At 34.9% G+C, this 72089-nt stretch overlaps 4 protein-coding genes across 5 annotated transcripts in view; all 4 read right to left on the reverse strand.

Moving 5' to 3' along the window:
• Positions 1-316: 316 nt before the first annotated feature.
• On the reverse strand, positions 317-2407 carry LOC132560854 (uncharacterized). Its single transcript, XM_060225558.1, has one exon. It carries the CDS (start codon positions 2405-2407, stop codon positions 317-319), a length of 2091 nt encoding a protein of 696 aa, XP_060081541.1.
• A 13147-nt stretch (positions 2408-15554) lies between these two features.
• Positions 15555-16649, reverse strand: LOC132560867 (uncharacterized). Its single transcript, XM_060225572.1, has one exon. It carries the CDS (start codon positions 16647-16649, stop codon positions 15555-15557), a length of 1095 nt encoding a protein of 364 aa, XP_060081555.1.
• Positions 16650-22984: 6335 nt separating this feature from the next.
• Positions 22985-24094, reverse strand: LOC132560868 (uncharacterized). Its single transcript, XM_060225573.1, has one exon. The coding sequence runs from the start codon at positions 24092-24094 to the stop codon at positions 22985-22987; it is 1110 nt and encodes a 369-aa protein (XP_060081556.1).
• Positions 24095-66940: 42846 nt separating this feature from the next.
• Positions 66941-72089, reverse strand: part of LOC132560850 (biogenesis of lysosome-related organelles complex 1 subunit 1-like) — a 10329-nt gene continuing 5180 nt past the window's right edge. The window contains exons 2-5 of one of the 2 annotated variants that reach the window (XM_060225553.1): positions 71270-71342; positions 69768-69900; positions 69352-69439; positions 66941-68126 (exon numbers count right to left, since the gene is read on the reverse strand). In XM_060225553.1, the coding sequence (XP_060081536.1) occupies positions 68119-68126; positions 69352-69439; positions 69768-69900; positions 71270-71342 (302 nt within the window). In that variant the 3' untranslated portion in view covers positions 66941-68118. Of the gene's footprint in view, positions 68127-69342; positions 69440-69767; positions 69901-71269; positions 71343-72089 lie in introns of both variants that reach the window. The other variant, XM_060225552.1, reaches the window with a different exon arrangement.

The raw sequence follows: 72089 nt of genomic DNA on the forward strand, positions 1-72089 counted from the left end.
TCCCCCGAACACCAAGTTTTACATCCCCTCCCCCTTGTATTTTGAACCCCAAAATCTTTTAAAAACTCATCTAATGTTGTGAAAAGTATGCAAAATGCAGCTGTCCTTAAAATATTCTCCTGCAAAATGTAGGTTTATCCCTGAATGGTCTCGGAAAGACGTCCCATTTCATAAAACTGTTGACCGCCTAACTTTCATAAATTAAACTGTTGAAAAAACCATTTCATCCCATTACATTCTAAAGTCATTAATTATGCCAAAGCTATAAAGTTGTATCACATTTTGATAATGAAATCCATGTATTATCTGGCAATCTTCAATGGATCCATTTCTTTAACATATCTTCAAATGTGTCCACTTGCCTGCCTTTTTTCCGTTTTCGCACTAAGTTCAGAAAATGTACTTTCGGCAATGCTATCTCTACATCACGCGGAATACGTGCACAAGGTTGAAGCGAGACAATACAAACACTGTTTTGGCTCAAGTAGCCATGTTGAACGCGCGCAATCGTCATGCTTTCAAGATAAGTACGCATGCAAAACGGATCACTTTTGAATTTGTCGGAATATACTACAATAATTCCTTTACTAGTTTCTATTGCACCTGCGTGAATCTTGTATGCTGGTTTGTTACCTTTATCAGCCCAGTCTCTCGCAGGGAACAGAATCCGGTGTCCTGCCTTCTCCAGTGGTGTAACAATGCAATCGCGAACAATATCTTGATCTTCTTCATGGTGCAGTATGAGCGCATCGTACATACGGTAATTTTCTCGTTTCTTTTGCAGGATGTCGGTTGTCAAATTAGTTCGCTTCAGGATAATTCTTTTCATTCGTATAACCAAGTATTTCATCATGAAATCCCACACTTTTGAAAGCATATACGACATGGTGACATGTAACATCCCTATCAAACAGCACTCTATAACCATTCTGATCCACCAGAAGACTTCAAATATTACATGCCAAGTTCGCAGGGAGTTTTGATTCGCTACTGATATGTCATCTGTGTAACTACGATTGTCCATTTCCATGTAGAGAAATCGTGTATCTGGAACCAAGTTGACAGACAAAGGTAAATCATACACATGATGTTCCATATCTCCAGTTATTCCATTCCGTACATTTCTCTCAATCTGCATCGTGTGTTTACAGAGGTTTTGTGGATGCGTACAGAAATGATACGAATATTGAAATAAATATGCATTTTTGAATTCAACTTCTGACAAAGGAAGTTTGATACATTTGGATTTCGAGAAAACATAACAATACATGGAACTATAAAGGGCAGTCAATGGACTGCATCCACCGAACAAGACGCTGTGGTAATGAGGTACAAATAGACGTTCTGTTAACCCTTCCACCATGTGATTGAATTTGATAGTATCGTGGCTAAAAATGTAATAGTCCATCGGTTGCACGGTCATTAACAAGCCAACTGGGGCAAACACTGTTTTTTTAACATGTGATATTTGTGTTATATTGAAGAATGCTCGCAAAGTCAAGATATGAGAGCTCAAACTTTGTTTCGAATGCATACTTCGGTTTTCTCCCCAACATTCGTAAATTGCAAAGTCCTTACTATCAGCCATCAAAATTGTTAACAAACTTGTAACCTGGTAGGTTGAACCAATCATTTCATAACCAAGTTCCACTCTATGTCTCTCTGCAATTGTCAGCACTTGTTTATCACGAAACCACAAAGTTTCAGGTGTTGCAGAGCTAAAATCTTCAATATCTATATCGTATTGGCATTTCATTTGTATGTCCTCGCCTGGATAACGCCACATGACAGTCTTCGTGGCAGTGTAGGAGGATTCAGGACACCGAGGTTTCGTTTGTGTATTTAATGTAGTTTGGTAATCGGAGTTCACTTGAAAGGACTCTACCCTATCCACTGGCCTAACGACATCAACGCGTGTTGTTATATATTGGTGTGCGCTTAACTGATTTCCTATCCCACCAGCTTGGTTTTGGATGAGAAGTCCACAAGACATGACTGCCGTAATCAAAAGCATTGTAAGAGAGAGTAAGTATACCAAATACTGAATAATACTGCGGAAAGTGTAGTATTTTGACACATGATATACATAGTAGAGACACCAAGCAAAAATATCGAAGCCGAAATCAATAAGATAGGGTAGATATATCAGAAACTCTAAAACTATCACATCCTTTTCTTGCGAGTGCACTTGCGAATGCAAAACAGCGAACGAGAAACAAATGCCTATGATATCCATGTGCCTAAATTGTGTCATGTACTGTTCTATTTCACTAATGAATAAATTACCTGCTACCGAAATGATAACTATGACTATATACCGTGAAATAAAAACCTCAGTCGAAATGTCAGAATACCGAATAGTGTTGTCCAATTTTTCATCTGTGTGCAGTACCATCATAAAACACATTGTTGATAACAAGCCCGTTAACAGCTGGAACAAGAAAACGAAGACGTTATCCCGTAGATCCATGGTCATATCTTTAACTCTGCTGTTTGTTTGGCGGTTTATGTCCTATGTGATCAACTTGACCTGAAATTTAAAAAAAACGGTTATGGGATTACAGTAAGTTGCAAGACATATACAGAAGGTCTTAAAACCTAATCGCTCTCCTTATATTCCATATCGGTTTCTTTCCGAAAAGAAAGAGAAAGGACCCCGTGCCTTTGTGATCAGACCGACTATGTATACAAAATTAAATATCTTCTGTCAAATGATGCCCCCCCCTCTTTCTGGACGGGTATGTGTGGTTTAAATTTGTTCAGGCTGACAGCGTATGACGACGAACAAATCACGAATATGAAACCCTTTAGGTCAAATGACAAAACCAATATATATTTCACTTACGCGCGGAGTAAGTTAGATACTGTACCTTTATTAAAAGAGAAATATTTCCGATGTTGCTTGGTCGATCATCTGTTGTAACTAAGATCTGTGGACAATCAGTCATCATAAGCTTAGGCTTGTAAGTCATCTTTCTTTACTGTTTATCTCTACAATAAAACTGATAGTTTAAACAAATTGTCTTTTTAACAATGATTTAACAATGATCTTCAACTTTGGCCTCCCGACCTGACATGGAGTTCAAAACAGCTAAATCAAGAACTTTCGGAATGATTACTAATGTAAGACATTTGCGTGGATTCGACCAGCAAAAATGTAAAGAAGATAGACTGGCTGACTGAAGAGAATTCAGTACCTCGCGGATCACCTATTGGGATCATAACCCTTTTGCAGTTTCACCCTATCAATCTTGGTTAGATCGTAGAGGAGTATTTACTTCAATATAGATATTTTTAGCAGATAGATTATCAAAAGCTTTTACATGCGTGAATACCACAGGTATGTATGACTGGTGTACAGGATTGTGGAAACAAGCCAACACCACTCTATAAATAAAACGCAATGTCGATTCGACACGTCTGCAATGTTTTAAAATAGATCAGTTGATGACTGAATTGATATATCTTTACAATTTAACACGAGATTGTAAAATATCTTTTGTAATATTCATGAAGCATAAGTTATCAGAGACGTATATATCACATGTTATATATGTCTCTGATGTTATATATGGTGTCATATTTTTATTTTATAAAAAATCTTATTTTATGACTCATCGTGGGTATGTTTTGATTCAGAATAAATAAAAGATAAGCTTAGTTAGGAAGATTGAATTAAAATAAGTATGTACACATATTAGTTGTGTTAACGATAAACACTTACTTGTTAAATAGACAGAAGGTAATTTGAAATATTCTCCCCGCTGAATGAATGCAGCCTCGAAAGCAATCTAGCCTTGGCCGACCGGGTAAATACACCTGGAAATTCCCTAAATGTCTTGTGACTGTATTGTGTTTAACCATAAACATACCATACTAATAATAATAATAATAATAATTAGTAGTAGTAGTAGTAGTAGTAGTAGTAGTAGTAGTAGTAGTAGTATAATAAGTAGTAGTAGTAGTAGTAGTAGTATGATATGTTTATGGGTTAAGTTGATGACATAGGTTGTAATTGCAAATCGAAAGCAATCGAGCCTTGGCCGACCGGGAAAATACACCTGGAAATTCCCTAAATGTCTTGTGACTGTATTGTGTCTACATCTTGGTAACCCATAAACAATATAATTCAAATAATAATTGGCCTATGTCATCAACTTGACCTGAAATAAAAAAAACGGTTACGGGATTATAGTAGGTGCCAAGGCATATAGGCTACAGAAGGTCATAAAACCTGACATAATCTAGGTACTTTATGTTAAAAAACTTAAATGGTATGTTCAGAGACGTATATGGTATGTTAATGGAGAATTCGGCTTACGAATGATAAAATATATCCATAATAAAGCGCGCCTATAACGTCAAATTGGTTGTTTTTGGTTATTTTTCGGCGTTGGAACATTGTTTGTCTTGACTATTGATTATAAACATGTTCACGCTCGGTTTATTACGAAGAAAGCCAAATGGATCACATGGCTTGTCACGTGACGAATCATTTACTTCCGCCGCGAAGAAAAAAGTGATTACGAGGAAAGTGTAAACAAACGCACATGTCTTACGTATGACACTTGCTTGTGCGCCTTTCTGCTAATTCTTGTTTGCAGTAAATGATTCTATAGTGTTATAATATATAATTTTTAACAATCAATCATAGTAATTCGTTTTGTTTTGGCTTGTCGTGTGAGAATTGTCTTTGTCAATCGCGGTCGCCTGTCAGAAGTATCTTGCCGCGTAAAACCTCTAGCATTGTTGGAGTACTACTTGCTATGTACCTTGTGTCTCATTTCCTATTCTTCAGGCCTCATCTTGCTTGACAATGGGTAAAAAATAGAATATCAATTCAATATTGAGACACATTGGAAATCAAAGCTAGTTCTAACCTCTCTCATTCATTCAACTTCTATCATTTTACTACCTTGAAATATGATACAAGTTTTAAAAATATATTGTTCTATTTTATACTTCATATATTACTGTTAACTTCAAAAGACATTGAAGTTAACCCGGGTCCTCTATGCAGTCTTGATATTGCTCACCTAAATGTTAGGTCATTAAGAAATAAAGTTTACATTGTGGAAGCTGAATTAAATAATAATGACATAATATGTTTAACAGAAACTCATCTTTCTCCTGAAGTACTAGATTCGGATATTAACATTGACTCTTACCTACATGATAGGCTGGACCGAAGATCGGGCCCTGGTGGAGAAGTTATTATTTATCATAAAAATACAGTTTTCATTAAAAGACGAACAGATTTACAACACGATGATGTAGAATTAATCTGTGTTGAAGTATGTATTGAATCTAGAAAAATTTTACTCTGTTGTCTATTTATAGACCAGATATGCTTGTTGCTTATTTGGAAACCCTTGATTTTGTGTTAGATAGAGCTATAAATACTAACCTTAATATAGTAATAACTTCATTAGACATTGTATTATCTAACAGCTTGAACTTCATCAAAAATGTATCTGTTTCTCCACCTATTTGTAGTGATCATTCTCTTTTACAATTTTGTATTTCATTTGATGTTTTAAACCAAAATCTTACAAGAAAAATATGCTTCTCTATCAGGAAGCTGATTATGTTAAAATGAATAGGAACCTGAATATGATTGATTTGGTTTCACTCTCAGAATTGCAAGATAGTAATGAATTTAATAATACTCTTTGTGATGCTATCAATCAATAGATATCTGAATGTATTCCTAGTAGAAATATTACAGTAAGACCTAGCGATAATAAGTGGATGACAAAAGAAATCAGAACTAAAATTAGACAAAGAAATAGGGTACATAGAAAAGCAAGATCTAGTAACTTACCATGTCGTTGGGAAAACTACAGAAATATCAGGAATGAAGTCATAAGTAAAATTAGGGAGGCCAAGAATAATTATATAGAAAATATGCAATTGTTAGCTAATAAAGATACCTCTTCATCTAGTTGGTGGAAAATTACAAAAACTGTTTAAAATATAAATAATAAAAGTAACTCTATTCCCCCTCTTAAATGTGATGAATCTTTCATTCAACATCCGTTTGATAAAGCTGGGTTACTTAATAAATATGTTACTTCTATATCTACCATTTCTGAGAATATTGAACCAATCCCACATATAGAAATTAACTGTCCTCATTCTTTAGATAACATTTCAATAACACATCAAGATGTCTGTGATCAGTTGTTTCTCTTAAATAGTAATTAACCAGCTGGGCCTGATGATATGGTACTAAAGATAATCAAGTAACTTCAACATTCTATTTCTCTTCCTTTAACTTTGCTCTTTAACAAAACACTACAAACAGGAGTTATCCCCCTTAGCTGGAAAACTGCCAATATTAATGGCATTTATAAAGGAAAAGGTTTAATAAATGAAATATCTAATTACAGACCAATCTCTATAACTTCATATTTTAGTAAAATTATAGAAAAAAAAATTAAATACATGTTTAATTATCTAGCTGATTATAAAGTTATTTCAAAACATCAATCTGGTTTTATGCCTAAGGACTCTACAGTAAATCAACTTCTTTCAGTACATCACACTATTGTACAATGTTTAGACCAAGGTAAAGAATTAAGGTTTGTTTTTTGCAAGGCATTTGATAGAGTCTGGCATGGCTGGTTATTATATAAACTTCAAGTATATGGCATCAAAGGGAAATCACTTAAGTAGTTTAGGAATTTTTTAGATGATAGAAAACAAAGAGTCTAAACTGGGATATATATCGACGTCTAAGTCTGTTAGTGCAGGGGTACCACAGGCCTCGGTTCTCAGTCCATTATTGTTTTTTATATCAATGATATTATTGTTGATTGTGTTTCTAATATAATTAAACCGTTTGCTGACGACCCTTCCCTGTAAGCTGTAACAGATAATGATCCAGTTGAACTAGCACAAACTTAACAGATGATCTCAGCAATATTCAACTCTGGGCTAATAGATGGGACATAAAATTTAATCAAAACAAAACTGAATCTGCGATTTTCTCTAAAAATTGAATATCCATCACCCAAATGTATATTTTTATAATGAACCTGTTACTGTCAGTCGAATACATAAACATCTCGGTCTGACATTCAGTCATGATGCTAAGTGGAATGATAATATTTTTTATATTTATCAAAATTCCTATAAAAGAATTAATGTGTTAAGAATGATGAAGTATAAATTTGACAGACAGTCATTAACTACAATATATATATCATATATTAGGCCAATACTTGAATACGCTGATGTTGTCTGGGATAATTGTTCGCAAAATTTAAAAGTTCTCTTAGAATCAGTACAATTAGAGGCGGCAAGAATAATAACAGGACTGCGTAGAGGCACAATAGCTTGTATAAAGAACTAGGTTGGTTTTCTGATAGTAGGAGAAAGCAGCATAAAATGATGCTGATGTATAAAATTATAAATGATCAATCTCCATACTACTTGAAAGATATTATTGAATCTTATCTTCATGATCCCACATTAGATAGGTATCCCTTTAGATCTATTAGATTATTTGATCATCCTCTCTGTCGAACTGTCAACTATTATAGAAGATTCTTCCCATCCATGTTTAATAAAATTAATAATATAGCTCGGGATCTTCAAAATATTCGTTCTACATATCAGTTTAAAAATTTTATAACACATGTACACAACCTTAACACAAGAACAACTGAAATTATTAAGTTCTTTGGAAATCGAGAAACCAATGTCATTGTCTGTCAGTTGAGAAATGAGGCCAGCAACCTAAATTGTGACCTTCTGAAAGATCATCTAGCTGAGTCCTCGGCTTGCTCTTGTTGATTTAGATTTGAAACAGCATCTCACTAATTTCTTGATTGTTTAAACGTTAATCAACATCGTGTTATATTTTTCAGCATATATCACATGAAGTTCAAAACCATCTAACTATTGATATCATTCTAAATGATTGTGAGAGATGCAATGAAAATGAAAATAAACATATCCTTCTATCTGTCTCAGATTATATCATAAGAACTAGAAGACTTAGTATGTCTAACCAAGATCTCTACCCCATTATGCTTTCATTCATTCATTCATTCATTCATGGTCATCTGATTTCCAAATAAGGTACCTTGCACATTAATATTTGTTCTTAAGGGAGGGTTTAGTGTTCACAAGACCAGTTATATTGTCTACTCAAAATATTGGGGAACAACTTAATGAATAGAATTAGAAATTGGAAGAAGTTTTATTGAACATCACAGATCTTAAACCTGCAAATAGACATAAATTAAACTATTTGGTGGGATTGAATTTCCAAATTCATCAGTGGATGGCCTTGTGTGATACAATGGACTTTTCCGGTCTGTATCTGTTTGGTGAGGTAATTTAAAAACACTAAATGTTTATTCATTAATCTCTAATAGTTTTCTTCTCTTCTTCAATTAAATGTAATATTTTTATTTAAAGAATTATACTGAAAGATTAGAAAATGAAATCAAATGGAATTATATGAGAAATAGATTTAAGTAGTTGTCTCCCCTACTTCAGCATTCTGATTTGTTTATGTTTGTATATGTTCAAATGTCTAATTTTGTATACCTATGTTTGTATTACTGTTTGTTACCATGTTTGGAGAGGGCTTAAATAGGCTATGCCTGCTGCCCAATCCATTTGTCAATTTGACAATAAAATTTGAAATACAGATAATTACAATAGGAAAAGAAAAAAAACTCAATGTGCAGAAATGCACAGGAATTAATACTTAGTCTGTACATATTGATATATATATTGTCTTCCATTCAACATGTGTCTATGTGTTAATTATAAAGGTTATGATTATCATCACGGCCGTTATTCTCACAGTAACACCAGTACCATCATATTTTTACACTTAGAACGAATACCCCAACTATTTTCATTCAATAATTATCAGATAACACTTTTAGTAGTAAGGTTTATAACATATTCACGTGTCAAACATTGGATATTCGACTATAATCAATGACAGGCGGATACGTTATAATTATAGGGCAAACGTTAAGATAACCAGTCAAAGCAGCAGCTTCGCAAATTCCGAATCCGTATTCATTCCAAGATCCTCCTTCATCTTTCTATCACCTGTGAATATCAAATCTTGCCTGTCCTCTTTTCAGGTCTGACTCCTTTCTCTTACGCTTTCTGGCACTTTCTGTAAGGTAACTTTTAAGTCCTCGACGCCTTTTCGTCCGATTCTTTCTGGGCTTATACGCATGCGCAGCATCAGGGTTACGAGCGGTAATATATGAATTAGATCAAGACCTCACTGTTTACATTCTTTATTTTTTAGATATCAATAAAAAGGTACTTTTAATTTTATTAATTAACAGAAAGTTTAATAACATATTAATGGAAAATAGAACGTTTTATATTTTTCGTGGTGTTTTTTTAAACATTATAGTCGCTTTATCACAAAAGATGAAAATGGTTCGTCATAGTCTATTATATAGATCAACATCTTGCAGGTAAGGTAGACTTTTACAACAGTTTCAAAAAGGGATTTTAGACATGTGATATTACGATAAAAACCTTCTCGAGTAGACAGAAGGTCAATGCAGTCCAATAAAAATGTTTAACGGTGAATGGCTCATCACATCCTATGCACCGAGAATCATAAACATATCATACATATGTGTCTGTATAAGGCCCAAGTAAGAATTACCCTGCTGTCCCCATAACACGATTCGTAAGAAGGAACTAAAACTTTCTAAACTGCTTTGTTTAATTTATTCCTGGCGCGGAGCTGAATATTATCATCATTATTATTTTCACATTCTTAACGGCCCGTCAACACATAAAAGGTAAAATACAAATGTTAAAATCTTAAATGGGTATGTTTACACAATATATTAAAATGCTATGTCATAGTCTATTATTTTTATCATTTTTCAGAGTAATGTAGATTTTTACAAATCTCAACGGTTTCGAAAAGGAATTTTACACATGTAATGTTACGATAGAAACGTTCTCGAGTAGACAGAAGGTCACTGCAGTCCAATAAAAAATGCTTAACGGTGAATGGCTCATCACATCCTATGCACCAAGGATTATCTTCGTCTTTCAACATATATGAATGTGTAAGGTATGTTTGACCCATCCGATGACGGGCAAAGACAAATTCATCTCGGTGGTTGTCCCTATAGCCTGGAAACCATTCACTGATAACAGGTTTAACGGAGTGCAATTTGTTATTGGTATAGGTATTCTAATCCTCCTGCCACTGAGCTTTTAAAATTTGTTTAATAAATGGTTTAAAATCGGTAAAATGAAGTTGAAAAACAACAGGTGGTAGCGATAAAGCTACCTGAGCGGTACGATCTGCTTTTTCATTGCCCGGTATTCCCATGTGCCTAGGAACCCAGCAAAAAGCAATACGAAAGTTAAAAGCTAGTTCATGATATAGTATTAAGGTATTACGAATGAACATATTTTCAATATTTCTATTGCTACGAGTCTGTAGAGCAGATAGAGAGTTTGAATGGATAACAGCTCCCATTACTTTGTTTCTTTGAATATATTCAAGGGCGAGGTAGATAGCTCGTACTTCTGCCCAGAATATTGAGGCGTTATTCGGTAGCCGGCATCCATAGGTTTCATCTTATGTAACCATGGCCGCAGCAAGCTTATCATTATCTTTTGAACCATTAGTATATAAATGTAGAAATGTTTTATATTTTAACTGCAATTTCGAGAAGGATGAACGAAAGGTGTAACTATCTGTGTCTGATTTAACAATTTCATGAAGTAAAAAAGTCAACTTCAGGTGAATTCATGAGCCAGGGTTGAATTTCTATCGTTCCAAATGACTGAATTTGGTTAACATCAATATTTGTGTTTTGTAAAAGAGCGGAAATTCGAATACCAAATGATGGAATAGTTTTTGGTTTGCCTTTTGCAGGATTTGAAGGATTTGACCTTAGCTGAATGGTGTATTGCGAAGCCACTTTATTTTGACAGCTATATAGCGATGGTTCGTTAGCCTCTACATAGAGGCTTGTTGTAGGTTTTGTCTTAAAAGCTGGTGATGAACAGTGTCTAATAATTTTAAATATGAAGGTCTAGCAGATCCATACACGATGGAACCATAGTCCAATTTTGATCTAATAAGGGCTCTATAGAGTATTGGCAAAACTTTTCTATCAGCTCCCCAATCAGTATGGGACACAACCTTTGCAATATTCAGTGCCTTCAGTCATTTGGCTTTAAGGTATTTTATGTGTGGAAGGAACGACAATTTCCTGTCGAATATTACACCTTAGAATTTAGTTTGCTCAATGACCGGAATGGGTGCACCACAGAGAGACAGATTTTGTTGTTTCCGAATTTGACAAAAATGCACACAAACTGTTTTTGATTGTGAAAATTTAAAACCATTTTCATCTGCCCAAATTTGTAGTCGATTCAAACATTGTTGTAGTTGTCTTTCGATGGTATTCATACGCTTTGATCGATAGTCATCGACATAAAGAGCGCCCTCCATTGAAGGAGATAATGTTTTGACAATACTGTTAATTTTAAGTCCAAAAAGTGTAACCGAAAGAATGCTACCTTGTGGTACACCCATCTCTTGCTGATGAACATCGGAAAGCGTCGTTCCATTCCGGACTTAAAATACTCTATCTGATACAAAATTTGAAACAAAAATTGGTAGATTACCTTTAATACCTATATCGTGCAGATCTTTCATTATGCCGTACTTCCACGTTGTGTCGTAAGCCTTTCCAAAATCGAGGAAACAGCAACCATGTGTTCCTTCTTTAGAAAAGCCTCACGCACAAAGGTTTCAAGTCTAACCAAATGACGTTGGTACCTCGCTTTGATCTAAAACCGCTTTGTAGGGGTGATATTATGCGATTGGATTCCAGATACCAAATTAATCTTGAATCTATCATCCGCTCTAGAGTTTTACAAACGCAACTCGTAAGTGATATTGGACAAAGATAGTGCCTTGCTTGATGCCTTCAGAATGGTCATGGTCTATAGCACAGACCAACATCTTTCAGATAATCTAGAATTTTATTAATATCAACAGTTTCAAAAAGGGTATTTAGACTTGTAACGTTACGATAAAAAAATTCTCGAATAGACAAGTCAATGCAGACTCAGCCACCATAAGTCGACGTTATCGAAGACACAACAGGCAGGTGTAATAGACGTATTGGGTACGTGCTAAAATATTTCTGGTGTTATATACATTTTGTGGATCCTCCAAGCAGTTACAGTTGAACAAGACATTATCAAACAAATCAGTGTGTGGTTATGGGGAAAACGCGAAAAAAAGATATCAAATATTCATCAACAGATACAACCCGATCAGGTTCTAGTTCAACAGATGATTATTCCACCCCTACCCCCAATCGTGTTAGATATTTTGATGGAAACAGTTGCCAGCGTGTATAGGCGCCAATATAGGTAATGGACAGGGATTGAGTCACAGAGTGCATTGTAAACACCACTAAATCGTGACGCCCCATCACTATATAGATAACGCACCAGTATTTCGCCTAAACCACAACAACCTCCCCATACTTCATATGTTTCCCTCGGTCCCTAATTATGCCTTTCTGACTTAATGGCTGACAGACAGCCATCTTGGATTTTGACAATAATCTTTTTCTTTAATTATTTTTCGGAGGTCCTGAAAGGGCATTTCTTAAATTTCATATATGTTCCATTGGACCTTAGTTAATTTTTGGGATGGAGGGTGTGGAGGGTATTGAGATTGATTAGGAAAAACAAGTGAACATCATTTGACATTTCAAGATTATGATTGCTATATCTTAAGCATTTTCAACTTTCGTTTAATGAAGATCAAAACTATATGAAAGAGGAGTAAAAGAAATGAAAAGATCCAACTTTTAAAGAACAAATAAAGATCAAACAATGGTGGGCGCAAAATCGATCTTCAAGATTGACCTTCCCTGTGTGTGAACTGAAACCCTGTTGTATATTTGCTGTCATACGATAGTTTCAGAAGTAACTTGAGTTCCGCACCATCACCACGAGGCTTTCGTGAACATATAGCCTCCCAGGGACACAAACGTTCAGCACATGCAAACAAACCGCATGAATCGGGAGGCAGTCCTTAAATGACCCTCGCTGTTGATAGTACATTAAGCAATATAAACCAAACCAATGTAAAAATCAAACTTGAGAAATGGTCAAGAAAAACGAGAGAAAAATTGAATGTCGGGTGATCAAACATGTTTCTGCATCTTATTTTGTAACCGTTCAGAGTAATAGTGTATAAGTCGCGTGGGGTCGAATACTAGAAAAAGAAGAAAATAAAATGTTAAAAGAAAGGAAGTTAGGAAGGTTGCATCTATGAAACCTTGTGACCAATCTGAATACTCGGCATAGGAGTGTTTACAGGTCAAGTGCGATGTCGCAAGTGCTGAGTGTTTTTTCGCAATGTCATATCACAAGAAGAATGTCCATGTACCGTCATTTGGTAACAATCGTGAATGGAGGCATGTATACAGAGAGGAAATTCAACCGTTTGATATAGAGTGATTCTCATATAAATTAATTTTACAAAATGTAAATTAATTTTTCTTTTCGATCTTTTCGTGAAATTTGTTTATATTGGGGGTTTAAATTGTAGGCCCCGAGCCATATTTTGATAAGCTCTTCAATCAATCACATGTTGATAATGATAAAAAAAAAACGAATTAAAATTTTCATGTACAGTTTCAAAAAGGTTGTTTAAATATACAGCCTTAATAATGTTCATCCGATGAGTACATATATGACTAAACGTGTACGACTACTGAGCAAACACGAGCATCTTTAGCTCAATTCTTATTTAATATCAGCCGAAGACAATCAATCAATATATATATATATATTCTTATTGTCGAGTAGGTGTGTATTTGCCAGCTCAAGTTACCTTCTCATCTCCGATAAGGCCGACTTGCGACCACAGTATGATCAAATAATAGATTAAAACAAAAGCTGTTCCTTTTGGATTGATTTTTCCTTGTTACGTTCAGATGTTGCAGCAAACATTCGTATTTTTTGTCAATATCACCTGTCCCATGAGGGGTGCACAATTGCACAAACCAACCTTTAACGTAACAACTGCATAAATGCCTGTAAAAACTGGTCTTACTTGTAAATTACTCAGTAGTCTCAGTATGTCTTAACCAGTTTGGTAATGTGGCATTTCTTACCTGAACTGACCTCCGGAGAGGTAAGCGTCTTCTAATTCTTGGACGACACCCGCCAAATAAATCTTGGTCAATCCTAATAAGTAATGGTATACAACAATAGAGCCAATAGACAAACTAACAAGAACAAACACCTTCAGCTTCAGAATATGCCTAGTGTGATCGCTATGACGACCGTAAACTTCCCAATAATTTTCATTAATCTGCATCTCTTGAAACCATGTAATAAGAGTTTTTCCGTCAGTTAAAGATATCTAGCCCGAAAGTCGTGCAAATGGGAACAAACTCTTGAAAATCAACTAATAGGGAAATCGAAATCATCTCACTGATCATACAGCTTGTTTGAAAGATGTCCATTTTGGTTCCGTTGTAGGAAAAAATCGAGTTGAGCGGCTAGTGAAGAAGAGGCTGTCTTTTGCCAACCTTCGTTTACACAAAATTGATTCTCTTCACCACAGGACGTTTTAGGTCAATTCGGCACGGGATCCTAACATTCCGACAGAGGGATTTTAAAGAATTTGCTCAATTTGCCCTATTGGGTGTCATCCTCTGGCCCCTGGGGGCCGAGACCAGCCTTTTATACAAAATATAGTCCCATCCACCAAAGAATGCTTCAGATTAAATTTGGACGAAATCCAACCATTCCTACAGAAGAATTGTAATGACTTTGCTAAATTTCCCCTTTCTTTTCCTACAACCACGCGGTATATCTTGAGCTCAAATGGTCCATCGGGCTAAATCTATTTTACACACGAGTAAGCATTTAAACATGTACATTAAAAAAATTCTTTCTTTATATCAACGCTAATTAAAGATATATTTATCGTTATTCATTGTACGTTACACGTGCTGACGGAACAGCCCGATTTACAAAATGAAAAAAATGGAGCAAACAAAATAGCAGATTCACACTAAATTTTACTGAAAGTATACAGTGGTCGGTTTCTACACGTCAGACTTGATGTTTAAAGAAGTGTAAACATCAGTTTTGTTAGTAAGGCAAAATAGAGAATAAAAACCTGAAATATGAATATATGAGTTTAAGAATATTGTTCAGGATTTTGTCTGCAAATTAAATTTACGGTTTTCCTCGTTACTTTTTTGCGATGTTATTTCGGCCCTAAACTACTTGAAACGTATATATACTGTATAGCGTAAAACCGAGAATCAAACATCAATCTAATTAAAGACGGAATATCTTATATTTCACTTCGTTCCTCGTAATATGAAGACTTCATATAACGATGTTAAATCAGAAATCTTTTCTTAATTAGTACGAACACATATGTACAAAAATGCATTCATAAAAGAGATTAATGCCACAGCGCTCCATTCTTTTCATCTTATAACCAATATATATATCAATCTAATTCCGATATGTCCATTTTAATGTTTAATTCCATATTTACCCACGGGGAATATATCACCGATAGTGTACCTAGAACACGGCAGAAAGTCCTGTCCTCGCCAACAATACAGTCCAGAGTCTGTGTTACGGACAAACGCAGCTAATATGCTAAATCCACTGGACGGAATAATGAGTATATCACAACTGACTAATGTATAGAAATCGAGTAATTGTTTTACAAACCCTTCGCGTTGATCGTTTAGATGAGGTTGGTCAATATGTGTTATATTTCCAGGAGTGTCTATGATATTTGCAGGATAGCGTTCCCGTGCCAAAGCTTTTACATTATCCGTGTCAGAAGCAACAAACATGCCATATTCGTCTTTGTTTAACTTGTCAAAGTATCTCCACAAACCATCCAATGGCAGTTTCGGTTGTTTGCCGTCTCGTGGCATATTTGGGTTATTCCCATAACGTACATGGGCACATGCTAGTTTGTTTCGTATCCGGTTTGCTCGATATTGCTTATCTAAAGCATTAAGAGAGCTTGGTGAAAGTTTAAAGAAAACGTCAACAAAATGTTTGTATATATCAGCTTGGTGATATCTTGCGATCCATGGAACAACATTTCCAATATTTGGTCTCGTTCTGAATTCTTTCATAAAGTCCCAGTTCATACGAAGAAAAATGACATCGTCATGGAAAAAGGTATTTATATCTTCATTCCTAAACATATATTTTTTTATTTGTTTGTAATTATTATTAAGTAGTTTGTGATATGAACTTGTTTTATTCCAAAGTATAGAAGGATCGTATCGCCAGTCAAAGTAAGCTGGAATGAAATATTCATTAAGGCTGCAAGGTTTGTCAAAGTTGATAAGAAAACGTCGTTTTGCTAGTATGGATATAATAAAGGTGGTCAGAATACCAGCAATTCTATCTGACCAGCCTCCGAAATCCCCTTCCCAAGCGTCGGAACAGTCGTAAACGATGTATTTGATTTCCTGGTCACTGTAATCAGTTGATTGCATACAATCTTCAAGAAAACATTTAAATGCACCATCTTCCAAACTGAGGTCTGCATCTTTAATAAATCTCCCACGATTATTTTCATCGTTGGAGTTGGAGACCATCCAATGTCTGCTTTGATAATTTTGGACTACCACCAGTAGAAGCAATAGGAATATTAGAACAACCACCAATGTCCGCAGAATGGGGCGCTAAAATGGTAATGAAAGAAGATTAAAGTTAGTTCTATATAATTTTTGTTCCAAAAGCGATCAACAATAATCATCTTAAACTGAATGGCGAATAGAAATTCCCTGTTTCAGGAAAAGCACTCATGATTAACGAGGTATTCGGTGATCATAGAAGTAGACTATATCAAAATGAAGTAAGAAAATAACAACAGGTAAAAAAAGAAATACTAACAGGCAAAAAATAGAAAAAACTAAAAGGTAAAACGCTAAACGTACAAACAAGAAAACACCTAAATAAAACCTGAACGAAAATATATGTAATGACGTCATAAACCATTGCCTAAAGGCACGAACTTCGTAACATTAGGGGCTAGATAGATGCTTATACAATGATAAAAACGATTTTACAATTAACAAAAGTTAATCACGCCTGTAAATAAATTTATAATCAGATTGGAGTCAAATAAAGAATTTACATGCGTTTGTAATTTACTCTATACTTACGACATCTTGTCTTCGCCAAACCATCGTTTATTTTGAGTTTGACTGAACAATTGACGCGTATTAAACTTACGTATGAAATGTAACAGGTGAGAGAGTTGATCATTGATTAAAAATATGCGAGGAAATATACATTGCAACGTGGCATGCATGTTACTGCAAAACGCGTGGACTAAACGTCCATTAGGAACGTCTACAATCAGCTATCTCAAAGATTGTACTAAAGTCACACAAGTGAATAACACCTTTTGATACAAATGTAGATTTAGATACAATATAGCCAAACAATAAATTAAAGATAATAATAATCATCATCATCATCATCATCATCATCATCATCATCATCATCATCATCATCATCATCATCTCCTCCTCCTTCTTCTTCTGCATAATCAAACTATGAATTGTCGTCATCCTCAAAATCACCAATATAGGTGAATGTGAGTTATATATATGATATTGTCGTCAACAATGTGAACTCATTTTATCACAATCACTACTGTTTACCTCTCATACACCTTCAGTATTTTATAAATAAATTTGATTGTACTTTCGACTCAGACTAATGATATCATTACAGGCTAAAGGCCAATTTGTTTCAAATGATCCTCATATTTATCAGTAATATTTGAAAAGTGAAGTCCTTGCGTATTATCTGTTATTTTGTTTAATGTTATGATACTACTGTGTGGATATCAGCTAAATCAGAAATGGAAGGGATATGTTACGAGATATCGTACATATATACACTGCCGTAATATCTGTGTATGTTTTTAATGAAGTTGGTTTTAGAGTTTATGACAAGATCCCTCTAAGCGCAGGTCTTCTGCCATTGCGATGGCAACAAAATGGTATGAGATGTTTTGGAAAATAATACCATTTTAATAACTATTCTTCAAAGCCCATGTATATCTATTTCTAGATTTTCTAGACAACAGACCATATCTCACTTTCGACAAATATATCCATAATAACGGCTCTGAAAACACCTTTCATAGAACATGTTTTGATATGCTATAATAAACAGAAACGTATACACAGGGTGCTAACCCTTACAATTCTTGTAAAATCACGCATGACTTTATCGTTTTCTTGAAGGGAATTTATTGAGCGCGGGAAATACTGACTCTTCCGTACTTTAATTATTGAATTTTATCAAAGATATATCACGGTGGCAATGAGGCGAGTGATTCAGCGGCCATGTAAGAAATCTTTATGATGAAATTACCGACTTTTTAAAGCTTGGTTATCAAACTTTATCATTTCAATGTTGGGATTTTAAGGCGAATTATTAAAATTTAGAAATAATCTTAGATAGATTAACGAACAGAAAACAGAACTTGAAGCCCCGAAAGGCAGTGTAGATCACACCCACAGACGCCATGATTGTTCATATCTTGGTTATAACATTCTTTCGAGGACATGTTTATCGTAACCGATTCTGTAGTATAGAACCAATATATGAAAACCTAATTATAATCATATATTCAGTTAAAGAGGAGTTTGTATTCTGTGACGATAAAGTTTACGGACATGCTGACAACACACACAAGAAGAAAGACATAGGATATATAGAAGTTAAAATTTTATGTATTTTTAGGGAATCATTTTATACAAATGATGAATTATAAATCATCAACATCACAAAAATATCGCAAAATAAACGTTCAACATTTACTTTCGTGGATACTTGATGTATCTACGTCCTGATTCTATCTTAAAAGTCACATAGACAACGGTCAGAAGTGATACAATATGGCGCTGGTCGCCACGTTCGGAAATTCTTTAAATTTATCATGCTTCATACGAGTATATTCAACGTTATCCTAACAGTTACTATTAAACATGCGTTTATCTGTGGTAAGTTTCGGGAGTTTCATACTACTATGTTATATGAAAATGATCAATGGGTCTTACACAAAAACAAGAGAATAGTGACCTGGTAACCATGGCAATCAATGTTTCTGCTGAAATAACTGCATGCGTATCTTAAGCATGACAAATCAGACGAAGCGAAAAGCTGAATCCAGTATATCCATATCATTTTTCTTTTCCGCAAGCTTAATTCTTCAAAATTGATCAAATGTGACCTTCCAACCTTAAATTTTGACTGGTATCAACCACAATCTAGTGAAACTTAGATTTAATGGTGTTTCTTCATTTAGTTTGATTTGTATAAGAATTCGATCAAAACTTCAATTTTAATTCATTTATACAAGCTTGATTGAAATATATTTTGAAAGCTGATATCGCGTATTCACCTCATCACGAAAATATTGTCATAAGAGGCGACCTCTTGTGAGTTCCCCTTGTAGGAAGACGGTTATTGCTCAGACGTCTTCTGTTTAGGGGATAGCGGAGAGTCTGGAAATAGGGTCTGCTGTATTCTACTACATGACTGCAGAATCGGATATTTTATTCCGTATCTTCTATTAAGGATATTCGTAGAGACAAGATAACTGCTGCCCCTATTCGCAACGTCTGGGATCTTGATTTATTCGTTTCATAACTTCCTTGAATGTTTATAGCGTGAAATGTTGGACATTAAGCTACGCATAACTGACATTTTGAAGTGCCAAAATGTACAAAAAAGAGAGATGTATTGGCAAACAGATGTTATAGATATATATTAAGCAATGGTCTTGATCAATGATTACCAGTTACTCTGAAAACATGAAATATACGTCAGTCTGTGATCAACGATAATCTATAATTATTATTATTCTTAATGGCCCGTCAACACATAAAAGGACATTAGGGCCATCAAACGGTTAAACACACAGCGATCTAAAAGGAAATAACATTAAACAAACCAAAAGGTAAAAGACAAATGTTATCAATCTTAAATGAGTATCTTAACACAAAAGATTAAAATGCTACGTCATAGTCTATTATATAGACCAACATCTTTCAGGTAATGTAGGATTTTACAAATCTCAACAGTTTCAAAAAGGGATTTTACACATGTAATGTTACGATAAAAAGTTCACGAGTAGACAGAAGGTCACTGCAGTCCAATAAAAAATGTTTAACGGTGAATGGCTCATCACATCAAGGTTTATCTTCACCTTTCAACATAAATGAATATGTAAGGTATGTATGACCCATCCGAAGACGACAAAGGACAACTTCGTCTATAAAATCCAGCTGGTACCGCCATGTAATGTATATAAAATTTCATTATCGGTCATGTATCAAACATAAATAACACACAAAAGTATATCTAGTTGACCACTTTTACTGTCATATTGTACAACGATTCAGGGGTAGAAGTTGTTGTATAATATATGTCCTGAAGGAAATCAGCACTGTATATAGAAATGATGAAATTCAATATATCAAACTTATTTATAGCGATTTTTACCCAGATGAAAAATAACATGAAAGGTAATGATAAAGAAACTAAATATTACAAATTTCTGTATATTTCTTCATGTGATTTAATAATGATAACTAAACCATTTCTACATTTTCTCAATACAGAGTGAAGGTAGATGATCAAGCAGGACAAAGTAAGCTTCACTGATCATCATAGATTTATGTCGCGCCTTATCAATTCAAAAATAGAATGCTTCAGGTAATTTAAACTTTACGTTCACTACATGTCGTTATCTACAAGTGTCCCTATGACCTAACTTATACCCACCACATTCTGGTTGCTAAACTTCACATATGGGGCGATAAAAGTGATTTCATATATTGTAAGTATAGAGGGGCATAACTGGGACAAGGACAGGTGAACTTATGTCAGCAAATATGACTATATGGAGCCGTGTGGAAAATCATAATAGGTTTGGGTTGATGAAGGATATTGGCCAAATATTATGACACCTGCATGATTTATTTTCACTGTTTTCATGTTTGAGGAAAACCTGTTAGTAGTTCAGACACACTCATTGCTACGTTGAGAATAAAATGATCACTGTTATGTGTTGGTAAAGTACCCATAACAAATCTTGAAGTAGGCATGATCAAATAATGCTCCCCTCCTGTGAGCGACTGTATAAATTGTATGTAGCCGTAGTATTGCATCACAATGTGCAGTCTATTTTGTTGGCAATGGGGGATAATAGCTCGAATAGTCTCAAGTTCTGGAAGGAAGTCTTAGGATGCTAACCTGTCATTCTGGTTTATGTCAATACACATATTCTAATGGGTGGCAACTGCTTTGTAGAAATCACTAGAAGTTGGTGTTCAGTCCTCATGTTGGTACATGCTATCTTTTGACGAAAAAATATATCCTTAATGGTGGGAAGAGTAGGTGGCAACCCCGAGACCCAATCTTGAATCAAAATTGATTCTCCTTCACCTAAGGACGTTGTTCAGTAGTCTCAGTATGTCTTCACCAGTTTGGTAACGTGGCATTTCTTACCTGGACTGACCTCCGGAGAGGTAAGCGTCTTCTAATTCTTGGACGACACCCGCCAAATAAATCTTGGTCAATCCAAATAAGTAATGGTATACAACAAGAGAGCCAATAGACAAACTAACAAGAACAAACACCTTCAGCTTTATATCGCACAAAGGAACAGAATATGTCTCAATGAGATCACTATGACGACCGTAAAACTTCCCAATAATTTTCATTAATCTGCATCTCTTGAAACCATGTAATAAGAGTTTTTCCGTCAATAAAAGATATCTTGCCCGAAAGTCGTGCAAATGGGAACAAACTCTTGAAAATCAACTAATAGGGAAATCGAAATCATCTCACTGATCATACAGCTTGTTTGAAAGATGTCCATTTTGGTTCCGTTGTAGGAAAAAATCGAGTTGAGCGGCTAGTGAAGAAGAGGCTGTCTTTTGCCAACCTTCGTTTACACAAAATTGATTCTCCTTCACCACAGGACGTTTTAGGTCAATTCGGCACGGGATCCTAACATTCCGACAGAGGGATTTTAAAGAATTTGCTCAATTTGCCCTATTGGGTGTCACCCTCTGGCCCTTGAGGGCCGAGACCAACCGTTTATACAAAATATAGCCCCATCCACCAGAGAATGCTTCAGATTAAATTTGGACGAAATTCAACCATTCCTACAGAAGAATTGTAATGACTCTGCTAAATTCCCCCTTTTTGGGTTTCTAGATTTCTTGGGGATCAGATGCATCATTTATTCAAAGTTTTTCTTTTCCTACAACCACGCGGTATATCTTAAGCTCAAATGGTTCATCGGGCTAGATGAGCTGAAAATCTATTTTACACACGAGTAAGCATTTAAACATGTACATTAAAAAAATTCTTTCTTTATATCAACGCTAATTAAAGATATATTTATCGTTATTCATTGTACGTTACACGTGCTGACGGAACAGCCCGATTTACAAAATGAAAAAAATGGAGCAAACAAAATAGCATATACAGTGGTCGCTTTCTACACGTCAGACTTGATGTTTCAAGAAGTGTAAACATCAGTTTTGTTAGTAAGGCGAAATAGAGAATAAAAACCTGAATGAGTTTTGTATTGTTCAGGATTTTGTCTGCAAATTAAGTTTACGGTTTTTCTCGTTACTTTTTTGCGATGTTATTTTGGCCCTAAACAACTTGAAACGTATATATAATGTATAGCGTAAAACCGAGAATCAAACATCAATCTAATTGAGGACGGGGTATCTTATATTTCGTAATATGACGGCTTCCTTATAACGAAGTGAAATCAGAAATCTTTTCTTAGTTAGTTCGAACATATATGTACAAAACGGCATTCTTAAAAGAGAGAGTAATGCCACAGCGCTCCATTCTTTTCATCTTATAACCAATATATATCAATCTAATTCCTATATGTCTTTGGTTTAATTCCATATTTACCCACGGGGAATATATCACCGATAGTGTACCTAGAACACGGCAGAAAGTCCTGTCCTCGCCAACAATACAGTCCAGAGTCTGTGTTACGGACAAACGCAGCTAATATGCTAAATCCACTAGACGGAATAATGAGTATATCACAACTGACTAATGTATAGAAATCGAGTAATTGTTTCACAAACCCTTCGCGTTGATCGTTTAGATGAGGTTGGTCAATATGTGTTATATTTCCAGGAGTGTCTATGATATTTGCAGGATAGCGTTCCCGTGCCAAAGCTTTTACATTATCCGTGTCAGAAGCAACAAACAGGTCATACTCGTCTTTGTTTAATTTGTCAAAATATCTCCACAAAACATCCAATGGCAGTTCTGGTCGTTTGTTGTCTCGTGGCATATTTGGGTTATTCCCATAACGTACATGGGCACATGCTAGTTTGTTTCGTATCCGGTTTGCTCGATATTGTTTATCTAAAGCATTAAGAGAGCTTGGTGAAAGTTTAAAGAAAACATCTACAAAATGTTTGTATATATCAGCTTGGTGATATCTTGCGATCCATGGAACAACATTTCCAATATTTGGTCTCGTTCTGAAGTCCTTTATAAAATCCCAGTTCATACGAAGAAAAATGACATCGTCATGGAAAAAGGTATTTATATCTTCATTCCTAAACATATATTTTTCTATTTGTTTGTAATTATTATTACGTAGTTTGTGATATGAACTTGTTTTATTCCAAAGTATAGAAGGATCGTATTGCCAGTCAAAGTAAGCTGGAATGAAATATTCATTAAGGCTGCAAGGTTTGTCAAAGTTGATAAGAAAACGTCGTTTTGCTAGTATGGATATAATAAAGGTGGTCAGAATACCAGCAATTCTATCTGACCAGCCTCCGCAATCCCCTTCCCAAGCGTCGGAACAGTCGTAAACGATGTATTTGATTTCCTGGTCACTGTAATCAGTTGATTGCATACAATCTTCAAGAAAACATTTAAATGCACCATCTTCCAAACTGAGGTCTGCATCTTTAATAAATCTCCCACGATTATTTTCATCGTTGGAGTTGGAGACCATCCAATGTCTGCTTTGATAATTTTGGACTACCACCAGTAGAAGCAATAGGAATATTAGAACAACCACCAATGTCCGCAGAATGGGGCGCTAAAATGGTAATGAAAGAAGATTTCATTTAGTTCTATATCTTTTTTGTTCAATAATAATAATCATCTTAAAATGAATGGCAAACAAAAATTCCCTGTCTAAGGAAAAGCACGCATGATTACCGAGGCATTCGGTTATCATAGAAGTAGAAAGACTACTATATGAAAATGAAGGAAGAAAATACCAACAGGTAAAACAAAGAAACATTATCTGGTAAAAAACAGAAATACTAACACGTAAAAAAAAAACAGAAATGATTACAGGTAAAAAAATAGAAAAACTAGCAGGTAAAACGCTAAAAATACAAACAAGAAAACACAGAAATAAAAACTGAACGAATATATATATAATGACATCATACACCATGCCCTAAGTTCACGAACTTCGTAACATTAGGGACTAGAAAGATGCTTATAAAATTGCTAAAAACGATTGTACAATTGACACAAGCTTATCACGGCTATAGATAAATTTGTAATTAGATTAGAGTCAAATAAAGAATTGGCCAGCGTTTGTATCTTACTGTTTACTTACGACGTCTTGTCTTCGCCAAACCATCATTTCTTTTGAGTTTAACTGAACGATTGACGCGTATAAAACGTACGTGTGAAATGTAACCGATGTTTCTATTGGGTGAGTTGATCATTGATTGAAATCATGCGTGGAAATTATTGTATTTCTTACACCAGTACTGAAAGATATATTCGTCATACCAAATTTAAGAATTTTGCGTAAATAACAAAGCGTGTCTGTCAACTTTAAACATTGATAGCATTTTGATATTGTGAACAGGTGACCATCATCATAACCATTCTGTGTATGGTTTTAATGAAGATGGTTTTAGAGTTAATGACAAGATTCCTCTAAGCGCAGATCTTCTGCCTTTGCGATGACAACAAAATAAATCAGATGTTTTGGAAAATAATACCATATTAATAACTATTCTTCAAAGCCCATGTATATCTATTGCTAGATTTTCTAGACAACAGACCATATCTCACTTTCGACAAATATATCCATAATAACGGCTCTGAAAACACCTTTCATAGAACATATTTTGATATGCTATAATAAACAGATACGTATACACAGGGTGTTAACCCTAACGATTCTTTCAAAATCACTCATGAATTTATTGTCTTCTTAAAGGGAATGTAATGAGCGCGGGAAATACTGACCCTTCCGTACTTTGATTATTGAATTTTATCAAAGATATATCACGGTGGCAATGAGGCGAGTGATTCAGCGGCCATGTAAGAAATCTTTATGATGAAAATACCGACTTTTCAAAGCTTGGTGTCAAACTTTATCATCTCAATGTTGGGATTTCATACGAATTATTAAAATTTGGAAATAATCTTATATAGATTAACGAACAGAAAACAGATCTTGAAGCCCCGAAAGGCAGTATAGATCACATCCACAACCGCCCTTATTGTTCATATCTTGGTTATTACATTCTTTCGAGGACATGTTTATCGAAACCGATTCTGTAGTATAGAACCAATATATGAAATCCTAATTATAATCATATATTCAGTTAAAGAGGAGTTTGTATTCTGTGACAATAAAGTTAACGGACATTCTGACAACAAACAAGACATTGGACATATAAGAATTTATGTATTTTCAGAAAATGATTTTGTACAAATGATGAATTATAAAACATCAACATCAAAAAGATATCGCAAAATAAACGTTCAACATTTACTTTCGTGGATACTTGATGTATCTACGTCCTGATTCTATCTTAAAAGTCACATAGACAACGGTCAAAAGTGATACAATATGGCGCTGGTCGCCACGTTCGAAAATTCTTTAAATATATCATGCTTCATACGAGTACATTCAACGTTATCCTAACAGTTACTATTAAAAAGTCGGTTATCTGTGGTAATCTTGAGGAGTTTCATATCTCTATGTTATATAAAAATGATCAATTTGGAGTGACACAAAAAGAAGAGAATAGTGACTTGTTTACTATGGTAACCAACGTTTCTGCTGAAAATGACTGCATGCGTATCTTGGCATGGTCTCAAGGTAAGAAATCAGACGGAGGGACAGGCTGATTCCAGTATATCCGTATCATTTATATGTTGATTTTTCCAAATTGGTCAAATGTGACCTTCGAACCTTAAACTTTGACTGGTATCAACCACAATCTAGCGAAAGCGTAGATTCCATGGTGTTTATTCATTTAGTTTGATTTGTACAAGAATTCGATCAAAACTTCAATTTTTCATTCATATATTCAAGCTTAATATTTTGAAAACTGATATCGCGTATTCACCTCATCACGAAGTATTGTCATAAGAGGCGACCGTCATAAGAGGCGACCTCTTGTAAGTTCCCCTTGATTAATTCTTTTCATCACTGAATGTTTATAGCGTGAAATGTTGGACATTAAGCTACGCATAAACGGATATTTTTAAATGCCAAAATGTACAAAAAAAGAGAGATGTATTGGCAAACAGATGTTTTAGATATATATTAAGCAATGGTCTTGATCAATGATTACCAGTTACTCTGAAAACATGAAATATACGTCAGTCTGTGGTCCACCATAATCTATAAAATCCAGCTGGTACTTCCATGTAATGTATATAAAATTTCATCATCGGTCATGTTTCAAACATCAATAACACACAAAGGTAATATTAACCAAGCTGTAGACTTGTGTGTTTCTTGTATCCGTTCATAAATATGTCATCAAGGTATACGTAAGCACCGATCACTGTAACGGACTTGTATCTATTTAAGACGTGTCGACAACGATATTGTAAAATACGGTCTCTGTCACTAAGCTGACGGAGAAGGCTTCTTTGGCTTGGTATGTAGAGTCGGTCGATTATCACGCCCGAGGCACAGGTTCGATTCCTGGTCTAGGCACTCGACAGGACTGTGTATTTTACCTGCAACTGCACTATTTGAAGTATCAATTTCCGAGAATACACTCTCTATTAAGGAGGATTTCCCCGTCCTTCTCTCTCTCTCACACATGGATGGTGCTGCATCCTCATACTTCATTTTACAAACCAGCCGCGACCTTTATCGAAATTTCATTATTATTTTTATTAGAATTATTATTACAGTCTTAACGGCCCGTCAACCCATAATAGGTCATTAGGGCCATCAACCGGTGAAATACACAGCGATCCAAAAGAATAACATCAAACAAACTAAAAGGTAAAAGACAAAAGCTAATTTTATTATCATTATTATTACATTCTAAACACATAAAAGGTCATTTATAAAAGGCTATATTATCACAAAAGTTTAAAATGGTAAGCCATATTCTATAATAAAGACAAACATCTTTCAGATAACCGAGAACTTTATCATTATCTTCACCTTGCAACATATGTGTATGTGTAAGGTATGTATGGCCCATCCGAAGACGGGCAAGGACAACATTGTCTCGGTGGTTGTCTATAGCATGGACACCATTCACCCATGATAGGTTTTACGGAGTGCAATTTATTATTTGAAAAAACAGGTTTTGATAGAATTTGACTTTAGCTGAATTGTGTATTGCAAAGCCAATTTATTTCGGCTATATAGTGATGGTTTGTAAGCCTCTATATAGAGATTTGCTATGGTCGTAAATAAATTCCATAAAAAGTTATCTGGAGAGGGGAATGCTTTTAGGGGATACTTTTATGAAGTGCTAAAAAGTGTACCCGGATACATATATAAAGGGGTAAAAGTGTCGAGATTCTTTTATCGGGGATACAAATATGGTGTGACAACCGCATCGTGCATGTAAACAATTCATATTTTCAACACCTGGAAAATCCCTGAAACGATTTCCATAAACTTTTCATGTCCAAAGGTGAACCCATATTGTGCATAATATGGTCACATCACCTAGGGGTATGAGAGGCAGGACCAAAAGGGATAAATTTTGACTTTTATTTCAAACATTTTATTAACACCCAGATATTGAAGAATCAAACACTTTAAACAGGTGAAAGGGGGTTAATTTTCTTAACCAAAATTGCGAATTCCATGACCGGAGGGTCTCGCATATATTTCAATCTTGGTTAGATTTTTAAGTATGAGATAACTGTTTTATTGTATGCATATATTGATCCTGGATGACCCCCCCAGAGTCTGATGGACGGGACCAAAATTAGTCAAATTTGTTCTCAATTTCAAAAATATTTTATTTTTCTTCTCAATACCCAGTGATAGTAGAATCAAGTACTGTTCGTGGAATCCCGGGGCCTATCATTTCCTCTTGGAAAGTAGTACATTTGACTATAGTTTGTGTTAGAAACAAACAAATTGGACATGATTTGTTCAATTGCCTTTGGAATATCAGTATAGTTTGACGGTTTGATCCTAGCTAACCTCTAAACCCACCGCTTATACAAAACCCCTATTGCCATAGTTTGGTCTTTATATCTTCTTTAGAAGTTTCCCAAATTTTCTGTTTTTTGTTCTGTATTATATGAAATCAGCAAATTCTTTGAAATCCTTCCGTGTTACATATCAGGTCTGTAATGTTATACCAAAAGACGCAAGCCGACAATGAGTACCAAGCAACTTTATACAATACAATAAACAGTTTATACAATATTGTGTATAATGCTGTCATTTCTTGTGTGTTTATCGATAACGTCAACATATAATTGCTATTAGTTTTACATCCTTGCAACTCCGAGGTAGAATAATGGCTTTGTATTCTAAACAAAATTATAAAAGAGAAAAACTAGCGTGCTTTTTCTAAAGATAAGCTTGAACCTATTTCCAAAGCAAGGTAGATTGTTGATATTACCCTTTAATACTTATATTCAGTAGGACTTAATTAGCGGTTCACCTGAACAGATTATTATCATGGCATTCTTAACGGCCAGTCAAAACATAAAAGGTCATTAGGGTCATCAATCGGTAAAAACACAGCGATCCAAAAAAAAAAAAATTTAACCAAACCAAAAGGTAAAAAACAAATGCTAAAAATCTTAAATGGGTATATTAACACAAAAGATTAAAATGTTACGTCATAGTCTATTATATAGACCAACGTCTTTCAGGCAACCTATAATTTGAGCAGATACAATCACTAGGACCAAAAAATATTGTATGACAGTCCTGATAGTCGTCAATATATACTTACAAATAAATAAGAGAGAACACGAACGCCAACACACACATACACAGATTTAATAATACTGGCAACCTACAAATGTGTGCTGCTGTTAAGATCACCAAATCAGACAGGTTCGCGATTAATTGTTTTGAGCAGTACTCAAACTGGAACTTCCGTTTCTAAAATAAAACAAAAACAAAAATGCTTGGCGTTATTTTTTTGAATGAAATGTTGTTTACCAACCTCATGGAAGTTAATAGCACGCGAATATATATAGGTTTCAGTAAATGGATATGATCACCATATCGTATGAAACAGGCCAAACACTTTTGTGGCATCTTCCAATTTTGCATCAATTAAAAGTTCCAGAAAGTTATTCAGAACTGTTACTATGGTACATATCTGTTGGCATCTTCCTGCACAATTGCCCAAATGGAACATCTGTGTTTCGAGGGCTTTAAAGACTAAACAAATTAAAAAGGCAATGGAGTGACCAAAATTGGATATCACAATTATTAGAACATGCAAACGCCGCCATTAAATGAAGGAGATAAAGACTATATTTCAATATTAATTCAAATGTATAGAAGGTCGATAACTATTGTTCCGTATCCTTTCGTAGCAATCAGAATCTAAAAAACATACAAGTATTCTTTTCTTCTTTTCATTTTCTTTGAGCATAATATCTTTGTTCCAGAAGCATAACATTTTTTTCAATTCCAACCGACATTCTGGGAATCTCCAGGCGTAAATAATTGGGTTGATAAAAATATTCAGAACAGTCAAAGATGATGCTAAAATTGATATGATCTGTGTGTTCTCAAATTCATCTGGGAAAAACAACAAATATATCTGATGACAGAAAATTGGTAAGTACATGCAATGGTATGTTAATCCAATTAATAACAGTTTTACAGTATTTCTGAAAATTCGTTCTTTTTTCACTCTATTACTTTTCTGTGTTTTTCGCATTTTTATATAGATTAATATGTAGGAAATCAAAGAAACGATTCGAAAGAGAATGCCATAAATAATCTGTACACGTTGTCCAATTACGCCAACTACATTACGATAAAGACACACCGAGAAATCAGATGAAATATCGATAAATATTGAAATAGCAAAACAGAATGCGAAACCCCATATGCACACCTGGGATATTACAACCGTTTGAGTTGTTAACATTTTGATGTATGCGAACTCAAAATACAGACAAACACAACGGTCAATCGCGATGCCAGTGACGATTGAAAATGAAGCACATGCACTTAAGAGTGTCATTGTTATCGAACAGTAGCAAATCGACAAGTGCATTTCCACAGGGAGAAGACGCATTAAGATATATTGTTCGAGAAAGCATATGCCTGTTAGAATTCCACTAAGTAATAAGTTCATAATTGGTAGCTTTATCGGATTAGGAATTCCTTTCGTCTTCTGCAAAGATAGCAAAGCACAGACATTAGGTATTGTAATAAAAAATGCAGCAATAAAAAATGAATTGCCTGGCAAACGAATAAGATTGTTTGCCGAATCATGCACGACAACTGCAGTTGTGCTATTCATTTTTGATATCTTTCATAATTTCTTTTTAAACAATTACTAGCAAGTTCTGTAATAATCTAAGTATGAAAAACGTAAGAAATATGCTTTTCGATATGAATGTTTTGGACTACATTAATACCAAATGTTCATGTTGGAAGGTTCTTATTAAAGGATAAATGATTATTTGTCGACTCTTTTACACCTAAGGGTCTTTGAGGACGATGGTTCAATTTGTCTTCGATTACGTAGGTTTTGTATGAAATGTTTTGAAGACGCAGGACTTCTATGAAGACTCTTTTGGTATGAAAGGTTTTTGCTTCCGTCAGTGGGTAATTAGGATTCTTCGAGTCTTAAGGTCCTTTGAGTATGAAGGTTTCGTTGCCTTTGAGTCCGTAGGTTTGTATGCAGGCTCTTAGAGAACGAACAATCTTTGTCTTTCAGCACTCAGGTTTTGTGTACAGGGTTTTAGAGGACGAAGGTTTCTTGTCGTTGAGTATGTAGGATTTAGATGTTTTTTTGCGGACGAAGGTTTCACGTTGTCAGTTCATCTTGTTCTATCTTAAAATCTGGAAAGAAAACAAAATAGATGTCTCTTTATTCCTTGACTCTGAACTTAACAACGCTATCAAATAATCAGATATGTGAACAAGAAGCCCAGAGTATCTGTATCGCTCGTCTGGATATTTAAGTTGATGATGTAAAACGTTACTTTTCTTTAGAAGAAAAATGTCACCCCACAGATGCAGCTTCAAATTCCTTAGGAGTGGGGGCAGAGATCATTATTTATCTCTTTATGTCAAGCAATGTTGTTAAGTTATGGGATAAGCATCTCAATGACTTCAAAGATATAATCTGTCCTGGGGTGGACCTTACCCTAGGACAAATTATCAGTTAAGATTGTGTTTATTTCCTGATGCTCAGTTAGTCTAAACACGAGATAGATTTTCGAGAAATCGATAGATTTTCCCTGTTGGGATGCGCCCATCTGGCCGAGACCCACAGTATATACAAAACTGATTTCCCCTCACCCAAGCATGCCTTAGACCACAATTGGACAATATCCATGAATTCCTGAAGAATAAGATAGATTTTGAAGATATTGAAAGACATTTCCTCATGAGCCCCGTCTCTCTTGGGGGCCGAGACTCAAGTTTCTTTTTAGAAAACTGATTCCCTTCATCCAAGCATGCTTCAGACAAAGTTTAATCAAATCCGCTCAGTCCTTTAAGAAAAGCTGCAATATAAAGTAAGCGTTGACAGACAATAGACAACACAGAAACGATCACTTGGCCCTTTGTTGCCCCACATAAGACCAAAATCGCTACCGAACTACATTTTAGGCAGCGATAAAAAACGTACTAGAAACCGAGGGCAGTGGACCATGTAAAATATGAAGCCGCATGAATACTGGCAATTCATTCACGAAAGAAACCTTCAGTGTTGAAGGTAAAATAAGCTGCCGGATTACAATTTCCAAACAAATTAATGAATAGCTGAAAATACGTCAAACACTATTGACACGAGAATCAGAAATGACGTGTTCGACATTACCCGCAAAGTCGAGGGTAAGCCAGTCGCGGAACATCTTATTATGCATTGCCTCGGATAATAACGTCAAAGGTCGGTTACGTACATAAGAGAGTTTGATTCATATACTTCGAACACAAGGACTCAGGGGTCTTAATATCATCAGCTGAACATGGCAAATACAAAAATCAAACATACAGTGGTCCCCTATGATCAATCGGCTGATCAAGCAAAACCCTGGGTCATCTTTATGTCTTAAAGTTTTTTCCTTTTTATTTCACTCAACCGTATACCCATCTATTTTTGTTGCTTTTATTTTACAGTTGTATCCCAGAGGGCAGATGCTTAAGGGTCAATCGAGAGAGTTAAATTCTTTCGAGTATACTACCAGTGTATCCTTGGCACACGTGTACCGGAGATCCGTACCGTTAGTAGTGTCCCCTTGTTTGGCTCCGAGTTGGGTGAGAAGCACGGGTAATGCAAACCTAAACACCTAACTATGTGCGCAAAAACCAAAATAAACGACCTTGTCCTTCAACACCAGACTTAGAAGATGACCATGATTACAACCAGTTCATCCTAATACGATCAGTGGAAGAGGGTAAACCAATGTCATCCGTCTCAACATTTGTTATAGAAAAAACAATCAACATGCAGTACTCCAAAGAGTGTTAAAAAGCTGCGGTCTGGCGAACATCCTCAGTTACTTCAAAGAAAAACAACAGAAGAGCAACCATGTTAAACGGATCAGGGTGAAGCGAAATGGCAGCATCCGTGACTCCAACACTTTCGTTCTTACTTTTAACACCACAATTTTACAAAAACGTGTAAAGATTGACTTTGAAAGTGTTGGTGTGGATGTTTACATCCCAAATCCACTGCGATGCTTTGGTTGCCAGAAGTTTGGTCATCATTCTGATAACTGTAAAAACAGAAAGTTTGTGCGAAATGTGGAGTTGCGGGCCACGAAGATGGGTCGGCAGATCGTGCTTGTGATGATCGAGCTCACTGTGCAAACTATCGTGGAAGGCATCCAGCATATTCCAGAGAATGCTTTGCTTGGCGCAAGGAAAAAGAGATCCTTCGGATCCAATACACAAACAACATCACTTTTCTCGAAGCAAGAAAGATTATTGAAATACCTGTGTCGGGTCCATCCTATGCCAGTCGTGCAAAGGTTGGAATTACGACTGTAGAGACCCGTGATGCGGCTACGTAGACTTGTGAGGCAGGCACACAGACTGCCTTCGGCAGTCATCGCAACTACCATCATCACCATCAAAACCTGATCCCAGCACTCAAAAAGTGAAAAATCAGCGAAAGCAGAAAAATCACATTTCCTCAGATAGAAGGAAAAAGGGTCTGACGACCTATTCACACCTTCAACAAATTCGGCTCTCTGGAGGATATGGAGTACCAGGTAGCTACCAATATTGATGAAATTCCTTGACTGTCTCAAGAATATAACCCTAGTTACTCGATTTTGAATGGACGGTGCATGACGATCTCTGTGGAGGCGACCACTTTCCAATATTTCTAAGGATTTGTGGATACAGACACCGATCATGTACCCCATTGGAAATTATATAAGGCAGATAGGAGTAAATTTGAACATCTCAATAACAAAATTCTCAACACCAATGATTTCCTGAACTTAGAAGACCCGATAGAATCCTTTACTACCAAACTTCTTGAGATAGCCAAAGATTGTATACCAAAGTCCAAAAGAAAATATAACAAAAGCATAGGATTAATGAAGACTGTGATAAAGCTATTGGCAATAGGGAGGGAAACCGCTTTGAGGCAATTCAAAACCAATACCAGAAGCAATAGCTTAAACAACTATAAAATTATCCGGACGAAAGCCCGTCGTGCTATACGCTTACACAAAAAATTGACTTGGATATCATATGTGTCCGAATTAAATTCCAATACATCCACCAAAAAGGTATGGGATATGATTAAACGAATCAGTGGTAAAACATCATTCAAAACAATGGGATATCTGATATGTGAATGGCTGTGTAAATATTTCGTTGTGCAATATACTGGAGTGTTTATCTTTAAATTACCAGAAGTTTAGGGACATTCATCGAATTTACCCACCAATTTCGAAAACTAACGACACTGATACAGCAGCAGCTTACGTTGATCTTTATCTACATCAAAACAGTCGAGATAGCTTTTTTCATTTCAGAATATTTTATTGTCTTGATGTTGGTGACAAATGGAATTGGGCAACAGGCAGAGGCTATGAAATCCCACTTCATACAACTTAAAGAAGTACACAGACACATCAATCAAAATTTAAGATATTAAATAATAATGATAGCATTCCAGGAAAAGAATTTAGAATATAGATTCAGTTGAATAATTATTTAACAGAAATGTTAGGCAAGCATTACCATCATTTAAATTATAGTGTTAAAGAATAGTAAGATTAGATAGGTATTATAATTATATATAACAAGGTGGAGTCAAAGTTTGTCAATTGATCACGGCACAGGCTGCAGGTTCGAGATGGCTTTCATCCAAGCTGTTCGATAAGCAGCGTAATGATTTAATAAGTTACTGCTTTCACAAAACTATCGTGTTAACATAATTGATTATATATTCAATGGCCGAATCTTAATATGACGATTTTCTAACAAAGTATTGACAACTAACATATATTGGTGTTGAGATATGAAAGATTTTTGAAATATGAGTCTTTTTAACACACTTTGCACCTACCCTCAGGACCATATTAATCATAATTTTGGTTCATCTTAGACCAGAGACGGTTTCCGCAGAATTTTATTGATATTGGTGCACGAGATTTTTAGAAGTCGAAAATGTTAAAAGTTTACGGACGCATGAGTTACGACGCACTAACGTTCAATGCCGGACAAAGGTGATCGCAATAGGTTAACATGACTTTGGTCTCTGGTGAACGAGTAAAAAATCGATAAAACAAAATGAAAAAAAAAAAAAATTAATTTGAAATGAGGTTCAACCGATTGAAGATGTTTTAAAAGAGAAAAAAAAGTCATTGGAACACCAGGTAAAATTTACCCTTTACCTAAATCCGGAAAGCATGAACTGATTGATAACAAAACACCCGTTAATATGTATAGATTAAGAGAAACATAATTTCACCTCTGCGATAGTGATTTTTAGCAATGAGAACTCGGATTCCTTTCGTGTTTTCCGCTTCATTAACGACACCCTACAATAAAAATATATGTCAATCGTAGGAATGTCACGTTATAAAAGTAACACACACAAAATGGAAGACTATCATGAAAAAAAAATATTTCAATCGATGTAAACTGCATATTTTGAAGAGGTGAAGAATATTTGGAGTCATTTCATTGAGCGGTTGAATTTTGATTAATCTGATAGTATACACAATAAATAATTTTATATATCCTAGAGCAGCTTTGTTATTTATTACCGTCACGTCGACATCGTTTAGCTTCATCAGGGCCTTCTTGTTGCCCCGGATGTAAGCGCAAAAGGGGTCTTATTTTGGAAGGAAATCAGACTACCAGGAGAAAACCAACGTGCTCGGACAGGTGACCCCTTACTCGGGTGTAACCGACCACCCCGTGCTATTAAGTCATAAAATAGTAAATAATGAAAACTATGAAATATATGTAATTTACAGGTAAGTGAATCTCTGCACCTGGATTTTGATATTTATTTCTATCACTTTTAATCTTTCTAAGTCACTTCTCACGTTTCAGCAATCTAGATCCTTAGGCAGCATTGACCATGGTTCACGTCAGCGGTCGCCAATGTCGCATGTTGTAGTAAAAAATTAAATTGGTGATAAAATATTTAATTTGGCGATTTTTATGGCGAAAAAAAGGAGTAAATTTGTAAAATCTTGTTGAAAGTGAATTGGTAGTTCATTCATTATTTCTCCCATCATTCACAGTCTTGTCACCCGTTTTACTTGTTCAAGATTTCTCTGTCAACGCCAAGGGTATGATTTCTCTGTCAACCCCTAGAGTATGACAGATAGCGCGTGCACCGGAAGTGAACCGTCGTCTGCTACATGTATGTTAACAAATACACATGCATGAATTTACCAATAGCTCAAAACCATGTTTGAAATAGGAGACATTGTCAGAATAGGATCTGAAGGTAAGAAGGGCAAGATTATTGACACTTTTCGCCTTATAGGAACTTATATAATGTATAAAGTTCACATGACAATGGCGAAATAGATAGTGCAGCAAAAAGCATGAACATGTAAAGGGAATGCCCGATGAGGAGTTCCAATTTCCAATTTGATGGACATATGGAAGAAATCAATGTTATCGATGTACATGTATCTACCACTGCTTCATATACGTCTGTCATTTCTGTTACTGTTACTCCCCCTCCTAATCCATCGTTTGACGAGAATTCCATCTTCCAGTCCTCTACAAGAGTTGCCTCCCCTCCCCAACCCGTCATGCTCGACAACGGTGATAACTTTCGTTTTGTTTCTATAAATCAGAGTGACGTATCAGACTTCATATCAGAACAAAAAAATAAAAAAACACTTAAAAAAAACTCTGTGTAACATAAATTTATTGCGACAATTTCTCAAGTCCCAGAACGAACCCCGTGATATACATGAGATACCACCTATTGAACTTAACACTTACTTGTCAAAGTTTTTCATCTGCGTGAGGCAAAAAGATGGCAGTAACTATCAACCAAGCTACTTGCGTGGTATGATGGGGTCGTTCGAGAGACACCTCAGAAGGCATCGGTATCGGTCTAGTCTCGTCAGTGGCTATGCCTTTTCGGGAATGAACTGTGATATGACAATGAGACACGCTTGGAATACTTAGTGTACAACGAACGACAGACGAAATCGCGCACAGGGGTCAACATCAATAACATAAGGGAAAGTAAACCAAGAATGTATGCAGAAAACAAAGAAAGATGTCCAGATAAATCTCCAATCCTCGGGTTAGACAACCAAGAGTATCATCCCTCGGGTTGGAGATTTCTCTGTCACACCCTCAAGGTAGGGGAATATTCTATTAATCATACATGTATTACTGGTCATCACAATCAAATTTCACTAATTAGTGCCATGCCGCGACCACTAATTCCCGCCGACCGCAGGTTCCCGGCGAACGGTGTGTACAATAGATTAGCTTGGCATGGAATCAGTTTTGCAATCGATATCTTAGTTTTATGATAAATACTTTAAAAAGACACAGGTATATTTTCGTGATTAGGTTCGTCTCATGTGACCAAATAATGTATAAAACGAAACTGAAGGATATTGAAGCATCATTTTACATGTTCTTCAAATCCGTTACACAAATTAGCATCGAATGAAAACACATACTCCGGCAAATGGACACCACTGAATTCAGCTGCAAGTGCGTAATGGCAATGTCCATAAAACCCAAGCACTTAATTCATGCAAAATACCGTGTGCACGTATGACATGAAATAAGGGAAAAATTCTAACTTATGCAGCGAGTTCAACGACACAAAACAGACAAATGTTGGAAAAGTTGAACCACTGCATACCATGATAAGAAAATCTGTGAGATGACTTAACATCAAACAAGTATATAAGTATAAGCTTAATTGAAAGGGGACAGCTTATCTCCATAACTTTTGGGGACCCCTCCCAAACTGGAATTTCCAGTACATTTTTATATAAAATAATGATGCATCATTTCAAAACATAACATCCACTTACATTTAGACTTTCAATAATCAAATAGGAAAGCTGTAGCCCAAAGTAAAAAAAATACAAGTTAAGGAATTAAAAGATAAATTGTATAAAATTCACGAATAATTATAGAATGCCTTAACTGAAAAACAAGAACTGGGAACATAGTGCCATTTTTAAGTTTGTCTCGGGGGAATGAACTCAAACCTTTCTTGTGACTGGTAAACACCAAATCCAAGAGTGATAATTAAATAAGTTAGTAAGAAGATGAATAAAAACTAAGATTTAAATGGCCTAACGATCAGCAACCAGAGCTAACATCTCCCTGCAGAGAAAAGCAGCGCTTTGACCCTATGTTGAGTTACCCTGTAAACATGGCTAACAAAATGACGTTAAAACACCAAATATTCCAGGAAATCTTTGGAATGAAAGAAGTTCCTATTATTTGTTTTCAGCAGTATTAAAATCAGACTTACCTTTATATAATATTCATCGCTGCAACTATCGATGAACTGGCAAATTAATTCCTGAAATAGTTCAATATCGTCTTGATCTGAAACGCAAGTCTTGGAGTAAGGAATAATGCTGTAACTGATGTACAAGGATGTCGCAAGCTTCGTTGACCGATGAAGTATGGTTTTTACATACTTTCATCAACATGCTCATCATTATTTGACGGCACTGATGCCAATATAATAAACATCAAGATTACATATTGAGGCCAGGTGTGGCTAGCGTGATACAACTGAAGCGAAGTTAACTATAATATTGAGAGTGACGGAGACACCCGCATGTAATCACCGTTTATCAACATCTCTCCTGTATCTCACCATATAAGGCTACTAACATCGCGTATGTTAGCTTGGAGGGATTCAGACCGCGTTTCTAGAGTCTCAGTATCTTGCTGAACCTCAGGCGTAGAGTGGTGAATAAAAACAAAAAAACACAAAAAATAGCACCTTGCAATATAATTAGATACTAAAGAACAACATGATGAAATTCTGGAAGTCGTCAGTGATTCTATGGCATATAAGATTTTTTTTCTATGGTAGTAGTACACAGTTTATCGGTGTGGCCAAGGGCGATATTTTTGTTCATAAGATTATCCCATTATAAATGTTTAAATTAGAATTCAAAAAATAAATTCTTGCTAATGTTTGTCTTGTCATGTTGAAGTGGACAATGTGGGGTTTCCCTTTAAAAATAATATCTTAGCTTTGTGTTGGAGATTGTTATTTGGGCAATATGGAATCAATGTCTTCGCATCAAACACTAGCTATACAGAAAGTGATATTTTCATAGTGTTTTACACATGGTCATGTTGTGAAGGATTTCCGAGTTGGAATTTGCTGAAATTTAAGGAATTTGTTACCATGACAGTGTTATTGATTTTAAAACTAGTGTTCAGAAATGAATTTCTTGAATAAAGTTGTTGTTTATAAATGTATATACATGTAAGGATGTTTTTTCTTAACCAAACATGCAAATTAACTGTTTCCTGCTACCTGGTTATACAGAAGACTCACAAGTGAATACCAACTTTTCATACACATTTTGAGAAGAAACTGCATCACACAGCTGTTTCGTCCTTCTTAGAACTCGGCAGTAATCCTAAAGGGCCTCGATTTTTAAAGTTATCGAAAGATAGGTCGAAATCTACACTGGAAGCAACATTATTAAGAAATTTCCGTGAGTTTGATACTTCAGAAGAATATCAATTACATTCGTATATTATTCTACGTGCTACTATTTCAAATAATTCAAGGGACAATTAAGTCAAGTTTTAATATTTCATTCATGTAATTGTATTTTTGTGTTCCTCATGAATTGAATAAAGTAGATTGATCAAAGCAGACTCTTACCTCGTAAGTAACGTGAAGTGAAAAAAAAAATACCAACACGTCAACATAATCATAATCCGAACTAAAATTTAGTAAAACTTGGCAAAATAAAACAGTGTTTACACGAAGACATGAAAAAGTACAAGGATAATGAGACATGGTGTCCCAGAAGATAATGCGTTTTATGCTTAACGACGACACCCGCAATGTAAATCTACACCAATCCAAATAAGCAATGTAACGTCCCCAAATGGGAGCAATGTATACAACAAGAGGCCTAGCGGCCGTGGCGGTCACTTGAAATAAGCAATATTGAATTTAAAGGGTAAAGGGGAGTTGTCGAGTGTCAGGAAACAGAAATTGTGTCACTGGACATAGTAAGCCAGTGTCAATACATGCATACTATCAAATCTCTAATCCTAAACTAAGAAGTCTTACAAAGTTATTTCCATAACCAACGTTATGCTCCAAAAATAATTTTTTCTATGAAAATTACAGTAAAGACTAACGAAAAAATTCCTCCGCAGTAAGAAATGCTTCCATTTGTACAGAGCATTTGATTCTTCCATGACTGGGTGTTGAGAAGATCTTTGAAATCCGAGTCAATTTGACCCCTTTTGGCCCCGCACCTCAGGACTCTGGGGTGGGGACTGAAGAAGTCACAATTTTGGTTCATCTTAGGCCAGGAAAGGTTCCTGCAAAATTTGACTGAAATCGGATCAGGATTTTTGGAGAAGTCGGAAATGTTACATTGTTAACAGACGCACGATGCACAAGGCACGGCGTGTGACTTTGTCTCAGGTGACCTAACAAGAGAATCAACAGGCAAACTAACAAGCATTACACATCCAGCTTTGTATAGTACAAAAATATAGAATATTTCTTAATTAATCCGAGATATTATATTGTGAAACGTTCACAATTTCTGTATTTGAAGTATAAGCTAGTTGCAGCCTCAACATAAGCTAGGGTTGCCAATAAAGACGATTCATAATATAATCAAATCTCGGTAAACTATCCTTTTTGACAGACATAGACTCTGAGTTTACAGATATGTAATATAAGCTGCTTTGCACATCTATAGGAACGTGCGTTACACCTAATTAGCGATCACCATCCATCCCTATAATGGACCACAATACATCAAACAAGATCGAGTAATACTATTTTTAGATCCTTGTGAATACGTGTTTGCGTTCTATTAGCATTCCATAAAAATAATTCATCCAATAACAAAAGGAACATGTAGCACATAATGTGTGAAAGCTAACGTACCTGTGGTCCAATCACCATAAACATACCATTGCTACGTTATTCCTCGAGGGATTTTAATAGATTTCCACACAATGATAAGGATAAAAGAACAAGTTTGAGATTTAAGGCTTTATAGCCAAGAATAGCATGCAAATGCCAACATAATTATAAACGAAATTCAACACCACTAGAAAATTTGAACTAAAGAAAGACTTACACTGAAACAAAATAGTTATTGCCTCCGTTATCGACATCTACAAATTTTGAGAGTGATGAATTAAATCTTCTTTGCAGAAATGCTGGATTTTCAAAAGTAGTATTCGACAAAGAGAATCACCGAAAAAGAATTTAACAGCTTCCTATTCAAGAATTTCAGCACAGACAATCTTCATTTAGAATTTTTAAAAATTGCTGATGATCAATGAATTATGAAGGATTCAATATCAAGTGACCATATTATGCATGAAATATAGGATGCTCCAAAATAAACATCGGGATTAATGAAAGAGTTTGTTTTACAAAAGCTATATTAATAAGGTAAATGTCAATGGAAATTCAAGGCCATGAACTTCAATGAAATTGCTGATTTCAGTTTACACATTTCAAAGCTGAAAAGTGGTTGTCAAATTGTGTAGTTGTTTGAGGTATAAGTTGTTCAGTTATTGGATTCAGCCCTATAATTTAACAACTTCCACCTCACTTATAAACGATAAATGATTCCCTTTTTCTTATAGAAGCGAGGGTGTTCAACATTGGTCAAAAAGCTATTTAGAGTTCTTCAAAATCTGCATACCACCTCTTAAGTAAACAGTATCACAATACGACTTTAACCCTTTTGTTTTGTCAGAAGTAATTATTTTAACGAAATAGGAAAGTTCAAACTACAAACTAAAAACCAAAACAGTACGTATACCGTCCGTATTATACACCAAGAACTTATTTATATGTAGTTTTAACGGCCCGTCAACAAATAAAAGATCTGTAGAGCCATGAAGTGGTGAACGACACAGCGATCTAAAAAGGAAATAACTCCAAACGAACTAACAATCTTGTATCGTCATATCTTACGAAATTTCAAAATGGTATATTTTATTGAAATTATTCACCGATGATAGGTAACGGAATGCAATTTGTTCTTTGTATATTGATTCCTTTCATCCTGTAACTGAGCTGTAAAAAATCGTTGACAAATGGTTTTAAATGTTTCGTTTTGGGAAAAGCGGCTGATTGCGAAAAGCTGTCTTGATTTCCAGATCTGATGGGTATATACGATGAACGTGGTCAATCAATCTTATTTAAAGACAAGATGTCATCGATATATATCTGAAAATGAAACTGAATTACTTTGATACATATCAAGATTATTTTGTAGTGACAAACAGAGTTAACTCCCCTAAATTATTCAACTCGTAGAAAAGAAAAATGGTGTCGGTTTTGACTTGCTGCTCAAAAAGGAGCCCGAAATCAAAGGTAAAGACGGGATCTCGGTGAGTTCTTACTTTTAAGTAGTCTAATAATTGTAAAAACGAGTATTTAATAATGGTTGTGATTGAATGGAGTGACATAATGTACCAGTAGACGATCAAAAGGCAGGCAGTGCTGCATTGCACCGGTGTTACCGGTAAAATATACCAACTATCTTAGTGCAAGTTGAGCCGCGGGAACTCCTTCGTTCGGGAAAAAATGTATTTGGGTTAAATCAAATTAAGTCCATTTCAATGCATGTGCTGTGATATAACATATGGGTTATGCAATATGTATTGTGATTTAGGTGTTTATGTGCTAAATAGAAAGCATTTTGTGTGTGTGAAACTGTTGGGGGGGTGTCTTAACTAGTACTGTACTGTACTGGTACTGTAGCATGAAATATAGGCCAAATGTACATGTAGATTGAAAATAGTAAGGTATTTACTGTATACTGTACATGTATATATGCTTATACATCTCAAGCTAAAAATAGTTTTCTAATGCATTCACACTCTTCCACCCACAGGTTCCGAGTACATCTAAAGAGTAAATGTAAAATTTCATTTGTATATTGTAAAATCAATATTTTTTGCAGAGATTTGAACTTAGTTGAATTGCCAAAGGCAAGAAAGAGCAGTTTGAAATCACAAGAGTGGAAAGCAGGATTGTATCCAGTGGAAATCCTGTCCAGTCCAGAAGATGGTTATGTCAAAGTTCATTTTACAGGTATGTTGTACGTAGTAAATACTATTGATAATTATTGCTTTCAGCATTTTGTTGACTTTTTTATTATTTATTTTTAACTGTATACATATAATATATGCATGCATAAACTTTCATCATTAGGTGTGTAACATTTAACACAGGCTGTTGAACAGTAACAGTTATGTTCTATAACTTAAAAACAAAGTACCAATGTTATACCATTAATTAAGAATCTTCAGGATTTTTTTTAACCCAAGTCTCCTTATATATATGCATAAATATGTGATCATTAACACTTTCGATACATGATTAATATTATATCATTGTATATAGAAAAATCTGTATAATCAAATGTAATCTTTCAATTCCTCTAATCTTATGTCAGCCTTGTAAATACTAGCTGTTTCCTACCAACTCAGCTAGGGAGATCTTGTTAGCTCATTCGGTAAAGTGTAAAAATAATCTCCGTTACTCTTATGATAGTTTCTTCTGCTTTTCCTTCTTCTTCTTCATCTTAAAAAAATTATCAGGTATCAATGGTTCAATCATAGTAATACATTTTTGTTTGAAAACATTAATTTTAAAAACTACCTGGAGTAATACCTCCCTTGACAAAATAACACTATGGGATCATATTACAAGTAATTAAATGAAACAGAAAATGAAGAGAAAAAAAATTTGTTTGAAGTCACTTCAAGCTAATAATTCAATGTATATGGTTTTTGCACACTAGATCAATAGGTGTATTTGATAAAATGCATCATTGAAAGTTGTTGTCATAGTTTATTTATGATGTAAAATCTTTATTGATAGGATGGAGTGCAAAGTACGACACTATCATCAAAGAGGCAGAACTTGAGACTAATGAATGTGAGGGGACACAGTCAATTGTGAATTTGGGTTCAATGATCAAGGACAGTCTGACAACAGGTTCAAGACTGGACAGCATTGTAAGGCTAAAAACTCCTATGGATGAAAGGGATTATTAAGGAGCGCATCAGTCCGGGGAAACTACCCTTTGGCTGTCATACGAACTGCAGAAAAATATAGTGATCTAGTATTGGGTTTATCAGATTTGGTTAAGGAAGCTGAGGAACTAGATGGCAATAGTCTAAAAGTACAACATAGAAGTTTTGATATTGAAATAGTTTTAGGCGGGGATTATAAATTTCTTCTGCTTGCTACTGGAATATCTTCAATAGCTTGTCAGCATTTTTGCATTTATTGCACATGTAACAAGGCTGAAAAACTAGACCTCAGTGAAAATTGGTCTATGGTTGATCCATCCAAAGGAGCTAGACTTGAATATAAGTGTGAGGAATTGGTACAATCTTCATCACTAAAGAGAAAGAAGGTCAACAAGGGTTTTTTTTCTGTGAAGAATAAGCCACTTTTTCCAAGCATTACTCCAAATCGTGTTGTTATAGACCATTTGCATATGTATATGAGAATATCTGACAAATTGTTCAATCTTCTCCTTTCTGACTTAAGATGCTTAGATAACATAAATGAGAAGTCCACATTTACAAGTGTGCACGAGAAGAAAGACAAACTGAAGCATGTTTTGAAATTAGAAAATGTGCTACAGCAACTTGGAATACATTTGAGATAGGTGTAAATCAAGAAACAAAGAAATTGGACTACAGAGACCATACAGGTCCAGAGAAGCGTGTTTTGTTTGACCATTTTCATGCATCAGATTTGTTTGAGGATAAGGACAGAGCAGCAGAGATTCAGGAATTATGGGATGGCTTTAAAGACATAAATGAGTTAATAAAATCTGAAAATCCAGACCCTGATGAGATTGAAGCGAAGGCAAAAAGCTGGTGCGCTCTTTATATACAGGTGTATCAAACAAGAGATATTACCCCATACATACACTTGTTGAGATATCATGTGGGATAGATCATTAGAACTCATGGAACCATGGTAAGATTTAGCCAACAAGGACTAGAAGAACTCAATGATAATATAACAAAGCAGTTTTTTAAGGGGATCATGTCATAGAGGATTACCTGGATTGAAGCAAGTATTAGAGAAACAAAATCGGCTCTTATTTCTCGAGGGAAAAGGACAAAAGAAAGTAGGAAATGTTCAAACTGTCATGGTGCAGACCATAACTCAAAGTCATGTGCCAAGTAGTTTTCTGTGTGTATCTATTAAAAATGCAGCATGCTTTCTTAAAGTAAAATCCAACCTATATTGTATTGAGGCTGTATAACTGCCATTTATTTGTTGATGTAATGATATACCTGCAGATATAAAAAAAGGCATTCAATTAATATGAAAGTGAAATATATGACTGCATTAAATATATGTACTGAAACGAAGTTTTTGTTGAAGTTTAACTTGCAAATGCATGCATAGATTTGTTTATCTCACTTGGATCTTGGTTTATACATGTATGTAATTTTATAATTGCTTTATACATGTAATCACCTTTTTCTGTTATATTTTATTCCTATTTTTTTTTTTTTTTTTCATTTATTATTATTATTGTTTTTGTTATCAGTGCAAAGTAGCACGCTATTTTTTCTAATAAATTTTGATTGCAAAAATTAATGGTTTAATGGTCTTTTATCACGTCTTTGTACTTAAGCTGAGAAGTATAAATTTCAGGCGCAGTGCAGAATACTCAGGTAGAAAATTGTGTCAACACCGTTTCGAAAAATAGCCGGGAAATCCTTTAAAAACGGCGGAAATCCTGTCTTTTTATATCCGATTTTTCATTGGTCAAGGGCGTCAAGGTCTCAATGACGTTATCCTATTTGTAATAGACGATTGGTTCCGAAGATCAACATGATTTTTATAGAATAAACAGGACGGTGTGGTATTTCCTTTTGATAAGTTGGGTACCCTAGTACCTTACATTGCTGTCAGTACGGACGATTTTCGTTATATTGCAAGAAGATTACGTAATTAAACAATGACCAAATATTCAAAGAAAAACATCCAGTTTGTAATAGAGATTCTGAGAAGAGGCCTTGAAAATAACAATTTCCCCGAAAAATCGAGGTCGATAACTTGCAATATCGACAGGAAGAGCTCCAATTTCAAGGGAGATAATTTCCGACTACAACTATATATTGATATGGATCTTGTGGACCCTTTTGATACGTTTTTCGATAACTTCATCCTCATATGAATAATGGCAAAGTCGGTCAACAGAGAGGCATAGTTTGTGCTAATAATCGACAAAGATATTGTCGACAAGAAATTCCACCATATTTGTTTTTGACCCCAAGGGTGTTGTATAAAACAAACTGGATATACAATGTACCTGTTATTTCAAACAACATCAAAATAGAAATGTATTTGTCTGTCGTCCTATCTACTGCCATGGTCACATGCGAGCGCGAGAGCTATATTAAGTTGCGAAATGTTTGTGTCAGTCTTCCTGAAATAACGCTGGACGGAAACCGCCGTTATATATTGTGAAGGAATTAATGATTTTCAAAGAAAACAAAATCCTCAAAGCAAGCTTAGTCGCCTCTTACATTGTTGCAATAGGCGCTGTATAATTCTTACACTCTACCTGCATATGATCGTGTAACCTTTACCGTGCAGAAATGAGGCAGACTTTATAGTAATGCGCGGCAGGATACCCTACTTGGTGTCACAATTTATTGAAATCATAAGTAAAAATGCCATACTGTTTAACGTAAAGGCAGGATATAGTAACCACCATTTAACAGTATCTAGTATGTCTTGACCAAGGTGCAAAACACTATAAAAGTAAGCAGTTTAAAGGGACATTTTACGAAGAAATCTTATTCTACTTTTTCGTAAAGAATCACAGGCTCATCGCCATCTTAAATTCGAAGCCATTTTGGAAAGACGTCTTATTTTCGAGACATGGTCATGGGACAAAAGTCAGATCAAAATGACTAACGTAATTTTTACTTTTGCTTGCGTCTGTGATAATGAACATCATCAATACTTTGTTATGTGGTTTTGGCTGTTGAAAGAGTTCCAAATCTTGGTAATGAATCATAAAACTTGTGCAATGTGAAGCTATAAACACAGATATGGAGAGATGCCCAGATTTCAGTCACCACTGTTTCCAAGTCATCTGCATTTTGAATGTCATTTGTTTGTTTTTGCACCCCAGCTTCCAACAATTTATATACGTTTTCAGCGATGTTGATGGTTTGGATAGGTAAAGTTTTCTTTTTCTGTTTTTCACTGATTCGACTGTTGAGAGACAAGACATGGGTCGTTATCCTCTTGGAAGATTAAGAATGCTGTGCTACCAAACGCCACAAACTTTTATCTAAAATATAAAATGTTCTTTTCACTCTTTAAGTGTCAAATCACTGGAATAAAGTATACCTGCTCTATAATGTCAAATACAGCCATGAATATAGACATTACATAACTGAAGGTGGAGAAACATGTCGTTCAGATGGTATGTTGAACTCGGACATCGTATAAAGAGATTTGTTAGAGAACTAGAGTTAAGACTTCTTTGTTATATCTTCAAAGTAAATTTAGAGATGGAGATGGCTTAATATAAGATTTATAATTTTGTTGCCAGATCCATTTTCAATTTTATAATTTGTGTATATGTTTGTTGTAAATGAAAATCTGAAAATAAAATATTGTTTAAACCAAGTAATTTTAGAGATGGAAGAATGTTGCTTCTATTGTAATGAAGATGGAAGCAAGAAGGAACTTAGCTTAGCAAGCACTGATAGGATACAGACTATCATTGAATCAAGTAAAAGGAGATGAGATTTTCTCTGATGATACTCTCGAAACTAGACTTTCTGTAGACAAACATTCAGAGTCAAGAGGCGCTTGAATAATCTCAGATCATCAAAATGTTCCGAAGAGACATCTGCAATAAAACGTCTGCATCGGTCCGGATCGACAACCTTCAACTTCAGACAGCATCGCCTTTTCTGTGGCGAGGAATGCTTCGACATTGATCCAAAGCATCCAGATCGACGGAGAAGGGTTGTTCTTTGTAGGACAGCAGACTGGTGAGGGGAGGAAGAATTGTAAGGAAACCCTTCTAGATATCTGCAGCTCTCGTAACGACAATTGGGTACGCGAAGAAGAGACACATTTGGCTGGGGCAGTGAGTGATCTGCATGCAACCGATGGTAAATACCACACAGACTGTTACAAGAAGTTGTGTTCATCTCGGTCAGTGAAGGCAGTTTCAGCAGCGTCTAGTAGCAGTCAAGAGGAGATGGATGCGGCTTTTGAAACGACAGTTTATGCACCGAGAGTAGAATCATCACGAGTGTGGAATTCAATCGAATTATATAATATATACCAGTCAAATGGCGGAGAAGGCATTAGCCGCCGAACTTTAGTCTCCAGGTTGTTAGAATACTTTGGTTGGGATCTTCTCTGAGTGGCACATGTGTTGCTAGTCTTCTTGTGCTTCGATTCGAAGAAAAGCAACAAGTTTGTTGAAGCTAGTGCTGAGCAGTGATGATGATGTTGATATAGGACTGGAAAAAAATTGCCAACCAGATTGTAAATGATGTAAAGGAATCATTAGTTGATGAAAAGAAGTATCATGCCAGAGTCAATATGGACATTGCCCTTGACTGTGTCAGTGCCACTTTGTTACATTGCTATCAAAGCTTTCCACAAAGTTGGACCAAACTTTACCATCCGCTCTCATCGGAAACATTGTTACAAATGTCATAAGCGGTAGATTCACAACCCTCCAGATTGCTCTTGGTGTTGTCTTAAACAGCAAAGGGTTGATTGAACAAGTGGGACAAGTAATCCAGTAAATAAGATTTCTGCTTTTGCAATTTAAATCGCTGTTTGGTTTAATTACTTTCCCATTTTTAAGTGTTAAGGAATTATCCTCTTTGATGTGTTTACAAGCTCCACATCTGGTATCCTCGCATTTTGAAACCACATAGTTGCGATGGTCACTGATATCAAATTTAGCTATTTGTTAGTATTTTCTTCACATTATTTGATTGTCTTCCACTTTGAAGAATATCCGATGGCTTAATGAGATCGCGCATCTTTGTGCTCTTGTGTAATATGGCGATAGAATTTTTGGCAATTTCAACCATGTTACAATGACCCGGGTTGTGTGTCAAAATGAACGGCATGTCGGTTTTACTTGCTCGTCTTTCTTTGGGCTTCCTTAATTCTTCAAGTTATTATTTTGGCGCGTTCTACCCTTTATAATTAACTGTTTGGGATAGTGTTGTTAGCGTAGAAATATTTGAAGTTCATTTAGTCTCTCCTCTCTTTTCAAGATATCGATCACAATGAAATATATCCGCCGTGCTAACCAGAATGGTATGTTTCTTTTGGTGTGAAACGGGTGACATGATCGGAAATCTAGATATATATATTTGAAAAGAATAAAATCATACAGGAGAAGGGGAGATAACGTTAGCATTCGCAGTATATTGACATTACATGTATGAGCGTTTGTTATCAATCAAATATGTGTAAAAGATTTTTTCAAAACATTAACTTGCATTTAGAGCTGGTTTAAATATTTTGACAATCATTTCCTCTTTATGTCGTACCCGAATCGGCCATTTTTTTTAAAAGGAAAAATTAAAAATTTTCCTTTCCCACATGTATTATATGTATATATATATTTTTTTTCAAAGTGCACATATGACGAAGTCTTCGTTAAGCATTAGCGCTTTCTGTATTAGTCTTCAAATGCTCAACAGCAAATGCAAAGCTACATAGTAACCAGGACAATACATGCTAACGTCATAGATTTGATGACGACACAACATAAAAAGGGAGATGAATCTTATACAACGCTATTTAGCTTAGATTTAACCAATTTGATAAAATACTTTTCTTTCTAAATTCGTGTCAGTATACAATTGATAAAAAGGAAATATTTTAAAATACTCTTGCCCACATAAATCTAGATACTCGCTTCGTTTGATTTCCTATATTCCGTAGAATGTATGATTGTTTATGTACTCTGACATTCTTAATTGATTTCCAGTGTATCCGATATCGTATTCGTTACAACCTGTGTACATAATTATATTTTGTGTATTATGTCAGTGACAACTTTACTGTAAAGGCTTTTCCTTTGAAATCGTACGATTCACTTCTACAAATTCACATGTGCCACATCTGGAGTCTTTAAATTTGCTGACTTTAAAGTTCTCATCTGTTAGTAATTTTGATTTGCATAGTATTCGTTTGTCTTTTGCTGCTGAGGAGTTTTGACTTCTCCAATACCCTTTTCATTTTCTGGTTGTTACTCAATATCTTATTAAGTTTGTTAACTATTAGGTATACATTCAAGATCCCTGGAATATGAGTTGCCACCAGTGGTATTATTATTTTCATGGTTGGTTTTTTTAATGGTTTTTTTTTATTTCGAAATTTGATTATTTTTCGTGGGTAATTTTGTTGTTCCAGATATTGGTACAGTTCTTGTAGATGGACATTTCTTACCTCTCCTTTGCTGATTATTGTGTATATTTTTCCAACCAAGTTATATGGTATGATGCATTTGGTATGTCCCGGATGGCTTGGAGTAAAATGCAGATATTGATGTGTATTAGTTGGTTTGTAGTATACAATTGTGTTAATGGTTTTACCAGTTTTCTTTACTAAGATATCAATTTTATTTCAATTTATGTCTATAGTTAAATGTATGTCTATATCCAGTACGTTCGTTTATATATGATAAAGAACATATGTTCAAGAAGTATGAGTTAAGCATCAAATAAAACAAAACATTGTTATCTATCACTAGAATTTGAATGTTCTGCTTTTTTGACATAGCTTAAAACAACCACATGCCTTTATTTGGGCTATGTACAGAGTATGGATTGTTTTTGTTATACAGCAGCAAAAGCTATGAAGAGATGACAACATGAGTCTCATCTTGAGGAAAAAGTATCAAGGTTCTACTTGAGAATGATTAGCACACACACACACACACACTCACACACACACACACACACACACACACACACACACACACACACATTTATATATATAAAACACAATGCAAATTCAAATGATACTCTGTGTTCTACGTTGATTTTAAATTGTTCCAGTTATTCTTGTTATTATTGATTCATTTACATTTTTCACGGATGAAGTCTTATGTTTTACCGTTGTACATGACCATAATGATAGATTTCTTTTACATAATGAACAGATTAACATTCTGCCCTCTTTTTGTTAAACGATGATACACATGATGTCTTGCCTGTTTCAATCTGTTCTTTCCGTTACATTAATAACATTGAAAACAAACTAAACGGCTAATACGCGGTACTCGCTGCTCCATCATCTTGTCCAGAAAAAAACGCCGTTCAGAAAGTTTGAAACCACTCCACAAAATTACGTTTACATGGTGTTTAGTTAAAACTGCGCAAGAGCTCATAGGGCGGTACTTACCTTTTTGTTACAGTATGTTGGATCCGGATTAATGGATAATACAAGCAATCAGATACTTACCTGTTTTCCACTTATATAAAAAAAATTACTGGATAGCGCTGATACTTACTTGTTCCACGATTAAAAAATTTTTTTTTTTAGTAAATCGTCGTTCAGAAGGTGGCCGCTAAAACAGATTTTTTTTAACTTATCTTGTTGAGGCTAAATTCAATGTCCTCTTCAACTGCCACGTCTGTTTGAAAACTCTCCTCTCGTTCTCGGGCGCCTCTGTGGATAATCAGTTGCTGACTGGTACAACATTTGAACTTCTCTTTCTGAAGAAAGTGGCGAGGCAGATGAAGAAAGACTTCCTCTTTGGCGTTTTATTATTTTGTTCAAGTGTGGCTGTTCGTTGAACTTCGGTAACTGAAACTACGGAAAATATGAACAATACAAGGAATGCATTGCAGATTTTCAGATGATCAATATAATTTTTTATCCATGACCGTCTTGAATAAAGAAATTAAGACAACTATGGTGAGTCAGTATTAATGGGAAATGAATATTTTTTGGAATGTATTCCATATCTTTGGACCATTTTTCTCTGCAGGTGGCACATAAGGTGTGTTTCTCTGAAAAATAGCTTTAAGTTTATCATAGTATTCTCAATTATTCTCATTATGAACTTAAACTCTGTTCCATCAGTTCTTACAGAATGTGCGTAAACTTATGCTCCTTCATAATTGTAAATATAAAAAAAAATAATGTGTGATCCTGGTAATTTTTCTATCAAAACTATTTCCTTCGTTAGCATTATATTTTGATGTTTTGAGTTTTGAACCTACCATTATTTTCAATGATCTTTAGCTATCGCAAAACATGAAGACATTCAAACTGACATTTTATGTTCATTATTGGATAGGATAAACAAAGACACAACTGATTATGGCTGGTGTCAGTTGAATGTAGAAGGCGGGGTTGTATCACGACAACACGTATATTGCTGGTACCCTTCAGCAGTAAATCAGTGTTTGAGCAACATAAGTTGGCATCAATTTTTAAAAGGAAACTCCGCAAGTCTAACTAATGTTTTCATTGGTCAACTTGAAATGTAACATATGCGGGAGTTTCAAGGCGTCAAGAAACATGTGTTACTTAGTTGTGACACCGAACAGCAGCGTCCAATCAAGTTCACTGGGTTTTTTCGACAGTATCGGGCTGAATGTCTTGTTCCTTTTGCAGCGCACTTCAATATGACAGTACTATAGATTTGGCATCAGTTCTACGCTATCACTGAAAGGCTTGCATGAATATGTCCCACAGAAGTCGCATAATCAGTGCGGCCATTTTAAATAACCTTTGGTGTTGATAAAACGTTAACAATATGAAACCAAAATCTATCAAATTCGCTGAAAGGTGATGGAAATGTTGACATGTAAATCTTAGAGATAAAAATAGTCTAGAATTCCCTGAAGGATGCACTCCTTCTGTTTTAAATTGACACGGCATATCAGCCAAGGTCAATTTAAGCAATGTCACATTCTCAAATGAAGTTCCAGCTAAGGACCCTAGCTATACCTAGTAGCTATAGTGTGGATACCTCTAGGTATGCAGGGCAGTTGTTTAGGCGACAAGTGGAAGTAATAACATACAACCACGACACCTCGGCAGTTTGTATTTTATTTTCTACATTTTTACAGTTGATCGGTTTCACATCATAGATGATGCTTCATCAGAATCGTTTGATACAATCAGATATAGAGATATAGCACAATAGAGGCGGTTAAAAAGTTATAAATAGATATATAATTGCCGCTATACATAGAACAAGACTAAAAGTTACCGCTATAAACATAACATGAGTAACAGTTACGAACTAAAATATTTCAGTCACTATAGTGCAGATTTAATAACAGTTCAAAGTAGACTGATGTGAAATATAAACTCAGAAAGTAAAGATTGCCTTTGTAAAGGTTGTAAGAGTTATTTGAATATTATATTATATTATTATATAATAAATAGACACGGCTTCCCTTGTAGTGTATCATTGACGGGTTCTCATCGAGGCAGATGTTCATACCCCACGGTTGTTTGGTTCTGATAATCTGTATATAGGCTTCCTCGCATCTAAGACGTTTGTTGACGTCATCAATAGTAGAAGCGATTCCAGTGATTGTGACGTCATTAACATTGTGTTAATCGGCTGTAAAATGCTTAGAGAATGGTTTATATGTGTCCCTCGCGATTATGGTGTAGATGTGGTTCCTAATTCTTGGTATTCAAAGTGTTAGATGTTTGGCCAACTTACTCAGCTTGGCATTTCTTACAGGTGATTAGGTAGACATTAATATTTTAAAAATCATCCTTGGTAATATTTCTTCGGAAGTGAGTAGTAGTTGCCATGTATCGTCAAATTCTAGTTTTTCCCGCATGGCTTACTTCCTAGTGTCGGCGTGGTAGACACAATATTAGTTCTGATTAACATGTCCCTTAAAAACCTAGTTCTGGTGGGTGCAACAACCATTCTAGAATTGGCAAGTTCGACCGTGTCGGTACTTCTTCCTAAGATGTGTTTGAATCTATTGATGATGATACTAGTCCCTAGGTGTAGATCTTGCGCGAATTATTGCCTCGCTGATGAGATGGGCAGGGTATCCGCGCTTAACGAATGTCTCCATAAGTAGTTTAGCTTCTTTCTCAAGTCCTCTATGTTGCTGTAAATTGTTCTGATTCCTAGTGCCGGAGAGATTAGAATGTTTTTATTTGATGTCTCGGGTGATAGCTTTGGTAATGCAAGTACAAAAAGGCGTTCGTGGGCGTGCTGTATAATTTAGTGTAAATTTCAAAGTTCCCAATGAAGAAGAATGTGGTGTCCAAACGAATTAACCTCTTCACAAATGAATAAGCATCAAACTCATATTACTTGCTATATGCAAACTTTAGAACTCACCTTGAGCAGAATATCCATGACAGTACGGGAAAGGCGAACCAGCTTAATCTTCACTTCAGGAACTTTCACTGAGAGGGTGATGTTCGACGGGTAAGGTGGATAGAATACTTGAAAAACAATTCATACATAGGTCAACAGTTTTATATACATATAGTCGGCAAGACACTGTGTTGCAACATACATAATTAAGGAATAACAGACATTAAGGCTTGATAGACGATCTAAATACACCAGGAAATGACTGAAATTTATCTTTTGTGACGACATTATGTCTATTGCATGATAATTACAATGTAATTAATTACTTTTGCAATTCAATCTTATTCTAGTGAGTTTTCAAATACTTAGTTTTGTCAACGAAAGGAATGGTAACTTTTCATAGCAGAAATTCAATTACACAGGTTGTATTTGACATCAATATCCAAAGTAAAATATTTAAGTACATATTCAGTCATAGCTTAGTAAGATGTATGCTATGTTTGTATAGTTGAAATTTAACAGGGAAATTTGCTGTGTAATTAAGTTACCACCAAATGTAATTGAGGTTACTTTCAATAAAACATGACGTTCACTTACTTCAAAATATAATGCATTGCCGTTAATTACAGTTACATTTTCAATAACTTGATGCCTGGATTACACAGTTTATTCTCTTACACATCTCATTGCCGAGTTGATACTGGGGAATTACCTTCTCATATCGATGACGTCACGTCAACGATACAACGAAGCATTAAATCTGGACAATAAAACATCTAAGAAGCCCAAGGGGGTGAGGAATAATTATTCATCCAACTTGTTGGGAAAACTATAAACCCTCCGCAAGTCTCCTGGCTGCAAACTTGACAACTTGTCCTTCTGGTTGCGATCCCCCGAGGGGTGAATGATTCTATTAACCGTACAATTATCGATGGTCATTCTCACCTTGTAGAGGGGTACAATTTTCGAGACATTGTAAGCGTGTGTCTGCGCCTGTCGCTTTCTCCACTTGGTTATTTTCTACGTTGGCAATGTCTAGATTTCTTTCCTTTGTGTCTTTTTCTCGGAAAACAATTAAATGACCAAATGAACCTTAAGCTGAGAGCGGCGAAGTTCTCTCAAAAGGATTTCTTTCCTCATGTCGATAACCTCCTCCCAGCCAATCGTCTCTGGTGGAGCAAGTCCCTCGTTTATGATGTTGGTAACTGCCAGAGGTTGACTTGCCTTTCGGTGATAAAATTTGCTGGCACCTTTCCTTGTGTCTTTTTCAAACCGATCTCCTTCGGTTGTCTCCTTTTGTCCGGTTCTATGTGTATTTGTAAGGTCCACATCTTTCTTTTCTTTTGAATCGTCAATAATTTCAGATATTGACTCGTCCAACATGACATACAGAAAGGAACTGATTTCGTTGTTCTCAGTTTCAACGTCTAACTCGCCTTTATTTTCATTGGAAGTCCGGGACGGCATTTGAGGCAAAGGTGGGAGGGACAGCACGTCTTCCTCTTCGTAATCCTCGAAATCATCCTCGTATTGTGATTCCCCGTTCTCCATTTTGACTATAAAGATACAATCGTAGACGTTGATATGATGTGAAAGGAAACAAGTAGCTCCTTTTTAACTGTGAATTGGAAATGAAACAAATATGCGACAGGTCATAATTTTAAGGATGCAATATCCTAAAAAACTGTTTTATTCCAATCTTACAAACGTCAACCATCCATACTTATAAATATCAAGATTGGAATAAAAATCATTATGGCGAGTAGTTTGTAGACCAATTCCTAGCACGCGAGAAAAAGAAAAAAGGTACATTTTTTATTAAAATTTTATTCTGATTTCTGTTCTTCGAGTTTACTACTCTTGATACTTAGATTACAACTGTAGTTGAATTTTTTTTTAAAAAATCTGCAATGTGTGTTTGGTGATAAATAGATATAAATATATTCTAGCTTTGCTTATGACAGCTTCAATTAAATACTTCGAAAAAAACAGTTCATCACATTCAATCTTTCGAATTTCCACTTTTTACAAAACACAAATATTGATATTGACCAAATTCAATCATTTGGAACGATAGAAATTCCACCCTGGCTCATGAATTCACCTGAAGTTGACTTTTCACTTCATGAAATGATTAAATCAGACACAGACAGTTACACCTTTCGTTCATCCTTCTCGAAATTGCAGTTAAAATGTGAAACATTTCTACATTTATATACTAATGGCACAAAAGATAATGATAAGGTTGCTGCGATCAGTATTTTCGGCAGAAGCGCGAGCTATCCACCTCGCCCTTGAATATATGCAAAGAAACAAATTAATGAGAGCTGTTATCCATTCAGACTCTCTTTCTGTTCTACAATGTCTTATCAATAGAAATATCGAAAATATTTAGATTCGTAATACATTGATACTATATCATGAACTTGCCTTCAACTTTCCTAATGCTTTTTGCTGGGTTCCTGGGCACATGGGAATACCAGGCAATGAAAAAGCAGATCGTGCCGCAAAGGAAGCTTTATCGCTACCACCTGTTGTTTTTAAACTTCGTTTTACCGATTTCAAACCATTTATTAAACAAATTTTAAAAGCTCAGTTGCATGAGGAATAGAATCAATATATCGATAATAAATTGCATTCTGTAAAACCTATTCATCGGTAAATGGTCTCCATGCTATAGAGACAATCACCTTTCAAAGTTTCGATTCAAATTGTCGCTCTAAAAATGATTTGATAAAGTCCTACCTTTGATGTCCTTGTTTTGGTAAACGATTTGGATACACCATACACTGTTCAGTGGTTTCCCGGTTATCAGTGAATGGTCCCCAGGCTATAGAGACAACAACCGAGACGAAGTTGTCCTTGCCCGTCTTCGGATGGGTCATACATACCTTACAATCCATACATGTTGGAAGACGAAGATAATCCTTGGTGCATAGGATGTGATGAGCCATTCATCGTTAAACATTTTAATTGGATCCCATCGACCGGCTGTCTACTCGAGAACGTTTTTATCGTAACATTACATGTCTAAAATCCCTTTTTGAAACTGTTGAGATTTGTAAAATTCAACATTACCTGAAAGATGTTGATCTATATGATAGACTATGGCGTACCATTTTAATCTTTTGTGTTAACATACCCATTTAAGTTATTTCTTTTTGGATCGCTGTGTGTTTTACCGTTTGATGGCCCTAATGACCTTTTATGTGTTGACGGGCCGTTAAGAATGTAATGATAATAATAATCACTGAGTTATACTGAAAACATCAACATGACTCAATTAGTTAATACGTCCAATTAACAGTAAACTTTTTAATAGAGAGATATTAGGTTCAGTGTCAATCTAAACCATGTACAATTAATTAACAAAGTCTAATTATGTTAAAATATCTGATAAAAGCATGCTCTTCTTCAACTTTTTTTGTTTTCCGTTCTTAAATGACCTAAATTGTTCATAAGACTTCTTGTATCGCGTGCGATAGAGTCACAAATCCAGACATAGCCCTTACTTTCCCGTCAGCAATTGGGTTAAACTGAAAATTAATTAATTAAATACAAGTAATATGATAACCAAACCTACTTAACGGTTACTCGTATATAATATAGTGGCCGTGGTATAATTACATCTTGTTAAATAGACCAGCAGCTTTAAGATATTTAGCTAGGATTATACTATGTGAACATATCAGTGACATATACAAAAATGAAATTTTTTACATACAACTAAATGTTTTGCCGAGTTCAATGTTACTGTTGGCTTTCGATACAGCTATGTCTATGTGGTCACCAAACTTTGTTTTTATCGATGGTTAAATTCAGATCATTTTCACTTTCATTATTACCTGAATGTAATGTTTTATTCTTGAATAAAAATCGATTATTGACCAACGATTTTCCCGCCGAGGAGTATTTAAAGAGTAAAAGCTGAAAAGGAGATGCAATGGTTCTTTCAAAGTTTCGATTCAAATTGTCGCTCTAAAAATTATTTTATGAAGTCCTACCTTTGATGTCCTTGTTTTGGTAAACGATTACACCATACGCTGTTCTGTGGTTTCCCGGTTTGGTAAGTATGACAGAATATAAGACTCTTTTCTATATGGGTATGTAGGATCCTACAAACCCATATAGAAAAGAGTTTTTTTCTCTCATTTCTAATCTCATATTATCAAGCCAGCACTGGATGCCGCCATTTTTCAGAATTCTATTTTTCCCCTTGGGTTATATACATAAAAAAATTGCTGAAATAGATTCTCCATCCCCAAATTTTGCAAACTTTGTTTGCGGTCGTAAACATAATATGGACTGTGAATGTAAACATCCAACGTCAGTGTTTAACTGTTTTTATCTTCAAGCGGGCCGGGTCAAATACCCTGTCAAATATGTCACCCAGAGACATGCATACGCGTTCAAATATAGTGCCTTAAAACACGCAATAAAACAACATTTTTCTTTTTGATATTTACTATTATTCAATGCATAATATACCATAAACACATTTAACATCTTTGAACATGTTGTTCAAGTTATTAATACTACTTTACTGTCAATAGTAATCTTACAAATCTTACACATTTATGAATGGAATTCTTGGTTTGCTTGTGAGATGACGTCACTTACGTCACACATTTCGCGCCATACCGACAGGAGGAAAGTTAGTCACTGTCACTTTCAATCACACGTGGACGACGGCGGAAAGGCTGAGTCCCAGGTTTGGTGATGTTGATATTTATAGAACAATTTTGTAAATACGACCCTGCAAACAACGACTCCAATCGACTATGCGTGTTTGTGGATGAAGCGGTTGACGAGGACATAGTCGATGAGTGCAAGGGAAAAAACTATTAATTACTCCGCGCGCGAGGCTTTGTTACACAGGCGCCTGTGTAATAAACGTCTATCATGACCATGTTTATTACCCTGGACAGGCCTATCTGACACAAATGCGTACTAAGGATATAGAACAGAAGCAAGGGGAATAACTCTTATTGATGAATTAAATTTCGGTAAAGAATAGAAGGGGAGGCTTTTGTCTGATTTTTTTCAGTTTCATCTTGAATTCACACGAATGAAACGTCTTGCTTGAAAATTTGACTCTGTATATGTATGTGTTCAAAATAGTCCACACGAATCAATACAATTATGACTGGTGTATTAAATTGCCATAGACATGATAATCAATGTTTTGTTACAAGATTAAATGAAGAAGAAAAAAAAAACAACTTCAGTTCAAATCCCAGAGCTTCTTAAAACACATCCTTTCTTCTGTAAAATGATCAGCCTCTCTATGTTATCTTTGTTATACAGATTCTCATCCATATAAAACAAATTTAGATTTTGTTTTAAGTTTTGTAAAACTCTGTAGTATATGATGTATGATGGGTATAAATCATCTGTAGTGTGGTCATGGATATTTTTGTTCGTTAGAATACCCTCTTATAAAGCTTTTAATTAAAATTTCAAAAATAAATCCATGCTAAAATTGGTCTTGTCATATTGAAGTGTACAATATGGGGTTTCATATTTTTCAGAATTTTCCAAGTTTTCCATTGTATTGATGGTTACTATTTGGGCAGTCTCGAATATGTGACTACATACCAAAAACCAGCTTTACAGGAAGTGAAATTTCCTTAGTAATTACACGAAGTTGTGATGTGGAAGCGTTCCGAGTTGGAATTTGCTGAAAAGTACGTAATTTGTTACCACGATAGTGTTATTGATTTTAAGGCAGGCGTTAAGAAATATTTTTTCTATAAAGTTGTAGTGTTAGATCGGAATTAGTAGTATTTTTGCATTTTTAGCATTTATCAATTTGATAACCATGGCAATCACATGTCAGAAATCGTGGAAAATTTTGATTCACACAATTTTTATTCCTCTACTATTAATGTTTAATTTATGTAGTTTATAAATATATACACATGTAAGGGTGTATTTTCAATAACCAATCTGCTATACCTGTATATCTCAAACATGGCCTATAATTTCAAGACAAATGCAAATTAAATGTTTCCCGCTACCTATTGAGAACAATTTCCGGGGGATTTGATAGAATTAAATCTTAAAACTATTGTTTAAAAATTAATCAGCGCAATGCGTTAAATTGAATGAGAAAAAAATATCGCATGACTAAAACAAAACATGAGAGTGAACAATACTCATTGTGTCAACTACCTGGTGAGAAAGTACAGTAATTTAAGTATCATAATAACACTAATCATACCGATTATGTTGGTTTCTACAGCAACAACAACTTGGTGAGAATTACAGTGATTTAAGTATCATAATAACACTAATCATACCGATTATGTTGGTTTCCACAGCAACAACAACTTGCCGAGAATTACAGTAATTTAAGTATCATAATAACACTTATCATACCGATTATGTTGGTTTCCACAGCAACAACTACCTGGTGAGAAATTGCAGTGATTTAAGTATCATGATAACACTAATCATACCGATTATTTTGGTTTCTACACTATAAAATGTTTTGCCAAACATAAATAATTATTCATTGCATACAATAGAGTTCCGTGACGAAAGACGCGATGCCTATACAGTACATATCATTGTTCAGGATACAAGTAACATACTACTTGTAGAGTGAACACAAGGATGAATCATTTGACATGCCTGGTACATTATGGTACATTTACTCATTAATGAACAAGTTCGTTTGTTTCCTGTTTATGTTTTTCATCAAAACTTTCCTGGATAACTCCTGGTAAACAAGTCAAAACAAAATTGACATAACAAGCCATACCTAATGTTTCCTCGGAAGTTACAGTTCCTAAAATCTGAAATTGAGGGGAAAATAATATCAATTTTACACATCCCTAAAAATTCGGTCACTTCGGCGCTAGAATGGCTACTCGCTTAATTGAAAGTCTAAACGGCGATAAAATACTGAAGTTAGAATCAATTATAGTTTAAATACGGTGTTTCAGTATAACTGATCAGATTTTAACTATCATTTTATTGGGTAGATTTATGGGTTATCAAATGCAGACTCTGAATCCCTAATTAGAAACATTTATGTTTCATACCACGGTAAGGACATAATTACACACGGTTTAATACACTTAAGATACCATTGTAAAGATTCCGAATACTATGGACTCTTCGTGGCTAATTTTCATTAGTAATGAATTTCTAGCTTCTCTAAGCAATCGTAATCATCAAAATATGAAATGTTTTAACAATATGAGCCGCTTAATTAAAAATGATAATAAAATGCCTTTATAAGTAACTTATTCGTACTTGCACTTTGATTGTGTTTATTCTATCAATTGTTTGATTGTCATGAGGAATTCAAACGATTCACCCTCGACTTTTATAATTCTAACAAAGGATTGTTCATTAACGTCTCGCTTCGAGCGGTTACAGAGAAATAATCTTTGATATAGTAAGTTTATAAAAAATTCTCAAATACAAATAATGAAGATCTTAAAAGTGTTGCTTTCCAACACTGGCCAGTGGAAAACAAATGCTACAGTCAACGTTAAGATCCTGTGGAAATATTTACCACATTATGGATTACTTCATAAATACACTCCTTATACCAAAACTATGACAAAAACTCACTGCTTCCTTGATATTTTGACATCCCAAACTGCCTGACTACATGGTTATGTCAGGTTAACCAATACTGTGACGTATGTGTAGCTTGATAAATAACGGGGGTGGCTTTGGTCACCAAGTATTTATTCTAAATAAGGGCCAATTTCCTGACAATGTTTAATATATTGTCATTGCTACAAACTAATAAATTATCATATATCTAAGACACGTGCCATACACACAGGTATCACAATTTTACATAGGTTATATTGCGGTCACGACAAATCGGTAGGACAGTATTCGATACGAGACGGAATCTGAGCTGTCTAGGTACAATCCTTACTAGAAACGGATTGCCTTGACCCTTGACCTCGTTTGCTATTGATGGGATGCGACGGATCTCTCGTAACATATTCATTGAGGTTGACATCAGCCACTACAAGTAAGCCGCCTCAAAATAAGCTAAGCAGCATGCATAGGTCTATAAGGTGACGCTTATATGTGTGTCGCTATTTAACTCACAGTTACGCTATGTAACTATGGAATGCAACCGATATTTGCTTGTCAGCAAATCGTGTAGTTAAATATTATTTCATACGCGTATAAACGTCTGAACATAAAACGAAAGTTAGTCCTAAGTTCAGATCTTTATTTGTACACTGTCTATCCTCATCAACATAAGACATAAATTTAACCCATGTCAAACTAATTTCTGTTGTGGTATTTGAAACCTGGTGCATGGTTTTGTTTTGGCACTGTATGTCTTTACTCGAGCGCTGTGCTGTCAGAGTTTCAGAGATTCTATGTTTAGGATGATGCTAAATCCTGACAACGTGCTGTCATTGGACAGCAGTCATTTACAACTTATCTCGCTTTCAACCATAAAAGTTATATTTGTCAGTACATTGTCGTTTCAGATTTGTTATTTGTTTCTTACTGGCTAAAATGTGACTTCATGGACTTAATTGAAAGAGAATTCTTCGAAAAAGAAGTGATGAATACCCAAAACAGAAAAATAAACACTTGTCGAGACTAGTGTCAGCTCAGAAGTGTATCAAAATAATGAATGCTTATAATGAGCTTTAATTTTAGATGCGTGTACTAAGTAGTGTTTACGTAGAACGGACATTCTAATCGCCTAAAATAAAGAGCATATAAGAACACCAATGTTTATTCTATATCTCTATAGTTTTTTATTCCATGTGATTATAATACTCGCGATGCACGCAAGAACGTAATCAAAATACATGCATAATTTAAGTCAACATGCATGGATTTAGAGAGTGCGTGACTGTACAAGTATGAGATATCCAAATATATATACGTTATACGACTTTTTTCCCATTCCAATGAAATTTTTATGATAAATAGTAACTATCAGATTATTTCAACTGATTTGTAATACTGTATGGCAGTACAGACAAACAAGTGAAATGAGAGATATATTTCAAAGAAAAGTTTGGATTATCGTATTGAAAATTTTATTTAAATCAAAAATTGTCGATAATTGCCTACAATCGGCATAATTTTCCACAATATGATTTCATGTCAGTATATTTTTACGCTGGTTTATCAAAGCCAGATCTGTCATTGGGACCTAACAGTATCTTTGATGGAAGGGGGATAACTTGTCCCGTCGTAGCGACACTTTCCATTTTTGGGTCAATGATGGACGTCATTATCGGCTAGAATTATTGAACAGATATGTATGTGCATATGTAACTGTAGAAAATTTCATTCGATCAATTTTCTTCTAATATAACATAATGGCTCGTCTCCCATCGGTGACCTGCTGAAGAAGGCCAGCCTCAAAACTACACTAAAGTACTTATGCCTACTTGTACTTGAGCAGCAAGCTTATACATAGTGTCATTGTAATGATCTCAATAGTTGGCTAAGTTTACACGAGGTCACATTAAGTTTACGTTAGGTCACAGATACCAACCTCATTTGTCAATACACTACGGCAGACCAACATGTTTGATATTAAGTCATTCCTTAACCAAACATGATCTTAGTATTCTTCTAGAGATTTGATGAAAATGAAGTTTATTCTTTGTACTCGGAGTCGTAAATAAATGAAGACATACCTTTAGTGTCTTGAGCTGTGCTTTGGTATGATAAATTCATACGTTCGTCAAAATCCGTACTTACGCGGCGAGGTTACTATGACAGAACAAAAGCGCCACCAAGCGGTCGAGCAATGATGACAAGACCAGGGGATATAAATCTATCTTGCTTTCCGTCCCTGTGGTCCGTATTATATTGGGTACTACACTTTCCGACAGTTTGCTTGGTGGAAACATTGTTTTAAGTCCCCATTGTTCATGTTACCAAGTCACTTCCAATACCATTCGCGAAATGAACATTCACATTGGACCAAATAATAATAAATAGATAAATAAATAAATAGATATAAAAGTTTCTTCTTTTAACGAACATTGGTGAAATAAATATTTTATTTACATTATCTATCTTTCGATTTTGGTATCATAAATTTTTTTTTTTAAAGAATTTTGAATGAAATAAAATCTTTACTTTTTTAACCGTGATATTTGTAATTGAAGACATCTTGTAGCCAGTCTGTGTACTTGTATATCCAATCAATAACATCCAACAAAACCATACTGCTTATGCAAAAATTACTGAGGAATGTAAGGAAACAACGGATGTTCTTTGTAGGACAATATATTACATGACATTGTGACAAACTCTCATCAACCCGGACTTATTTTTCCGTTTTGTTTGTTTTCATGAGCACACTTTCAATTTTTTTTTTCACTTCCGGAAAAACTTTATGTTTGCAACTTTTGAAAGGTCCCACCTCAAGAGTTCTAAATACAAATATTATCAGATATTGCCAACATAGGGATACATGTGGATCAGCTTGTTGAAATATGAAATTTGATTGAAGAGACGGTGTTTGTTTAACATCCGTTTCCCTGGCAATAGCTACCGTAATGTATGTTTCGTAAGAAAAGTAGTCCTGCAGCAAATCATTAATTAAGTAATATTAATGTTACAGGTATTTAGAATGAATGACAGTAGGGTAATATTAATGTTACGGGTATTTAGAATGAATGACAGTAGGGTAATATTGATAATACAGGTATTTAGTATGAATGACAGTAGGGTAATATTAATGTTACAGGTATTTAGAATGAATGACAGTAGGGTAGTATTAATGTTACATATATTTAGAACGAATGACGGTAGGGTAATATTAATGTTACAGGTATTTAGAACGAAAGACAGTAGGGTAATATTAATGTTACAGGTATTTAGTATGAATGACAGTAGGGTAATATTAATGTTACAGGTATTTAGAACGAATGACAGTAGGGTAAATATATATGTTACAGGTATATATAGTAATATTAAATGACAGTAGGGTAATATTGATAATACAGGTATTTAGTATGAATGACAGTAGGGTAATATATATCTTACAGGTATATAGAATGAATGACAGTAGGGTAATATTAATGTTACAGGTATTTAGAATGTTACAGGTATTTAGAATGAATGACAGTAGTTTCTTTTGATATATATATATTGTTTGTTTGTAATGAGTGTTATTTTTGCATTTTGGTGTTATGCTTGCAAAACATTTGTCGACCTACTGCTGTTTTTTTTAATCTATTATGATTGAGAAGCCTTAGCAGGATTGTCTCCCTTAATGTGTGTTTTAACATTGATATTTTGTGTCTACATCATCCAACTACCCTAAGAAGAACCTGGTCCACCACCAGGATCCAGTATCGAACAACTATCTTATGAATGGTATCTTTCACTCTTGCGGTACTGTTTGTCAGCAAATTGAATACATATATATATATATATGTTAGAGGTAAAGGTTTCTGGATGGCCTTGAAAATGTTGTAGCTTTTCCCTATAATAATAAAAGAAATTAAATGGTATTTTCATCAGGGTTATTCTATTTAAGGGTTCCTTGCACTTAAAACTTATCTCATTGCTTCTAGAGAAATATACCATTTGTATAATCATCTTGTGCAGATATCTCTTAATAAAGAGAAAAAAAGGAAAGTTTTTTGAAATAAAAAAAAAATTTCAATTCCATTTCAAATATAGATCACTATTGCTTGCCAATGGTTTAATAATGGCTCTTCGAAAATTTGCTTTACTGTGTTTGACTCAAATTCTGACATCATTTTTATGAATTTAGCAGTCAACAAATTTGCATAGAATACAATTCCCTTCATGGTAACAGTTTATGTCTGAACTAGTCATCAGAGTTAAGCTAGGAATATTTTTTTCCCAGAATGGATATTTTAAACTTACAATGTGCTACTTCAGTTGCAAACCATACCAATTACCAGTAGATTGTCCTGGAAGCTTTTAGTTACAAACTGAGAATTCTGCCTCAACCAAGAAATGTTGGCGACAAACCTTTCTTGTAAATCTATTTTGAGTCTGGAAAATTGCAATAAGTTCTTCAAATAGCAAAATGCTAGTTTGCTGGGTTTACTTCCTTCTGAACAGCTTGGGCCATTTGAGGTGGAGTATTCTTTTTGTAGCTGGTGGCTAACTCACTGAACAACAGATGGGAGGCTCGTCGCTGTCCTCGGCAATTAAATTAAAACGTTTTGCTCCCAGGACACATGTCAGCACAGAACAATCATTTCTTAACTTCCAAAGAAACACATACCATCATCGGTAGGGAATGTCAAAACATGGACATCAGACTTGGAGTAATGCAGACTGATGTTCTAACCAAATGAGTTATCATAACCCCTTTTCCATCACAGAATGTGGGCAGTTTGAACAAAAGAGACAAAAGGAAACATTCAAACACTTTTTGTTTTATTACATCACTTTGATAATATACACATAAAACTGTGATGCAGAACACATACAAACTGTTACCATCATTGTCAGTGACATCATATGCAAGTATCACTAATATTGTACTAGTGTCAGGGAAGTTGTACAATTGTATCAGTGATGAACACAAGTATCAGTGATGTATACATATTATATAATGTTCAGTCACAAAGCATTTACTTGGTAATAGAATCAATATCACGGTGATGATTCTTGCTCTTTCAATCATAAACACTATTGATTAAAAAATTGTTTTATATCAGCTCTCAAAACACAACATTTTCACCCAAAACATTAGTTTCATTCATGCTTTCAATTAATTTTTTCCTGAGACACTAAATTTACAACATTGTTCACGATATAAGTTTCAGAAAAAAAAAAAGAAGACATTTCTTTTGTCAAGTTCAAACAAATAAAAAAAAAAAGCCAAAAATGACTGTAACAGCATTCTCAAGACCACAGAGACTAGTGTTCAGATATTGAACTAAAGTACAAATCATATAAAACCAGATGAGAAAATCTCCAGGTGAAGAAATCTCCCAGAACCAATTTCATATGTGTGTTGTGGTTTAATTAACAAAAGAGAGGAGCAACTGAAGCCAGTCCAAATTAAAATTTTTTTTTTTTACTTTATCCCAAACTTGGAGGGTCTCTAGAACATACTCTACACAATGGTCAAATCATCAATTTTAGAAAAGAAAATATATGATCATCAAAACTTTTGATGTAAGTTTAGTCTTGTTTCATAGTGGACACTCAACTCTTCAACACAAATTGAATTATACTATTCACTTAATTCTATCATGCATACTCAGCTCTGGCACATACTCAACACAACATCACATACTTATACTCAACTCTATCATACATATTAATCTCTACCATACCTACTCCAATCTGGCACATATGAAACTTTATAAAACATTACTCAACATTATAGCATATATTCATATTAAATACTATCACTTATTTCCCCCATCGTACACACTCTACTCTCCACCATTTAACTTCTACCACCCCTCTGGTGACAACACTTCATTTCTGTCCTCTCATACACTGATTTTATGCTGATCCTGTATTCTGTATGTAGTGTTTGATGGTCTACCATTCCAGCAGTCTTCTTTTGTAGATGGCGACACATCAGTCAGCTAGGAAAAAAATATGAAAAAAAAATCAGCTAAAAGGCATCAAAACTGAAAACTAGCAAATTTTCACAACACTTCTACAGAAAATTCTGATTATATCTTCTTAAGGTGGGATTGAATTTTCTTTGCTACTTTTTGTGTTGGCCATCATGTAACATCTCAAAATACATATGAAATCGAAGAATGATCCATCCAGTACTACTCAGGAAATATTGATAATGATCCATTACAATGTGCTATGAAAATCTAAGATGGCCATTTTCCAGACAGGTCTCAATATATGACAATGCACAATTAGGTATCAAGAGAAATCGTCACATGAAATTTGAGAATAATATATTGTACTTCTCAAGAAATAGCATTAACAAACTATTAATATCAAAATCTAAGACGGCCAACTGTCACTTGTCAGCCATTTGTTTTTTCAGGTCAATTCCAAAATAGGACAATGCACATGGGAAACCAACATAACTTTGAAAATGAACCATCATGTTTTCATCTCAAAAAATAGTGATAAGAAATGTTTAAGGATGGAAGGACTCAAGATGTTGAACGAATGCCAATTTGAGCAGCACCATGTGATGAAGATGGGATAAAATACCCTCCATAAAGCACAAACAGAACACATTTTTGCGTCAAATCCATCACTGTATATGAATAACAATAAATATCTCTTTTGAAGTTTTCAGAGTGTTGTTTTGTTATTTTGTTTTTTATTCTATTTTCCTGCTTGGAAAGAAACAGTATGATCCATTTTCTGCTACTTGTGGCATGAGATCCTGTTTTGTTGAGGTTATCAAAAATATTTCCCATAATTCCTAAAGTCTGTTTCTAATAACAACCAAGATGGCAGATATATTTACAACTCAAAAGATATCTCCCTGTCATGGATCATCACTGTAAATCAAATTTAACATATTTTGAAGGTAATTCTATGGCGTATGATACACCTAGTAAGATTACAAAAAGTTTTATTAATTTGACTTTGGATTGAAATGTTACGAGTTTCGTACATACAAACATACATAAATGTGAATGTCAGAAATGTTGTACTAGTGTCACCGAAGTTGTAAATGAATTTCATTAAAATGGTAAAATATTCATATTAACACTCTTGAGTATAAGTGCAGGTTCAAAAGTAAGAGATGTTTATTTTCCAGCTTGGTAAATAGCAGTACATTACAATATAAGCATGCAGAGGAAGAAAAGATGTACCTACTTTACTTACTTTTCCTGTAAGCATACTCCAGAGCACTAGAGATGGTCCGCATGTCAGTCTCTATGCTTCGTGCCCAGTTCTCTACATCCCCAAGTTCCTGTTTGAAGTTTAATCATGATTTTAGAAATACAATACTGTATATTGAAATGTGTGATTGAAGATTTAACTGTTTAAAATATGTAATAAATTATCTACTTTTGTTACAGTTTTTAAATCAGTCTTGATGACTTGATAAACTTTTACTACAAGGTAACATTAAACTTTTTAGTATTTGAAAGAAAACGGTGTAAATGATCAACGTTACCCAAAAAATTATGAAAAATCAATCACATTTCAAATTACAAGATTACCAATGATTACCAACCTGGAATTACATTGTAAAATACTGACAACACAAGTTTGTAAAGGGGGGTAACTGCTCTAACCTTCAGAGAGGTGTTGAAGTCCTCCACAAGCTTCAGCCACTGGATGGTTTGTTTGGAGAAATGACTGGCATTTGCTTGAAGGATCTTTGTCTCTGTGTCCAGCTTCTTCTGGTTAACATAGGCCTGGGCCACTCTATAACAGAGGTCACCAGTTATATCGGTCATTTTTCTTCTATTTTGGAATATGTCATAATTTTGAAATACATGTATGCAGTACACTATCATTTACTAACCATCTACTCTTGATCTTCAATGTTTCATTTACTGAAAAGCTACTGTTTACATGCAGCATTAATTCTAATGGATGCTAAGGTGCATAAGTAAATATTTGTATCTTAAAATTGAAAATATAAATTGTTTTAAATTTCTTGCATAAAATATAACTTTTTTTGCTTCATACATTCAGGAAATACATCCTCCAGTTTTGATATGTTTCCTGCTTTCATAATGAGGACATTTCACGTATCAAACCTCCCAATAATATAGCTGAGACTGAATGAAACAACGGAACAAATGATATTGAATTTTTGCAAGCATTTTATTTGTACTCTGGTGTGTGATATAACCTATAACTATTGCATATTTATAAGATTAAAGCCAAACGAAGGCTAAATGCAACAAGGAAAAAATTAAAATTGAAAAAAAAAAAAAGAAAACATTGGAACCTATTTCCTATCATATTTTTTAACAAGAGGCCCAAGGGGCCTGCATCACTCGTCAGGCCAATTTAGCTGTTCAGCCATTTATTAGAAGTTCATATATGACCAATAATTTCCAATATAATTTCCCTATTGGGTCCTGGTGGTCAAGCAGAAGTCAGACTCACTATTCATAAAACTTGCTCCAGACCATACTTTGACAATATCCTTGTATGAAAGAAAGATTTTAAAGAACATTTTCTCAATTGGGCCCACCACTCCCACTCCAGAAAGCCACAGTGCATTGTTTATACAGAACTGAATCCTCTTCACCAAATTTAGGCAAAATCAAACTGTGCCTTTAGCAGGAGTAGAAGTTTAACATTGTAGTAACTCTATTTCCCCTAATGGACTCTGTCTTCCCTGGCAAGGAGGCCACAACATATCGTTTATATAAAACTGACTCTCCTTCACCTAAGAATGCTTCACAACAAATTTTGGCAATATCCATTTATTCCTGAAGCAGGAATAAGATCTTATAGAATTTACTCTATTTCCCCTAATGGGACCCACCCCTCGAATTTACTCTATTTCCCCTAATGGGACCCACCCCTCGAATTTACTCTATTTCCCCTAATGGGACCCACCCCTCGAATTTACTCTATTTCCCCTAATGGAACCCACCCCTCGAATTCACTCTATTTCCCCTAATGGAACCCACCCCTCCCACCCAAGGGGGCCAAGACCTTGCGTCTATACACTAATGATTCCCCCTTACCAAAGAATGCTTCAGACTAAGTTTGGACAATACCCATTTATTCCTACAGGAGTGTGATCTTTTAATCTTTTAAATCTTTTACTTACCCTCCGTTTAGATGATCCACTAGTGCATGTGTCAAAGCTGTAGATGCTACAATAGCTTCTTTCTTTTTCTTTTCTACAAAAAAAAAGGAGCCAGTAATTATATCATCCTTTGAAAGAGTAAATCCTCTGTATTTCAAAAAAAAAATAATAAAAAAAAAAAGAAATGGGAAGAATATATTAAATTCAAAAGGCGAGATCAACACAGCTTACCTTACTAACCATATAGAGAGCATTGAAGATTTTTTTTTTTTCAAATTAATTAATTCAAGGTACCTATGATATATAACACAAAACATTTGGAAAATGCTGCAAAACAACCTGTGTTTAGTTACATCTAATATTGATGGTTGTATTTAATTACCAAGGCATGATCAGTAGACTCTCTGAAGATGACTCTCGAGATTGTGGGAACATGTCTATTTCATGTGTTTTGTGATTCAACTTTTCGAATTGTCAATGTCAAGAGCCATCTGAATGCTGTGATTACAGGTAATTTTCTTGTATCCTGTAAATTGTTAACAAAGCAGTGTTATGAATGTATTACCTTGCAGAAGGCTTATACCCAAATATTTGTCTGCTTCTGTTAAAATATGGTATGTATTACTTTGTATTCAGCATTTTCGTTCAACTTGTCTATTGAAATTAAAATGAAAAAAAAAATGTATTCTTCCTATTCACATTATCTTCAGCTAAATTGAGCAAACTCATACTGAATTGGACCTTTAAAAATGTACTTTGTACTTGAAATATGGAAAAGTTTCCAGGTGAAATGTGTTGAGAGAAGAAATGTAAAGAGCAGGAAACTTGTCTTTACATAAAG

Source organism: Ylistrum balloti, unplaced genomic scaffold (genome assembly GCF_031769215.1).
Source record: "Ylistrum balloti isolate Yb309-2 unplaced genomic scaffold, AGI_CSIRO_Ybal_v1 Utg371124, whole genome shotgun sequence".
In the NCBI taxonomy this organism is placed as follows: domain Eukaryota; kingdom Metazoa; phylum Mollusca; class Bivalvia; order Pectinida; family Pectinidae; genus Ylistrum; species Ylistrum balloti.

Coding starts and splice junctions, on each gene's coding strand:
- LOC132560854 (XM_060225558.1), bottom strand. CDS start 2,407: ATGTGTTTTATGATGGTACTGCACACAGATGAAAAATTGGACAACACT.
- LOC132560867 (XM_060225572.1), bottom strand. CDS start 16,649: ATGGTCTCCAACTCCAACGATGAAAATAATCGTGGGAGATTTATTAAA.
- LOC132560868 (XM_060225573.1), bottom strand. CDS start 24,094: ATGGTCTCCAACTCCAACGATGAAAATAATCGTGGGAGATTTATTAAA.